Raw genomic sequence first — 67,922 nt, forward strand, 5'->3', positions numbered from 1 at the left:
ACGCTCCCTCAGCTTGGCCGCAGCTGTGGCCAAGCCTGACCCTGGCCACGGAGGGCAAAGGAGACCCGGAGGCCATGCCCTACGGACATGGATACTCACGTGCTCACTCGCACACGTGGAGCTGCCGCTCACCGCTCAGAGACAGGGTCCTGGTAGCCCAGTGGCTGCCGGAGCTCTACGGGGGCCCCGCTGCGCTCACGGAGCAGCTCCCCACGCTGGCCTGTGTAGTGGTGCACCGGCTCTGCCAGCGTGGCGAGCTTCTCCCCTCCGAAGAGATCGTAGTAGTCGCCCATGTTCTGGACATTGATGTGGGCTACCTCATGGTGGCGCCCGGAAGGCAGGTGCGCTAGTCACTGCCGTGGGGGGGCAGGTGCGCGGGTCACTGTCATGGGGGGGCAGGTGCACTAGTCACTGCCGTTGGGGGGCAGGTGCGCTAGTCACTGTCGTGGGGGGGCAGGTGCGCTAGTCACTGTCGTGTGTGGGGGGGCAGGTGCGCTAGTCACTGTCGTGGGGGGGCAGGTGCGCTAGTCACTGCCGTGGGGGGGCAGGTGCGCTAGTCACTGTCGTGGGGGGCAGGTGCGCTAGTCACTGTCGTGTGTGGGGGGGCAGGTGCGCTAGTCACTGCCGTGGGGGGCAGGTGCGCTAGTCACTGTCGTGTGGGGGGGGGCAGGTGCGCTAGTCACTGTCGTGGGGGGGCAGGTGCGCTAGTCACTGTCGTGAGTGGGGGGCAGGTGCGCTAGTCACTGCCGTGGGGGGCAGGTGCACTAGTCACTGTCGTGAGTGGGGGGCAGGTGCGCTAGTCACTGCCGTGGGGGGGCAGGTGCGCTAGTCACTGCCGTGGGGGGGCAGGTGCGCTAGTCACTGTCGTGGGGGGGCAGGTGCGCTAGTCACTGTCGTGTGTGGGGGGGCAGGTGCGCTAGTCACTGTCGTGGGGGGGCAGGTGCGCTAGTCACTATCGTGGGGGGGCAGGTGCGCTAGTCACTGTCGTGAGAGGGGGGCAGGTGCGCTAGTCACTGTCGTGAGTAGGGGGCAGGTGCGCTAGTCACTGTCGTGGGGGGGCAGGTGCGCTAGTCACTGTCGTGTGTGGGGGGCAGGTGCGCTAGTCACTGTCGTGGGGGGGCATGTGCGCTAGTCACTGTCGTGTGTGGGGGGCAGGTGCGCTAGTCACTGTCGTGTGTGGGGGGCAGGTGCGCTAGTCACTGTCGTGGGGGGGCAGGTGCGCTAGTCACTGTCGTGGGGGGGCAGGTGCGCTAGTCACTGTCGTGGGGGGCAGGTGCGCTAGTCACTGTCGTGGGGGGGCAGGTGCGCTAGTCACTGTCGTGGGGGGCAGGTGCGCTAGTCACTGTCGTGGGGGGGCAGGTGCGCTAGTCACTGCCGTGGGGGGCAGGTGCGCTAGTCACTGCCGTGGGGGGCAGGTGCGCTAGTCACTGTCGTGGGGGGGCAGGTGCGCTAGTCACTGTCGTGGGGGGGCAGGTGCGCTAGTCACTGCCGTGGGGGGCAGGTGCGCTAGTCACTGCCGTGGGGGGCAGGTGCGCTAGTCACTGTCGTGGGGGGGCAGGTGCGCTAGTCACTGTCGTGGGGGGGCAGGTGCGCTAGTCACTGCCGTGGGGGGCAGGTGCGCTAGTCACTGCCGTGGGGGGCAGGTGCGCTAGTCACTGTCGTGGGGGGGCAGGTGCGCTAGTCACTGTCGTGGGGGGGCAGGTGCGCTAGTCACTGTCGTGTGTGGGGGGGCAGGTGCACTAGTCACTGTCGTGTGTGGGGGGGCAGGTGCACTAGTCACTGTCGTGGGGGGGGCAGGTGCACTAGTCACTGTCGTGTGTGGGGGGGCAGGTGCACTAGTCACTGTCGTGTGTGGGGGGGCAGGTGCACTAGTCACTGTCGTGGGGGGGCAGGTGCACTAGTCACTGCCGTGGGGGGCAGGTGCACTAGTCACTGTCGTGGGGGGGCTGCTCCCACCAATCCCTTCTTCCCATCACCACTCGCAGCTTCTGGAACAGTCCCTGAGCTTTTCCTGTGCTGAGGTCTCTGCCTCTGCCGCTCCCCTGCCAGGAACAGTCAGGGCCAGGCCCTTCCCCATCCGGCCAGTGTGGGAGTCCCACCCCGGGCGGTGGGCATCCCAGCTGCTCCCCTGCAAAGTCAGGACTGGGCTTGCAGCCCAAGGCCTACTCTCCCTTGGCCTGGAGGCAGACGCCGGAGCAGCCCTCCGTGATGGGCTCTGCCTCACCCCAGATGGCCTGCCTGGGGGCTCCTGATGACCAGGCCTCACGGCCCGGGAAGCTACCAGGAAAGCCCCAGGGAAGGACACAGTCCCTGCAGCATGAGAGCTAACGTCAGTCACGCCTGCTGCCTCAGGTGTGGCAAGAGACTGGAGAAATCTCGAGACCTACGGGAAGCCCCCTCCCCCGAGGGCCTCTCCTTCTCCCCGACCGACCGCCCGACCCGGCGAGGGCCCACCCCGGTCGGGCTGCTGCGGCCCCTCCCCATTCCTCCCCCCACACAAGGGCCTTTCACGGCTTCCCGCCTGACCCCTGGTGGGCAGCATCCCCAGGAGATGGGATCGTAAGGACGGCCATAGAGGCCCCCTGCCCACAACAGCAGACCCCTCAGAGGGTGGGAGGGAGGTCCTCTGACTCCTTACCTCTCTGAGCCCTTCCCAAGCCCTTCTAAGTGATTCCCTCCCGTCTGGAAGCTACCTGGTCTGGAAGGCCAGATTTCCACCCACCCTTGCCGAGCGTTTGGCTCCCCACCCCACACAAAACACAGATGCTTGGGTGTCTCGTCCTGAGCGGGCGCCCTCACTTCCAGGAAAATGCCCAACATCCTTCTGGGAAGACGGGGAAGACTGATCCCCTGTCCCCCCACCGAGGGCGGAGCCTCAGACCCGAACACACGTGGCCACGGCTCCCAGCCACTGTCACCCACCCGACGGACAGCGTGAAGCCCCCCGGGCGGCTCTTGCGGGGTCTCACCAGGAAGCTCCCGCGCTGGCCCCTGGACGGGAGCAGCTTCTCTGCCCCAGCTCCACTGATGTTCGGGTGAAACCACCTGGAACGAGCAAGTGGCCACCCTGCAGAGCTGGGGTGACAACTGAGTGCTCTCTGGGCTCCCAAAGTCCTGGCCCACACGCAACCTCCCCCATGGGGCCTGTCGTGGGCCGGTGCTTACAGCCTGCCATGGGCAACGGCCCCCGGCCGGCTCTGAGGGCTGTGGGGAAGGAGTGGGACCACGGGGTCCCAGGGACACAGATGAGCAGAAGCTTCCCTGCGGCTGGGGGGTGGGTGGGGGTGAGTGGGGCAGACGCTCTCCAGCACCCCACACAGCCACCATCAGGAGCCTCACCTCGAAGTCTGTGCCGGTGCCTCTGGCCCTGCCAGGGCATCGCAGCTTGGCAGAAGGTACTCGGGGCGCCCCTGTGTCACTCAGGGCCTCCTTCCTGCCCTCAGGGCCCTGGCAGCAGACCCTGTCAGTTCCGCCCCTCCTGGTGTGGTGCTGGCCACCACCTGCCCTCACGGGGCGCATGGACGCCCCCAACCCCGGTGTTTGCCACTCCCGGGACGAGAGCGCCGTCGGCAGGCTGGGTCTGCCATCCGCCCCCACCAGTCTCCCCGCCCCGGGTCCACCCCGTGGGAGCTGCTGTCCGCCCCTGACGCACATTCCTGCGGCGGGGAGACCCCCCTCCTCCTTCATCCCTTCTCCGGCGTTACCTGTCTTCACGGTATCTGTCGCCTCCTTGGCGTATATGACGGGTCACCGGCTTACTGTCCATCTCCCACTCGAGGGTTTCAGCTCCGAAGGGCAGAAACTGTTCTGAGTGGTACAGTGTCCCAGGGACCAAAGCAGTGCCTGGGTATTAACGAATATACCTGAATTAAGCCGTGAATGAACAAGGGGGGGGGGCGCCTGGGAGGCTCAGCGGGTTAAGCCTCCGACTCTGGGTTTCGGCGCAGGTCACGATCTCAGGTTTGTGAGATCGAGCCCCATGTCGGGCTGTGTGCTCAGCGCAGAGTCAGCTTGGGATTCTCTCCCTCCCTCTGCCCCTCCCCCAACTGTGCTCACGCTCTCGAAAGCAAATAAAATCTTAAAAAGAAGAAGTGGGGCGCCTGGGCGGCTCAGTCATTAAGCGTCTGCCTTTGGCTCGGGTCACGATTCCAGGGTCCTGGGATGGAGCCCCACATCGGGCTCCCTGCTCGGTGGGAAGCCTGCTTCTCCCTCTCCCTCTCCCCCTGCTTATGTTCCCTCTCGCTGTGTCTCTCTCTGGCAAATAAATAAATAAAATCTTTAGAAGAAGTAGCAGTAGAAGTGGTGGTGGTGGTGGTGAATGACTAAACAAATGGCTGGTGGGCGCACAGGTGGATGGACGGGGCACCCCTGAGAGGACGGCCGGGAGCTCCATAGGGGCTGAGTCCTGCGGCTGAAGGACCAAAGAGGCGGGCTGCTAAGAGGGACGGCAGCCCTGCGTCTGCCCCCAGCCCTGCCTGCCTGGGCTGGTCCTCCGTCACAGCCTCCCCCGTGAAGTGGGGGACAGCCCCAGGATCCCAGAGGGACTGGCCCAGAGGGCCCACACTCAGGGCTGTGCCTGAGCCCGAGTCCAAGACCCTCAACGCTGCCTTCTGGACCTCAGCAGCTTTTGTTTCCCCTATGAGGGCAGGAATTTCTGGTCTAGGTTTAAATTGGACCCAAGAGACAGGAGCAAGGATGATCCTGCCCCCTAGAGAACTTTCTAGAGTGGAAATCAGATCCGTGTCCAGCGCCAGCCCGGACGCCCTCCAGGTCCTTCTCCTCCTTCAGTCCTTTCTGTGCCCCGGGCCTTCGGTCGGTGCCTGTCCTTTGTCCCCCAGGAGGCATCCGTGCCCACAGGCTATACCCGTGTGTCTACCACAGGAGCCCGGAGCACGCGTGACATGGGAATGTAAATGAATTAAGATTCTACAAAATCAGAGCCCAGTTCCTGGGTCACACTGCCACACTCTACTGCCAGAGCCACCTGTGGCTGGCAGCCTGCTGACGGGACAGGGAGGAAACCTTCCCATCGCCACGGAAAGTTCTGGCCTGTGCTGGCCTGCACTGCACGTCCTTGCCCGGATCCTCACAGGTCTGTTTCCCTCTGCCCTCCAGCCCCACAGAGACCTCTAGTCTCAGGGTGCTCATCTGTCTTCGGGGCCTGTGGCCAGGCCTCAGTCCTCAGCAGCAGCTGACTGACCCAGGGCCATGCCTCCACTCCGCTGTTCTCCAGAATCCCACACTCACCTGGTGTCCTGCTTCTCCTGGCCAGGGTCCTCTGCCGGGGCCTCCTCTTTTTGACCTCTCAGTGTCAGAGCAGCTCACCTGTGCCGGGCGTGTGTCTACTACACGTCCACGGGCCTCCTAAGCCTCCGGCCTCACCTGGGATCTGAGCTTCAAACTCACAGATAACGTCTCTTCTTGACCCCTCCATTAGGAAAGGTAACATTTCTATCTTAACATTTGCAAAGTTTAAAACTCCTGGCCACGCCCAGAAAGCCTGCCCCGGGGCTACCCAGCCTGAGCAACGGGCCTGCACACACCTTCCTCCCGGGGAATCGGGGAATCGGGGAATCGGGTGACCGCCCTCCAGGACCTTGCTAGGCCTGTTCTGAGCCTAGTGCCTGAGCTCTCTCCCACACTGGCTTGCTGGGGAGCCAGACCCGGGGGCCACTTTTGGTCAAACAGCCCAGCGGGTAAGGCTGCCCGGGAAGGCCTCCTAGAGCAGGGGATGTGCAGGATGACCTCCAGAGCCAGCCACAGGAGAGTAGGCGGGGCCACCAGGAAAAGGGCAATGGCTTCATGCTGTCCTTGGACCAACGATGAGACAGTGTGGGGCGGGGGTGGGGGGGGAGTGTGTGTGGGGGGGTGGAACCCAGAACCCTTCCAACCCCCCTCCACCATGGGCCCCCTACTCTGCTGAGGCACATCCTCCACCCAGGGGCCCTCCCCCCGCCCAGCCCCAGTAGTCGTAGATTCCAGCTGGAGATGGGCAATGCCCAGAGCATGGGGGCAGCGGTGGAGGGTGGAGGCCCAGAACCAAAGCCACAGAGAAGGGTGAATGGCACCCGGCTGTCCTTTCAGGGACTCTCAGTCGTACTGCCCGTCCCTCTCTCCTCCCCACAAACTGCCACTGGGTCTATCAGGTGGAAATCCCCAGGGGTGAGGCTGCCACCACCCGCACCACTGCCCTCCCGAATCCCGGGCTGACACAGGGCCTCACATCCCCAGCCAGGCCTGACATGCAGCTGAGTGCCCGGCAGACCAGTGAGGCTTGCTGCCCCTGGCCAAGGGGGTGGGAGGAGGTAGGGAGGCTACAGGTCCTCATCTCCGATCCCCATACCCACTCTGTGCCAGGGCCCAGGGTCACCTCTGTGCCAGAGAGCTCCCGACTCTGTGCTGGGTCAGTGACTCAGCTCAGCCTTGGCGACATGGTCTCGCAGTGCCAGGGAAGGAAGGCAGGTAGGGTGAATGGGGCCTACTGGGCTCCCGGTGGGTCTCGCGAGGCCTGGGCCCTTCAAGGCCCAATTGAACCCCGGCCGTGCTCAGGAGCCCAGGAACAGCCCAGGCTACCTAACCAAACCAGCCTGAACCTCTACTGGCCACTGGCTGGCCTAGCTCCCTGTGTGGCCTTGCCCCGACCCTGGGACCCTGGGAGACACAGGAATGGCCCGTCTCCGCCTACACTGGTGATACTGGGGCTGGACACTCCTGCAGGGCAGACACTGTCGTGATGGGGAATCCGCAGTCCAGTGGGGAAGGGTTCAAGGCCTGAGGACCCCGGAGCGCAGACAGCGTCCTTCTCCATCTCCCTGCCCCCAGGCCGCAGGCTCTGACCCTTCTGGTACAAGAGGAAACCAAACCAAGGTCCACCCTGTCTATACAGAACCAAATTAACCAGAGATATACCTTCCTCTCCAACCCTTGGAACGGCAGGTGAGCCCAAGGGAGCTCTGCATGCCCACCGCCCCACCATGGGGCCCAGCCCCCTCCCAGGCATCAGTATCAGGCACCTGCATCTGGCCCTGTCCCACAGTGCTGGAGGCCCCTGGGTGAGCAGTGCCGATGGACATGCCCATTGACCCACCAACCACAGGGCCACAGGAAGGGGACATGAGGTGGGGGTGGACACGGGGAACAGACTGCACTGTCCAGACCTCAGAGGGATGTGGGCCAGAGCAGTGACAGTCCAGATGTCACCCCACCAGACAGGGTGGGGCAGAGTGGGGTTGGCAAGAGCGGTCAGAGCCCCCCCGCCGGGGCTCTCCCAGGCTGGAGCAAGACCACATTCAAGTGACAGGGCCTTCTCTGAGCACCGGAACTTGCCCGGGGGACAGTTAAGAGTGAGGCTGAAGGGAGCCTGAGGGTCATTCCAACCAGACCTCAAAACCCGCTCCTCCCTGAATTTGGGCTATTATCACAGACAAGTTCCTGAGATCCAACCAATTTCCACTATTCCCGAGCTAAGAAGGCCCATGACCTTGACGGAGGCCACTATGCCTAGTTGCTTCCTCACAACATTCTTCCTAGGGATCCTGGGACCCTCATCACCGAGGTGCTGCTGGTGGGAGATGGGGGAGGCAGGGGTCTCTGCCTGGGGCTAAGGAATTTGCTCCTTGGGTCCAGAGACACCCTGGGGACCCTGGAAATCAGACCTTGTCCAGCCCCTCACCTATCTAGGAAGTCGCTCAGGGTCATAGCATGACCCCTCCTGTGACCTCCTGCCTCACCAAGCCCCCAGTGATGTGTCCCACACCTGTATGAGCCCCCACGGATGCATGGCTGAGTCTGAGCTCACGCGCGTGTGCACACACACCCACGGAGCAGGGATCCAGCAGAGAGCGCACGGAGGGCCAGTTCCTGTCGTGCTGCCCACTTTCCCTCTGCCTGGAGGCAGGAAGCTGGCTCGACCTGCAGCTGCCCGGGCTCTCAGGTCCCTGCCAGGGAGCTTGTCCCCAAAACCTGGCCCTTAAGAGGGTCTGGAGGAAAGATGAGACCATCTAGAGAGGGCTGGTCTTTGTCATTAGGTACGGTCAGGGGACCAAGACTAGAGCAGAGGAGACCAGACCCTGCAGGACCCCTCAGAGCTCCTGCCCAGAGGAGTCCTAGGGAAGCAAGGGTTACCTGCACCCGGCAGAACCCAAATCCAGTGGCCAGAAGGGAGCCTGGAGCAGGGCAAGCAGTCCAGGGGAGGGACAGTGGGAGGGTCCGACTTTCTCTTGACACCTGCTGCCCATTCTAGGCTCCAACCACTGCCACTGCCACCCACCACCCACCACCTGCAGGGCTAATTCTGTTCCCTGCCATCCCCCACCCCCATTAGAAAGGGTCCCTTTCAACGGCCTGGGTGAGACCCGCCCTCGTGGGCCTGGGACACTGGCCTCCTCAGGCCCTGGCCGAGGAGAGAGGTCTGTGCCAGGAGGTCAGGCCCGGGGGCAGGTCTCGGTGCCCGTCGGTGCCCGTCAGGCCCGAAGCCCATCTCCAGGGGTCGCGGAGTCCAGCCACCTAGCGGCCCCCGGCTCACCTGCACGAGATCGTGCCTGCTCCGCGCGGGGCACCTGGGCGGCCGCGCCCTCGGGCCACTTCGAAGAGGCCCCGCCCCGAGGGCCCCGCCCACCCATAGCCCCGCCCCCGGGCTCCCTTAAAGGCGCAGTGTCCATACGTCTCCTCCGCGTAGAAGTTGGGTTGGCGTCGACAGCGTTCGAGGGCGTCAAACCTGAGAACCCGGGGATCCACGCGGGCGTCCCGGGCTCGCAGGGCGAGGGCGAGGGGCGGCCGGGACCCGGTGAGCCCCAGCCTGGCCAGCCGCCTGCGCTCAGCGGCGCGTAACCGTGACAAACCCATCAGCCCCACCGCCCGGAGTCCCGGAGCCCGCAGGCCTTTCCCCGCGTCGCCGCCTTCATGGGAGGGGGCGGGGCGGGGCGGGGCGGGGCTGGGCTCCCCGCCCGGGGAGGTGGGGGTATTCGGAGCTAGGGGAGGAGACCCTGCTGGGTGCAGCTGGGGGGCGGCTGTTCCAGTGCGACGGCCAGTGGACCGCCTCTTACTCTCGCGGCCTTGGGGCTTCCCGCCTTTCCTCCCCACCTCTGCCACCCGCACCAGACAGTCTCCTCCCTTCCTAAGTGATGCTTTGCTCAGCTCCAGCTGCCCCCATCTGCTCGTTTCCTGCCCCCCGGGGGCCAAGCCACCTTTCACAAGCCCCTTGCTGGGGAGCAGCACCTAATTCATCTGGGCTCCCAACCTTGAGATGCCCTGTTAGGGGCTTCAGGGCCCTCTCCCGTCCAACCGCTCTCTACCACCTCCTCAGGAGCGGGCGCACCAGGCAGGGAAGCTCCTCCAGGCCTGCAACTTCCCAGCCTGGAGCCCAGATCCCCGCCCAGCGCCGCGGAGAGCGGGTCAAGGCTTCCCCTCCTGCTCAGCGGGGCCACCTCACCTAGCCACCTGTGGGTGCCGCGGCTCAGCAGCGATTGTCCTGAGAGCCCCCTCCCTCTGGAAGCATCAACTCCCAGACACTTCTGGCCCCCACCCACCTTCCCCTTGACCTCCCAGTGTGAGAGCCTCTTCTCCCCGAGCGAGGATCCCAGAATAGCCCACCTGCTCCCTTAGGTTCAGCACCCCCTCCGCCTGGTGCGACAGGCCTCCTGGTCTCTGTCCAGTTGGCGCTCAGCTCCTCAAGCCCAGCCTCTCCAGGTGCATTAGGGTTGTACCCACCCAGGTGCCCCAGAGCCTGCATCACTGCCCCACCCCCCAGCCCAGCCCAGGCCCAGCCCCTCTGCTCCGAAATCCCTCTTTTCAGCAGGCTTGGGCCCCAGCACTCTGTCCTCCACGGCAAGAACCCTTCTCAGGAGGCCCAGCCCACTCCGGCTCAAACCCCTCCGGCTCTCCAGACAGATCCCCAGCCTGGCCCGGCCCCCCAGAATCTGTCCTGCTTGTCTTAGCCTGGTCCTACCACCCTGCTGGCCTGGCCTGCACCCGGGGCCTCCAGCTGTCTGGGCCAGGCCCGCCTTTCCTTCCCGCGAAGGGCACCTTCCGTTCAGCGGCAGGGCCCTTGCACGGATGTAAGGGTACCCTCCTGCCCACCTCAGGCCTTCATACCCTGGCTCCAGCTACTTGCTTACCTTCAGGTCTGGGTCTGAGTGCTAGGGTTTCCTGGAGCCTCGGGCTGGGCCTGCCCCTTGTGCCCTGCATCACCACCTGTTTGTCCCTCCTCAGCCCCTTGGGGTTTAGGCCCCACCCCCCAGCCCCAGGGCCCGACAGCTGACTGGCACAGGGCATCCATTCCACACACATCTCCAACAAACAAGTTAAAGAAGAATGGATGAAAATGTGCAAGCGCAGGGGCTAACAGGTCACCACCCCCCCCAGTGGGTGGGTATTTGTTTTCTTATATTCATTTTCTGCTTTCTTTCTGTTAACAAAAAAACATAAAAAAAAAAAAAAACAAGAGTTGCCCTTTATAAGAGCCAGGAGTTCCAGAAGCCACTCAACTCTCCCTTCTTCCCCTGTTCCTTGTTAGAGGCTCACAGCTGCTGTGGGGCTGGTTGGTCACAGTCACCCGGGGCCAACCCATCTCAGGGCTTCCTGCTCCCGGCAGAGCCAAAGGTTGCCCTTCTACCCGGGCAAGGAGAAAGGCTGCCTGCCCGGCCCCCCATGCACCCTGGTTGGACCCCCAGCCCTCCTACCCTCCACCTACCCTGCCCCCCAACCCATCCTGGGCTCACGTACAGATGTAGGGGATCACGTGCAAACAAGCACACACACGTACGGGGCCTGCGGCCTGCAAGGCCAGTCACCTCCAAGGCCACCTGGTGTGCTGGCCTCCACCACCCCACCCCATGCCTAACAGGGTGCATGCTGCGAAAAGCAGCCCTACACACCTCAGGGCGAGGCCCTTTTCTTATCCAGAGCACCCTAAGGGAGCTTGGCGCCTGTGCTGTGTCACAAACCTGAACAAGGAGCTGTGGGAGGGGAGCCAGCCAGGTGGGTGGCCCCTGAGCCAGGCAGAGCTCAGGGATGGTGTTCGGTGTGGACAGATGCCTGCACCTCTTGTAAAGTGTTTAGACTTTATTTACGGTGACGGACACAAACAGACACAGACTGGAGTTAGTGACATGACATATGGGGCTCCCTCCAGCCTCTGGGCTCAGTGGCCCATTGCCAGCTGTGGGACGGTGAGGGGTGCCACCCCACAGGACGGCAGGGTGTGGGGGGGAGGGGCAGGTGGGATGGGGCATAATATTGCAGTTTTCTCTGCTGCCTCTACACCCACCCCTTGGCCTTGGTCTCGGACGACACTCCTCACACCAGAGCCAGAGGGAGAGTGCTTAGCTGCCCTTGGGCCAGGACAGGAAGGATGATGGCCCTGTCACCCCAGGTGTCAACCAAAATCAATGCATAAAGGCTGGTGGTCAGGCCCAGACATCCATCCCTGAGAGGGGGATGCCAGCTGCCCAAGCAAGCAGGCAGTGGACGCCGACCACAGCACATAGCAGCCCTGCTCCCTCTCAGGACGCCTAATGGGACCTGCGGTGTCAGGGAGGGGACAGAGCTAGGTCCAAGCTGGCTGGGGACACAGGCAGGGCTAGCTAAGGGCCCAGGTGCCCTGACCAGGTCTGGGCCTGGCCTCTGTTCTCCAGCACTCTGGGCTTAGTGGACATGATTGAAGGGAGGGGTACAGTGGCCCCGACAGTAATGTAACATTGGTTCTAAGTCACAGTATTGGCACGGGAGGCCTGGGAGGGGCCGGGCCGGGCTCGAGGTTTGCCCTGGCCTACGGCACATGCAGGAGAGACGCCTCAAGTGGGAACCAGGATGGCCTCCTAGGGCTTGCGGGGAGGAAAGGCCCCCTCAGCCCCAGCTTGCTTGCCTGCTCTGGGGACAGAGGCCCAGCCCAGGTGGACACATGGGGGAGGCACAGCAAGAGGGGTGAGATGCAGTGGCCCAAGGCGGAGGGGCACAAGGCCTCCATGCTGCCCGAGCCATCTCCCCTGCAAGTCCCATGACACAGAGTTTATCTGTAGTTCTCTGCTTGGACGGTAGGGACGCTGGCCCAGCAGTCCCTCTGGCCAACACACAGGCAAGAAAACTGTATCAAAAAATCAATGAGTTTACAAAAATAGAAAATAATGACAAGAGGGTGCGTGGCGGGCTGTGGTGTGTCTCATGGGGTGGCGCAGGGCCGAAGCCCCGGCTTGGTGACAGCGTCCTCCAGCAGCTGCAGCGGGCGCCGACCCACCACCACGTCCCGGAGGCAGCCCACAAAGCCTGTGCTGTAGGCCTTGGGCAGGGCCTGGCCTGTGGGCAGCTTCTCCAGGCCACCTGCAGGAAGACGGAAGGCAGGCCACCCAGTTGTAACTCCGGGATGGGCAGTCTGGGGCATCAGCCAGCAGAGACCCCCACGGGTACTCAAGAGACCCTGAGTTACCCAAGGCCTGTCAGCACCCTGGGGGGAGGGGAACCCCGTGACCAGGAGACACGCTCCAGCCTCCCGGCCCCACGGTCGCCCAGGAAACTGCAGGGCCCAAGATGGGAGGGGACAGGGCCCTGCCCTGGCCAGTTGGTCTGCGGACCTGGACCGGCTGACTCAGGCAGCACTCAGTTTGCAGCCCCAGGGGATAAGGTGCGTCCGGATTCCGAGAGGCTGGGTACCCCTCCCCTGGCCTCCCCCCTGAACACTCACCCAGCCACAGGGCTCCGTCCGTGTCTAGCTGCGTGGCACCCAGCGGGGAGGAGCCAGTCACGGGGGCCTCGTTGCCCACCTGAAGGGAACCTTCCCTCTGCTCCCTGGGGGTGTGGTGGGGTGAGGCCGTCATCAGCCGGTTCCAGAGGGCACACCTGCCACCCCCAGACCCTCAGCCCCACCCCCTCTCTCCTGGAAGTCCCGTCTGGGGGCCAGAACAAGGGGGCACTGATACCCAGGAGAATGCCTGGTGGCTAGGGCAGCGGGGTCCTCACGTGAGTTACACTTTGCTGTAGGGGTGACCAGGCTCAGACCCAACGGACAGCATCTGGGCAGACCGAGCACTCCCTTTCCAGGTCAGGGAGTCCCTGGCCACAAGTGCTTCTCCTTTGTCCTCTTATTCCTCCCCCAGCCCTGGGAGTGGCCTCAAGTCGGGCACTTAGCCCTGCCCCCACCTCAAACCTGGGCCCTGGCTACGAGTGACCGGGCGTGCCCCGGCTGGGCAAGTCCAGGCGCCACCCGCCGCCGTTCTTGGCGTGGCCCGGGCTTCCTGCTGACCTGTGCGCCCTGACCCGCAACCAGCGGTTGGTGTTGACCGGGACGGTAGAGCGCAGCACCACGGGCTGGGAGCCCAGGTCGTAGGCCAGCTGCAGGCGCCCGTCCACGATGGCCAGTGCGATGTAGTCGGCCCGCTCTGTGGCCTTGCCGCTCCACAGCACCAGCCCCTGCGTGGCCTCCGTGCGCAGGCTCAGCTCGAAGTGGCTGGTCTGCAAGGCCTTCTCGCTGCGGGGGAGAGACTGTCAGGGCCTCCGAGGGCGGCCGGGGATGGGGCGCGGTGGGTGGGAGGGCAAGGGCCATGATGGCAGCTGCAAGGAAGCCCGGGGAGCCTGGACGGGCAGGTGGGCGCACACCCGCGTGGGACTGACAGGTCGAGAGACGGATGGCAGGAGGTGGACTGGACAGGCAGACGCACACGCAGAGGAAAGAGGCAGACAGAGAGCGGGGGTTGGATGCCACTGCTCACCTGGGAAGGGCCCCGGAATCCGGAGCATCAGGACTTAGAAGCCGGAAGAGAGGGGAAGCAGGTGAGCAGGGGACAGACAGGCTGCGGTGTAGGGTGTGTGTGGGGGGGGTACCTGGCAGCCCTGCCCCACCCCGGTCCCTTTTTGGCGATGGAGAGTGTGAGCAAGCACCCACAGAAGATACACAGGCCGCGCAGAGCCGGGACGATGTCATGTGGACACACGGGGCTGGTGGGCATGACCCAGGTCAAGGGCAGAGGTCAAGAGGTGGGGCTCAGGGCTCCCCTGCCTGGGAGAGGCCCCCGGATGTCTGAACACGCATGTGCATGTACAGACACACACGCACACAGACACACCTGCATGCACACACCAAGACACGTGTGGGCTCTAATGCGCGCACGTGCACACACACACGTGCACGCCATGCTGGTGCCTCACGGCGGGGGTGGGAGCTGCAGTGCGTGCAGGGGTGACCCACCCCTCTTCCTAAGCTCAGTCTCCTGCCCTGGGATGGGAAGCCTGGCCCTCCGTGGGGGTGGGGGTCGGCTACTGAGGGTGAGGCGCTGAGAATGGGTGAGCAGAAGGGTGTGGTGGGGGCCCAGGTGCTACTTACACGGGGATCTCATTGGTCAGTTCGCTTGGAAACAAAGAGACAGAGGTGGTGAGAAGGAAGGAGGGCGGAGGAGGGCGGAGGAGGGCGGAGGAGGGCGGCGGGGCTGCGGGGGCCGACGCCAGGCCTTCCCCTCCTGGCCGCTGAGCGGTCGGTGGCTGTGGCAGGGCCCGAGTCTCACCCTGCACGGCAGGCTCAGACAGGACCAGACAGACGGCAGAGGGCAGGGGCGCCTAGCGCCCAGGTGGCACGTTACCTCTCAGTCACGGCATTGAGGTACTCAACGTAGGTCTGTCCATCGAAGGCCAGCGCGTCCACATCCCCTGCCGACTTCTCAGTCAGCCCTGAGAGACAGTCGGGGTGAGGGCTGCCTCGGGCGGGGTCCCCCTTCCAGCCGCGGCCAGGGGCCAGGCAGCGCTCACCCGTCTCACCCTGCTCGCAGTGAGGCCCCGAGAAGCCCCCAGGGCACAGGCACTCATAGGAGGCCTCCCGAGGGAGACAGGAGGCCCCATGCAGGCACGGGTGGCCTGAGGCCTGGGTACAAGGGTGGTGGGCAAAAGATGAGACATCCACGGACCGCACCACGTGCTCCTGGTTCAGCAGCTGGTGGCCTTTCAAGGACACCTGGGGGATAAGGGGTAGAACACCTTTGTCTGGCCTGCTCTCCTCCCCTCGACAGCAGCCCCCACCCCAGGACAGAGACCCCTTTGGGTTGGGCCCTTCCTCAAGACTGGACCACCCCTACCACTGCAGAGAGTCCCCGCTGGGATGGGCCCCGCCCCTGCCCCATGTACCAGCTGGATGACGCCGTCGAAGCCGGAGGACACGGCGGCCGCGCGGGCCAGCTTGCTGAAGTCAGGGGCCCCCCCAACATAGAGCGGCTCCTTCAGATTGAGGACAGTGTGCGGAACCTGGGGGGAGGTTCTGCGTGAGGGGGCTGCGGGGCCTGCTCATGGGGCAGAGACAAGGACACTGGGGCCCAGATCAACAGCCCCCCTCCTGCCTGCAGTGGGCCACCCCGTCACCCGCCAGCGTATCCGGGACACAGAGTTAATCACACAGACGTGGCCCGTGGGGAGACTCAGTGGGGCGGGAGCTACTCTAGAAGACGAACGAGCAGGGTGAGAGCAGAGACCAGTACCTTGCGGGATTTCTGACGTCCGAACAGCAGGGTGGGGGTTGCAGAGCAAGAGCCAGAGAGCAGTGGGGGCAGAGAGCAGACAGACAGAGGCACAGGACAGACGGGGGAGAAAACAGTTCTGTGAGAGCCAGCTGTGGGGCAGGGACTGCTGTGCCTCCCAGGAGGGGAGGGAGCAGGGAGGTGGTGGGGGAGCTGGTGGGAGGCCCACGGCCTTGGGGACACTCACCGGGGACTCCCCCAGCACGCGGGGCCCGTCGCTGACACGCATGGCCCCCTTGCGGCCACTGCGCTCCAGTGAGACCCTGGTCCAGGTGTCCAGGGCCACTGGCTCCTTGCTCCTGGTGAGGAGTGGGTACCATGAGCAGGCTCTGGGCCCTGCCAGTCCGTCCACCCAGGGGCCTGCGTGACACTGCCAAGTGTCCCCGGCCTCAGTCCCAGGCCCACGTGTGAGGGCGTACCTGATGACTGCAGCCCCCTTGCCCAGGTCATAGCGGAACTCCAAGAAGCGGTCCTGCAATGCCAGGGATACAAAGTCCCCCTTGCCGTCTGTCTTCTGCCCGTTGTAGAAGAGCAAACCGCTGGGGCCGCGCGCCAGGAACACCACCTCCAAAGCCATCTTCTCCCTGGGGTCAGGTAGTGACGGGGGGGCGGGCGTCTCAATGGCCCTTCACCCAGCAGGCCGGACCCCCCCAGCCTGCCAGACCCTGCAGGCTGGGGGGGTTCTTCCCCTCACCCACCCCTTCCGTTCTACTGACCCCAGGTCCCGCTCAAAGGTATGCAAGCCTTTCAGCTCCAGGTAGGAGAAGCCGTTGAAGTCAGCCAGGAAGGGCTGGGAATAATCCCGCTCAGAAACTGTGGAGGACAAGAGAGCAGTCACACAGGGGCTGGGCCTTGACCCCTGGGGTTCCCTGGACCTCCACTGGTCTGTGAGCCCCAGGCCTAACTCAAGCCCTAACACTAGCCAGAACCCCGATCCTAACCCCACCCAGAACCCACACGCTAATGCTGAATCCTGCCATCCTCATTTCCCACCCTCCTCCCTGCACTGATGGCCCAATGCCCCCACCTGTCTGGCAGGTGGTGCCCCCTCGCCCCTGGGGGCATTCGCACTTGGCCTCCCCATCAGGCAGCACGCGGCAGGGGGCTGCCCCATGGCAGGGGTTTGGCTCACAGGGGTTCTTGTCATCACTACAGGTTGGACCTGCAAGGAGACACGATGGGGTCCCACGCCGACAGATACGTGGGCACGGCCCCCACCCCCCGCGCCCAGCCCAGGCTCCAGCCTCACCAAAGCGGCCGGGGGGACACAGACAGTGGAACATGCCGGCCTCCAGGGCTCGGCACGGGGCCCCACCGAGGCAGGGGTTGGGCAGGCATGGGTGGTCCCCACACTCGCCCACACCGGAGCTCCGGGTCACAGCCCCCTGCCAGCTGCTGAGCTCCAGCCGCTGGTTGTTCACATCTAGAAGGCGGATGCAGCCCCTGAGGCCGACACGGATGGAGGTCCTTTCGAGCACCCTGCCGCCAGGAGGAGGGTAGGCGTCAGAGGTCAGAGACCAAAGACACCCACCCTCCTAGCCAGCTGTAGCACTGACACCCCCTGCCAGCCGGGATCAGGGCTGCTCCCTATCCCCGTCCATGCTTCTGGGGCTCTGAGGATGCCCAGTCCCACAGACAGGACTGAATAAAGAAGTGGGTTGAGGGTCATGGCTCAGGACTGAAGGTCAGGGCAGCCCAGCCCCTCCTTGGTGGTAACACAACAGCCTGGGGCTCAGGGATGCCACCCAGGGGACAGAATCGGGATCAGGATCAAATCAGGGTCATTGCCGTCATCCACACTCGTCCTCCCGCCCACTGTGCTATTCACAAGTTGCTTGGGCCTCCTAGATGCCGACCACCGACTCAGGGGTCAGGACCAAGCTCAGGGGTCTGGGGTCAGGGGTGTCCCCCGCTCCCTGATGCTCACACAGAAGCCTGGTCCGCCGGGACGCCGCCCACAAAGAGGTCTGTGTCTAGGTTGAGACCATCAGTACCACTGGGGCTGTGGCCCAGAACAGGGGTCTCACCATCCACTGAGAGCGTACCCCGGCGCCAGTGCCGAGACAGCTCTAAGCGGTGCCAGCGGCCGGGCTCCACAGGCACCGAGCTGGTCAGGACCGCGGGCCCCGAGCCAGTGTCAAACCTGGGGGATGGGAGCAGGGACTCAGGACAGCGACCTCAGGCCAGGACCACGGCTCCACCTCAGCCTCCTGCCCTCCCCTCCTCCCCCGCCTCAGCTCCCCTCCTGACCACCCGCCGCAGCAGCCCCCCGCCCCCCCGGCCACCTGGGCTGCCCTGTCCACTCACCGGAGCTGCACCCGGCCCCCCAGCAACGTCAGCGCCAGGAAGTCCTTGCCCCGGGCGTTGCCGTTGTACAGCAGCAAACCCTGGGGCTCTAGTGCCCGGAACTCCAGCGCCAGGCGCAGCGTGTGGTAGGCACGGAGGGTGGGGAAGGCCAGGAAGGAGCGGCCCCCGAAGGCTGGCACAGAGGGGTGCAGTGCTGCCGGCAGACAAGGAGGGACCCACTGGAGGGACACGGAGGACCCTGGCCCCCTCGGTGCTCTCCTCCAGCCTGAAAGCCCCAGCCCTGAACCCCCAGGCTGGCCCCAGCCCCATCACCCCAACCTGGGCCCCCTCGGCCTGGCCCCCAACTCCCAACTGTGGCTTGGCCCGGCCCCAACCCTTGCCAACCCTCCATCTGCTTCCCTGCCTCTCTCCAGCACGGATGACTCTTACCCTTCTCACAGACGGCACCCTTCCTGCCCACCGGGCAGTGGCAGGTGAAGCCGCCCTCAGGGTCCCGGTCCTGGCAGGTGCCCCCGTGGAGGCAGGGCTGGGAGTCACAGGGCTTCAGTGGCTGCTGGGTGCCCGAGGGCAAGGGCCGGCGTCCAGGCACGCGACGGGGGGCAGTGGTGGGCGGCTGGCGCGTGGTGGGCAGGGCTGTGGTCCTGTCAGCTGGCTGGCTGGTGTGACTGGGGGACAGGGCCCGCTGGGTCACAGCAGAAGGCAGGTGGACCATGGTGGTGGCTCTGGCCGTGGCGGTGGCCACTGTGGCTCCTGTGGTGGCTCCCAGGAAGAACGCGGGAAACCAGTCTGAGGGCAGAGGGACCGTCAGGACCCCCGGAGAGCAGAGCCCTGGGAGGGCCGGCAGGGGTGAGGGTCCCAGGGGAGTGGGGAGGGGCCGGGCAGGCTGCGGCCCTCACCGAAGTCCATGAAGCGCACGTGCTCCTGCAGCGGCCGCCTCACCCCCAGGGACCGGCGCCGGGACGCCTGTATCTGCCGGAGCAGGGCCTGGGCCACGTCGGATGCCCTAAAGGTCGTGGCTGAGGAGGAGGGGACAAGGAGCATGGGAGAGCCCTACACACACCCGCCTGCCTCCTGGGAGGGCCCGGGGCGGGGCCTCACCAGGGTCAAAGTGCACGTCCACGATGGCTCGGACGGAGCTGCCGGGCCCCAAGTCCCGCAGGCGGACACTTCGGAAGTCCTTCTTCACGTCTGAGTTCCGGAAGAGGTCGTCCAGCTGTGGGTGGGCAGAGGGGGAGGGCTCTGGGGAGCTGCCCAGGCCGGACTGTCTGGCCGCCCATTCCAGCACCTCTCTGGGTGTGTCCCGGGAGGGAAGCTAGTGGCTGGGCAGGGCCGCGCCCCTGCACGTACTGCGCTCTCGATGCTCCTAGCCGTCTCCCCAAAGAGCTCTGACTTGGGGTCAGCCATCTCCGGTGTGTAGAACAGCTCCTGCCCCTCGACCCCCTCGAGTTCCAGGACACCCTGGAAGGCCTTGGTGGCTGCGGGGGAGGTGGCAGTGAGGCCCTGCTGGGCACTGGCCTGGCCGCTGGGTGGGCCACGGGCACAGGCCCCAGCAGCAAGCACACGGGGTGCGGGCGGGTTAGTCAGATGGTCATGAGGTTAGTGGGGTCTTGGGGCAGGGCTGGCACCAGTTACCGGGCGGACTTCTTGGAGCAGTGCTCCAGGCCGGCTTGCAACAGGAAAGACACGTTAGCTGCAGGGTCCTGGGCACCCACGTGTGTGCGTGGGCCGAGACCACACATGTACATGCCTGTGCTGCGTCCCCAAGACCACGCACACGCGTGTGCCCAAATCAGAAGACCGTATACCCTGAGTGCCCACCTGTGGGGCAGGCCTCCTGCCTGGGAGGGAGACAGCATTCCCGGCCGTGTCCAGGCCACAGGTCACGCTCCACCCCAGCCCCCGGCTACCCACTCACCGGGACAGTTGGAACCCTCTGCGTCCAGCGAGGGTGTCTTGCCATCCGAGCAGCAGCCCAAAGGGGAGTTGTAGCAAGAAGCCCTCTCCATGGGTGGCCCAGGGGTCACAGCACTGCCACCTTCGGGGGGCTCGAGTCCTGGGGAGGTAGAGTCTAAGCCTGGCCCTGGAGGGAACCCTCCTGGGCCCCGTCCCCCTACGTCCTCGAGCCCGTGCTCACCCCCTGAGCCAGCCCCACTGGCCTCCAGGTCACCACTCAGTCCCTCATCGCCGCTCCCGTCAGCACTGCCAGATTCGCCAAAGGCAGACGTGGCCAGCTTGGCTGCTGGGGCAGGGGCTGTGGGGGGCACAGTCAGCATGGGCCTCGTGGTAGTCCTGGGCATGCTGGCCGTGGTCCGAGGTCCTGGCGAGGGCTGAGGAGTGGGCTGGCTGTGAGGGGTACTGGTGGGCGCCAGGGGTGGGGCGCTCGGGGGGAAAGGCAGCGCCATGCTCAGGTTGGGCCCTGACACAGCCACGGGTACAGGTGTTGGGCGGCCACCAAGAGCGACAGTCTCTGCGGGAGGAACAGAGTCTGAGCGGAGGCCCAGGGCAGGCGGTCAGCCCCGAGCCAGGCCTTCTCGGTCCGTTCGAGGCGGAGGGTGGGGCCTTACCCTGACACGGGCCAAGGCTCTGGATGGAGATATCCACGCCCTGGCGGCAGGCAATGGTCCTCAGCTGGCATTCGTTGCCATAGGTCACCCCATCTGACCCGCAGACCTGGGGCACAGGGCAAGGATGCTGCAATGGAGGGCCCCTCCCCACCCCCCATGCCCTCTACGTGCCCCAGCCCTCACCTTGGTAGCATCGGCCTCTGGACAGGTGGATGTTGGGCACACGCAGCGGGCGGAGCCATCTTCCTCCACGCAGGATGCCCCAAACTCACAGCGCATCTCAGCACACGTCTCGGGTGCCAAGGAGTCTAAGGCAGGCACGGGAGACCCTGCTGGCTCAGGAGGCCTTGCCCCTACGATGGCCCCACCCCTGGCACGGGGAGATGAGGTCAGTGCCAGGCTTGGCTCTCACCTGATTCGCAGCCACCGGGGCCCAGGGCGTGGCCATCTGGACACTGCCCGCACTTGGGTCCAGCCACCCCAGGCTTACATGAGCACAGCCCGGTCATCTGCTCACAGTCGTCCCGCACGGCACCCCGGGGGTCACAGCTGCAGGCTGGAGGGCAGGGGAAAGAACCCGAGGTCTGCGCCTGCTCTCCTCACTGGCTCCAGAGCCCAGTGCCCGCCTGCTGTGGGTCAGGCCAGGGTCTGAGCAGGTGAGACAAGGAGCACAGCGACAAGAGGGACAGGTGTGAGCGCTTGGCTGGGGACGGACCCCTGCCCCTGTCACTCACGGGTGCAGCCGCTCCGGCCATCAGTGACGATGCCACGGAAGTTCCAGAAGCCAGGCTCACAGCGGTCACACTTGAGGCCCCCGACCCCCGGGCGGCAGGAGCACTGACCCGTGGCTGGGTCACAGGTGCCACTGTAGGAGCCGTGTGGGTTGCAATGGCAGGAACCTGCAAGGCCAGGGCAGGCTGTGGCCACCGTGGCTCTGTGGCCCCACGCAGCTCTGGGCGGGGGCCGGGCGGGAGTACTCACTGGGGCAGCCGGCCAGGCCCACGCCCCGGGCCGCAGTGGTGTTGTCCTGGCAGCAGCCATAGGGAGTCTGGGTGCAGTGTGGGGGGACTGCGGGGGGCAGCGGGGCCAAGGTGGGGCCTGCAGAGAGAGGCAGAGTGTTCAGATGACAGGCATGGCCACGTGTCCACTGTGGGCCTGGCCACAGCACCTCAGCCTCCTCGGCCGTCACCACTCAGCCCTCCTGAAGCCAACTGCCACCAGGACCTGGGTACCTGGAGCTCGGGTCACAGGTGAGGAAGCCACACCACATACACAAACCCACCTGTACACACAGCACCGAAAACACGCAGGACAGCCGAAGGTCAGGAACGTGCCGCCGCGCACAGACACGCAGCCAGAACCAAGCCTGCTTAGGCTCGTACGTTTTCACAAACGGACACACGCACGCACACGCATACACATGTGGCCACGTTCCTCCCAAACCGCACACATCAAGTACACACGCACAGACATACACCCGTGCATACACGAGCCCACAAACACCCACAGGCACTTGTGCACACGTGAAAACAGAGTAAACGTATTTATCGGATCACCGCCAGTCTCCCCCCGCAGCGGGTCAGGCCTCCCCTCGTGGAGCCCCGTCCGGGGCGCAGACGGCGGGCACTCAGTGCAGGACCACTGACTGTGAGGCACTTACACCCACACGCGCACGAACACGAATGCTCACCAGCGCTGCACCCCTGAACCCTCTGTGTCTCCGCGGCCCCCCACGCGATACCCACGCGGACACGCACTGCACACCTGTGCGCACACACAGCTGTGAACACACACACAGGAACACACAGGCAACGGCCCAGACGCACACACGCCCGCCGGGCCCTGCGGTCCACTCACCGCGGCAGGCGCCCTGAGCCGTGACATACAGTTCTCGCTGCGACTCGCACCTGGCCTTCTTCAGCTCACACTCGGTGCCGTAAGTGACCCCGTCTGAGCCGCAGACCTGGAGGAGTGGTGTCAGCGTGGGTGGCCACAGCCAGCGGCTCGCTGCCGGCCCAGAGCCGGGGTGGGGGGTGGGGGGGCCTCACCGGGCTCCTCAGGACGCCGTGGCAGCTGAAGTCGCAGACGCAGGGCCCGTCTTCGGAGTCCTCGTCCCAGATGCCGCCGTGCTGCCGGCAAAGCTCCTGCTCACACTCGCCGTCCTCTCCAGAGCCAGAGCCTCCAGAGCCGCACTCCGCTGCGGGGAGGGGCCGGGTCACCCGCGGGGTCTGTTCAAGGCCGACACGTGGCAGCCCAGGCCAGTCCTCCCCCGAGCCTACCCTGCTCACAGGGCCCCGCCCGGGCCTCCTCGATCTGGGTCTGCTGCTGGCAGGCAGCCTCTCGGAGATGACACACGCTGTCGTAGGTGACACCGTCGCTGCCACACACGGGGCCGGGTGGGGGCTGCTCGCACCGGGGGCACACACATCGCCCCGCCGAGCACACTGCCCCGAAAGCACACACCGCGTCTCCACAGGTCTCTGCAGGGGTGGGACCGGGCAGGGGTCAGCCCGGCAGAGGGGCACCCAGGACCCCAGCCTGCCCACCCCCACAGCCCCACTCACGGCAGTGTCCTGCTGAGACCACGTGCAGGCTGATCTGGTGTGTGCAGGCGTGGACATGCAGCTCACACTCGCTCGCGTACGTGTGCCCATCGGAACCGCACACAGGCTGAGCCAAGGCCACGCACTCGGAGGGGCACACGCAGCGCCCGGTCTCAGCCTCGCACAGAGCTCCGAAGCGGCACTGCCCACAGCGGTCTGAGGAAGAGGCCCCATCACCATGGCAACCGGGACTCCCCGCCCCCCATCCCCAGCCAGCCTCACCTGCCCACCACTGACCACAGGGTCCTCGGCGAGCCACACGGATCTCCCGTCCAAGGGCGCAGGCTGTGGCTTCCAGCTCACACGTGCTGCCATACGTGACGCCATCAGTGCCACACATGGGATCGTAGATGCCCGGACATGCCTGCTGGCACACACACTGCGCTTCACCGTTCTTCACAGCACATGACGCCCCAAATGGGCAGTGCACTCCAAGGCACGGGGACAGGGGTTGATCTGGGGAGAGCACGGGCCGTCGGTGAGGTCTTCCTGCTCCCCTGGGCTTCCGCACAAAGCCCCCAGCTCCACGCAGCAGACCTGCTCCCAGGGTGGGGACAGTGGAGGGAAAGTGGACTGGGAGAAGAGCCGGACGCTCAGGACACAGCAGAGAAAGGGACAGACACATGACAGACGCAGACAGGGACGCAGACCCAAACAGCCTCAGCCCCCTGCCTGAGTGTGGGGAGGGGCTGCCCACAAGACACAGGAGCTCCCTGACTGTCCACAGTGGGCGGGGGGAGGGCCAGGCTTATGCGGACACCTGAGCCACTGACTGCTGGTCACCAGCAGCCCTGGGACACTCGTCTGTGCGGGGGGGCTCTCCCCTCCGTGGGGGGAGGAGTCTGCAGCCCACAGTCACACCCAGGGCCACAAAGGGGAGGAGGTGTCTGTCCACTTGCTCTGAGAACCACAAGGCCAGGCAGCAGCAAGCCACCCCCCCTGCTGTGCCGGGGGCAGACCTCGGGCTGTGGGCTCCTGGCGGCAGGCGCGGTACGTCATCCTGCCAGCAGGTCAGGCTGGAAGACACAAGAGGCGGAGCAGAGAGGGAAGAAGGACAGAGGAGAAAATACAGAGGCAGAGAGAGAGAGTGGACAGACAGACAGACCGACCGACGGACACAGAGTGGGGGGTTGGCAGAGCCACAGCGGCCCCCGCTGACACAGGATGATGCCGTCTCCACCGCCTGCTGCTCGCCCCCACCCCCGCATGAGCCAGAGACTCTGCCTCTGCGGGGGCACTGGTGTCCCCACAGTGTGGGGCCCGGGGGCCTGGAGGGGGATGGGGCACGATGGCCTCACATGGGCACGGGGGAGTCTGACCAAAGAGGCCTGCCTCTGCCCACTTACCGCCCCCCCAGGGGCTCCAGGCATCCCCCCGACAGAACCCCCTGACCCAGAGCCTACTGACAGACACCAGCCCTGCCAGGCCTCCCCCAGGACCCCAGGAGGAGCATGACTCAGGATGGAGATGGTACGTGATAACAGGCCACGGGGACCCACACGGGACCCGCTGGCTCTCAGTGTGGGCCCCACCCCCCCGCTGCTCACCACACGGGCCCTGATGCTTGGCAGGGATGGCGCGTTGCTGCTGACACTCAGCCTGCTGGCGCCAGCAGTCACTGTCATACGTGTGCCCATCGTGTGCACACACAGGTCTGTAAGCCCCGTCACAGACGACACGGTCGCAGGAGCAGCGAGGGCGGCCTCGGCGGGATAAGCACACAGCACCGAACCTGCACACATCTGGGCACCGGTCTGGGAGGGTGAAGCGAGGAGATCAGACAGCCCAGGGTCCATGTCAGCCCCCACCTTGGGACGTGCAAGGGATCCATGGGCATAGGGGGTGGCGAGTGGGCACCAGGGAGGGGTGCAGCAGAGGGTGGGCACAGGCAGGGCCAGAGGGCACACGGTGGGGCAAGGCTGCGCCCTCCCCCAGGACTCCCCACCTTGAGGCTGGCACTGGCCAGAGCGCACTTTCTGGAGGAGGAGACCACGGGCAGCTCCCGTGCGGCCCATGACGCAGTCATTGTCATAGGTGACCCCATCATCCCCGCACACGGGTGCTTGCCGGGGAGGACAGCTCTCTGGCCGCAGGAGCATCTCTGGGCGCCGCGTGCGTGGGTTAACGCGGCAGACGCGGCTCAGGTCACTGCGGGTGCCCTGGCAGGGATCTAGAAGGCGGGAAGGCACAGGTCAAGAGTGTGGGCATGCACGCACGCACACGCAGAAGTCACGCCACGCGCACAGGCGCGGGGCTCACCGCAAGGACCATCAAACTTCTTGAAGATGTTCTCCTGGCGGGCGCACGCGTGGCGCAGGAGCTGGCACTCGCTGGGGTAGTCGGCACCATCGCTGCCGCACACCGGGCCATCGGGGGGCCCCTGGCAGGTGGCGGGGCACAGGCACGAGGCTGTCTGCCCATCTGCTGAGCGCACACAGGTGCTGCCGAAGCTGCACGTCACGTTGGAGCAGGGATCCCGGGACCCTGCAGGGGGGTGGGGAGGGTGGGGGGAGGTGCAGGGTGGGGTCACGAGGCCATCGCCACCGCCTCCAGGGAGCCCACCCAAGACGGGCACTCACTGCAGGGCCTGTGGCTAAGCGGGAGGCGGTGGGTGACACAAAGATGTCCCTGCCACCTCCAGGGAGCCCGCCTGGGACGCACACTCACCGCAGGGCCCGTGGCTGAGGAGGCGGATGCGGCGCTGCTGACTGCACTGGGCCCGCTGCAGCTCGCACTCGTTGCTGTAGGTGGAGGCGTCAGAGCCGCACACAGGCGCCACCACGGCGGGACAGGAGCTCTTCCGGCACACGCAGGAGGCTCGGCCTGAGCCCTCTGCACTGGGCTCGCACACGGCGCCGAAGCCGCACAGCATTCCTCGGCACGCTGGGGGCAGGGCAGGAGGAGGGAAGGTCAGAGCCCTGCCACCCAGGTCTGCTGCCCTGTGCACACCTGCCGCCCTGGCCCCGGGCACCTGAGCACACCTGCCGCCCTGGCCCCGGGCACCTGAGCACGCCTGCCGCCCTGGCCCCGGGCACCTGTGCACGCCTGCCGCCCTGGCCCCGGGCACCTGTGCACACCTGCAGCGTCCACATGCCTGTGGAGACCTCAAGATGCACTCAGTGTGTTTGTTCAGAAGGCCCCACGGACACCTCCGCCCATGCCATGCGTGTCCACACATTCTGGGCTGGGTGCTGACCGGAACACACACCCCCGTGTCCACACACGCCCACGTACCCTGACAGGGCCTGGCCCTTCCCCTCTCAAACCCCACCCGCCCCAGAGCTTTTCCCTGGGGTAGAAGCTTCTCAGCTGTTGGGGGGGGCACCTCCCAGACCTTCCAGCAGCACCAGGGAGTTAACTACCCCCATCACCGGGAGCCCCACATGCGGCAGCGCAAGAAACAAACCCCCAGACCAGCTCCGTGGCAGGGAATCGGCCCCACCTTACTCAGGAGCCCACCCCCTCCTCACACCAGAATCAAAGGCCCTCGGCCGACTCCCGACCTACACCCTCACAGCCCCGGCCCCCTCCCAGGAGCTGCTCCGGCCCCAACCCCAGCCCCAGCCCCAGCCCCAGCCCCAGCCCCAGCCCCAGCACCTCTGCTCTGAGGGCAGATGTAGAGCAGACGGGTGGAGCGTGTGGGAGGCAGGCCACACGCTCCACCTCTGGCCCTGCGCCCCTCCTTGGCACCCTAACCCCAGGCCTCCCTCCACGTTCCTCTTTCCTTCCCACAGCTCTTCTACGTGGGCCGTGCCTCTTGGGCCCTCCTCTGCCTGGCCCCTCGCTTCTGCGTCTCCCCCAGGTCCCTCAGCTGTGGCCTTCTTGGTGGGGTCCTCTGGAAGGTTCCTGGTCCTCCCGCCCTCCCAGGTCTTCCCAGATGAAAGCCGGTGGGGTCTCTCTCTCTGAGGCCCCTCGGGCACTCAGACGCCCACACCTCCCCATCTACCATCCCCCCCCCAGTCAATGTCCTCCCCCCGCCCCTCCCCCCAGGCCTGCTGCCCCACCTCACACTCCCCAGCGACCTCCTCCAGGAGGCTGAGCACAGGGCCTCTGCTGACCCGTCCTTTTTCTCTTTCAACATTTTAGTTTCTGACTCTCTGGTTACAAACTGCCAGCCCATCCCAAGGAAGTGGCCGCCCCTGACCGCCACCGGTGAGGGACCTCCGTCGTGCGGACTGGAGGAATGCAGACGGCTCTGTGCCATTTAAACCCAGAGCCGTCAGGACAGTCCCTCCTGAGGAGAGGCAGGCTAACTCCAGTCCTCAGAACCCCTACCAGCGCGGCGACCCACAGGTGTGCGGGCCTGTTAGAGGTGCCGCCGTCTACGTCTGTAACGTTTCATCGGGTCTAGTGATCGTTACTAAGTGATGCTCGAGAGGGTGGGGTGCCCCCACCGTCACCCCCCAGCAGGCCCAGGAAGCAGGGCAGGAGGGAGAAAGCACCTCTTCTGAGGAGGCCAGGGCCCCGAAAGGAGCTGGAGCTAGCGGCTGGAACAGCGACCCCTCAGGCTCCTTGAGGGCTGACCGGGCCCCCCACCCCCACCCCACGTGGGCTGGGTGAATAGTGGCCTGAGGCAAGCGTGGGGCCAGCCTGGACCCCCAGCCTGAAGACCCGAGCCACCGTGCTTCCCTCCCACCCGCGCTCTGCCCTTCCTCCCCGCGGCCGCACCTGTGTGCCCCACCCTGCAGACCCCAGAGCCCGACTACCACCACTGAGTCATGGGCCCCACGACTGTGGGCAAGTTATCACGCCTGCGTTCCTCTTGCTGTGAGTGGGGACAGTGGGACCTACTTCCCAGGGTTATCGGGAGGCTCACTGGGCCGGGACCCGCAGGGTGCCCAGCGCGCGATCCAGGTGGAGTGCCAGCGGCCCCAGTAACGGCAGGAAGGAGAACCATCACTTCACTGGCTTCCCCTCCTGGCTCAAACCCAGCTCAAAGGCCGCGCACTGAGGCCTCTTCCCGAGGTCTCCCTCCACTCTCCCCTTAGCACTTTCTCCTCCTCCTCCCCGCCAAGGCCCTCGGGACCCCCAGGCCGAGCTCACAGGCACTTGCTGATGTCCAGCTGACTTCTCTGATTGGCTTCAATGGGACCTGCTGACCAAGGTCTCCCTAGAGTTCTGAGCCCACGGCCAAAATCTTGGTCCTTCTCTCACTAAACTTCAGGCTCCTGAGCTGGCTGCAGAGTGTCTGTGCCCTTGGGTTCAGGCCTGTCTCCCCCTCTTCTCACCTCGGTCCAGCCAGACCCCTCCCCAGACCCCAACCCCTCGGACAAAGACATCTACTCCTGGATGACTAGCATGTTCCTTGCCCACCGAGACCTGCACTCTCTCTCTGCAGCCCAGGGTTCTGCTTTGTCCCCCCAAAAACGGTAACTAGGGGAGGACGGTGACGATGACAACAACAGCTAACCTATGACAAGTGAGCCTAGAGCACTGGGTCGGGTGTATGCAAGGCGGACTGCAGGGGGAGGGACTAGGGGCAGGAGACCAGAAACACGAGCCCCACACCTGTCCAAGCCCTTCCTCATCATGCAAGCTGCCCCTCACAAATGCACGGAGAGCACCCACGTGCCCGTGAGCCCTGTGCTCTGCCACACCTGCCCAGCTCCCACTCCCACGGAGGCTCTCTGGCCACTAGGCTCCCCTGCGCAGTCTTGTTCCCTGCGCGCCCGCGGCCCGCGCCCTGCACCAGGCTGAAGGCGGCAGTGGCTTTTTATAGCCACCGGGTGGAGTGGGTATGTTTACCTCCCCTCCTGGTCTCGGGTGAGCTGGGGGATGGAATGGGTGTCCTGAGCCCTGCGCATGGCCACAAGTACACAGTGTGTATCCCTACGAGGGAAGATGACGGCCATGGCGTGGAGCTGTCCCCAAGTGTGCCGCAGGATCAGGGTGTGGGTATGGGGGCCTGCGCGAGCCTCTGGAGGGAAGACCGAGGTGTGTGTCAAGTAAAGGAGATGCACCAGGCTTTTAGGCTTCAGGAGAGGAGCCTGAGGACAGTGTTTAAATCCAGACAGCCTCACGCCTCTCGCCCGCAGCCTGTGGGAGACTCAGTCTGGTCGCCAGCCCCCAGCCCACTAGAGCCCCCATCCCATATATGGACGGCCTTCTATAAGGGACTTTAGTGAACTTGGGCAGATACCCACCCAGCAGGGGGCCCAGGTACTGAACACAAACTTGGAAGCTCTCACTGTCCCCACCCAAGGAGAGAACCCCAAGCTGCCCTTTCCTGTGGCCCTAATGGCTTCACCCCCTCCCCCCTCACGTTAGCTTAATTACAGCGGCCCACAGACTAGCAGGCCCCTCGGGGAAGGTCAAGAAAGCTAACCCCAGGCTGTTCAGTCCAGGGACAGGCTCTCCAAACCCTCCTCGGTCGCTGGTCCTTCATGACCCCCCACCCCCCACACACATCGTCTGACCCATCTTACAACTTGAAGACCCCCGGACTTAGTCCCAGTTTTTCAGCCAAGAAGGCCAAGGCCCAAAGAAGTTGGAGCCACGCTTGTGTGTGATGGTCCATGGCCGACACAGGGCCAGGCCCAGGGACCCCACACGCCCTCTGCCTGCCCACCGTGGACATCCCAGGAAGGACCCACGGTCCGTCATCCAGCCTCCTCTCTGCTCCAAATACACCTAATACGTCTGGTGTGCCCACCCCAACAACGGTCCCTGACCGCGAAGAGTGCCACTGCCCCACCCCAGGCACAGTCTCCCAAGTACAGCCTGTCACCAACCGAGGCCCCCACTCAACTCACCATCCAGAGGCATCGGGGGCGCTGGTGTAAAGTGGGTCCCAGGTTTGTCTGGAAAAAAACCCAAATATCGGAGTTAGTTCTCCCTGAGCAGGCCTTTCCATAGCCTGTCCCTTTGCCCAGTCTGGAGGGGCCACCTCTGCCCTCTCAGACCTCCCCTCTGTACTAGCGCCCACCCCCTCCCTTCCCTGGCCCGTTCTGAGCCCTGAGGACTGGCCAAAGCCTGTGGGGGGTCCAAGCAGAGGCCCTTGCTCTTCTCGGCCCTTCCGGCTGTAGGGTCGTGGCCCGACCTGTCAGGCAGGGCCGAACAACAAGCCTGCGGGCAGCCACACCCTCCCTAGCTGAGACCGGCCCCAGGCCCTGCCAGAGCTCCCACTTGCAGGGCAGTCCGCGGCCCCTGCCTCCCAAAGCAGGTTGTCTCTGCAGCTCAGGCCCCCGTGAGCCCACAGATAAGCTTCACGGGGCCCAGAGATCCCAAGAAGGGCCCATCCTGTCCTCAGAAGATGCAGGTGGCCCCTGTGAGCCCCGTCTCAGCGGGTAGCCTCTGTGTGACCCTGCCTGTCCCCCCCGTCCGCCCGGTGGCTGAGGCAAGCGACCTCAGCCAGCAGGAGGCTCACGCGAGCCGGGCCCAGGGTGGCCATGCCCAAAACCACGTACAGTTGTTGAGGAAGAGGAGGACAGCGAAGCCCAGCGTGGAAGTGGCCAGCAGGATCAGGCAGACGTTGCAGGGGATCATGAAATAGCGCACCAGCAGGGAGACCCCGCGCTGCTGCCGCGGGTCCCGCTCCAGACGCAGCCGAGGCATGGCCCTGGGTTCCCAGCCCCCACGCTCAGGGCGTGGGGGCTCCTCAAGGGGCGCCCTTGGGCCTCTTCGGGGCAACTCCCCCCATGCTGGGACCCCCGGCGCAGCTGACAGCAGCTGTGCGCTCCAAGTTCAGTGCGGTCCCTGCCCGGAGAGCCGCAGGACCCCGCCGTGGCCCTCGAGGCTCATCACGGGCGGTGGGCAGGGCTCCCAGGAGGAAGAGGAGAAGCCTGGACCGGCCAGCGGCCAGCCCTTGCGTCCACGAGCCGGCAGCCGTGGGAGCCGGCAGCTGTCCGCAGGGCTCCGGCCGCGCTCGGTCTTCCCGGAGCCCGCGTCCCCGCCCGGCCGGCTTCCCGGGAGGCGCCGGCCCGAGGGGCCCCGGCGGCGCGGTGCCGGGCGCGAGGGTCTCCGGTCCCGGCCGAGGCGGGAGCGGCGCCGGCAGCGAGCAGGAGGCGCGCGTCGGCGAGCGGAGAATAAAGGGCCTCGGAGGGCCGCGCCTCGGCTCCCGCCTCCGGCCGAGCAGCGCCCGCTCGCGTCGCCCTCGCCGGGGCTGAGGCGGTGAGCGAGGGGCGAGGGGCGCCGCGGAAGGAGGGCGGGAGCCGAGACAAAGGAAGCCGCCCCCGGGGACCCCGCCGTCCGCGGGGAGTCGGGGCTCGCGGCGCAGGGGACCGGGCGGAAGAGGACGGGAGGGCGGCGGCACAAAAGGGGCCGCGGGCGCAGGCGGGGGCAGCAGCAGGGGTGGGGGTGGGGGGTGGGGGGCGAGGTGGGAGCCGGGGCCGGGGCAGGAGCAGGGGTCGCAGGGAGGGTGGGCGCGGAGGGAGGCGGGGGGGGGGGGGAGGAGGCAGGTGCCGGGGCGGGGTGGGGGCGGAGGGAGAAGGGGCGGGGCGGGGTCAGGGGCGGGGCGGGTCCCCTGCGGAGCCCCCCCTGCGGAGCCCGGCCGGCCGGAGCGGGTCAGCGGCCGAGGCCGCGGCGCGGGGCGGGAGGGTCACGCCGACTCCCCGCAGGGGGGCTCGCGCCCGCGCGCAAGACTCCATGGGCGGCTGCGGTGTGCGCGCCCCCGCGTGCGCGCGCCCCCGTAGGTGCCCGCGCCGGCCCCGCCCTGGCGGTGGCCTGTGGGGGAGGGGCCCCAGGTGCGCACACAGGTGGGGAGCGCGCGGGGTCCAGCACCGAGGGCGGCGGCGGCGGAGGAGGAGGGGGCGGCGAGACAGGCCCACCCCCCACCTGGGAACTGCCCGCAGCACCTCACACCGCCCGCGTCCTGCCCGCCTCCTCTCGGGGACGGAGAGCGGAACATGCAAATGAGCTCCCGGTCGAGCATCATTATGTAAATTGTCGCGGGCCTCCGGGCCGGGTCCCGCGGGCCTGGAGCGCCCCCCGGAGGTCACCAGCGAGCGGCCGGGCCGTGACGTCACAGCCGGGCCGGGGCGCGGGGGCCCACCGGGGAGTCAGGCCTCTCGACGTCCGCCGCCTGAGGACGCCCCTTTCCTAGCTCCTGCCGGCCTGGGGGTAAGGCGACGGTCGTGCACCGGCCCCATCATCCACACGGGTCACGCCCCACCCTCCGCAGCCGGAATCCCATAGGTGGCCATCTCTGGGACTAACCCTTCATTCCCCTGCGCCCCCATCCCTCCACTGCCCACAGTCCTTTGGGAGGGACCCCTAAGGGCTACCGCCACCCCCACCACGTCTGGCCACCTGGACCAGCCTGGACCTGGTCACAGGCCTTCGAGGCCCTGCAGTGACCTCTGGCTGTCCCTCTCTGAGTCGGCCAGCCCTTTCTGGAGAGACAGGAAGAGGAAACTTGGCCTCCAAGGCACAGAGGATCCCTCTTCTCCTTGGGGTCAGGACCCACCCACCCCAGCCCAGGACCCCTTCTGGTCAATTCCTTCCAAGGGCTGCTGACCAACTCCCCAGCCCTGCTGAAAAGACCTTAATTGCACCACTGCCCCCCACGTCATCCATGCTCAGTCACACCCATCTACCCACAGGCCCACACTCAACAGACACACGGCTGCCCACTCGCTCAGACTTACTCACACGCTGCGCTCAGGCCTCCCCGGAGGGGTGTCAGCACATGTGGTCAGCAGCTCCCCCTTTCAGCCAGCCAGCCACCCGTGCCACTCCGGTCACTTGGAGGTCTCGTCTCACTCCACGTCTGGAGACAAGCACTGAGCACAGCCCCTCTCCCCTGGCACAAGCCCTTCTAGTGCCAACTCTCCGCTCGTCTGTGGCGACGCCACCCCAGGGCACAAATGGACACCTCGGTGCTCAACTCCCACCAAGCCTCCAGCGGTTCCTCCGTCCTGTGCTGTATTCAGTTGTGTCACAAACACATCCCTAGAGCTCCCCAGTTCCTGGTCAGGAGGCTCCTCCACACTCCCCCCAACCTTCTGCCCCCCTCCCACTTCCTCAGGCCCAGCAGCCACCTGCCGGCCAGCCAGGGTCTCGTTCTATGAGGACCATCTGCTTTGACTCCTTTCCGTCCTGTGGCCAGGCACACTCGTGCCATATCCCACACGGGGTTGCCATGCTGCCAGGGTCCCCCAGTACCCACAGCGGAGGTCTTCAAACCTCCCAGAGCCTAAGGAAAGGAAACCTCATCAAACTTTGCAGGAAAAACCAATAAACGGCAAGGTTCCCTCACCTCACACTGCAGTGGACCCAGAGCGGCAGGACCCATCAGGAGACCCTGGCCCCGGGTCAGCCTCACCTTCTCAGGGGTGCCTCCCATCCCCTACCTCACCTCACTGGACCTTGGCACTGCCCACACCACACGGAGTGCCGGCAGCTCCCCAGGGCGCCGCCCTGGACGGGGAGCACCCGGGGCAGGGTCTGACTTTTTATCTTCTTGGGGCAGGGCTTGGCTCAGAGCCCGGACACTTGGTGTGGCGAGCCAGGCGGTTCACACATTTTCCCATTTACTGGTCACTGCAGTCCCCCCGGATCCACATCCCTGGGCTCAGCGAGGGCCCCGCGGACAGTGCCAGGGGTCAAACGCCAGGCAATGCTCACATGCCCAAGCACACGGGCGCCGTCTGCTACGGCCACAGCAACACGGGAAGACTCTGCGGGATGAAGGGGATAAAGCAACCAGGCTGTGGGAGGGGTAACCCTGGGGATCCGTGTGAGTCTGGGGTGCGGATTGTCTCTGTGGGCAAATGGGCTCGCCTTCAGAGGCTCCCGTGGGGGGAAGACCAGCCCACTGGGCCCACAGGGGGGTGGGCCGTAGGGCCTGGCTTGGGGGAAGGGGAGCCAGCAGGCAGCCTGTCCTTCCTGGCCTCAGTCAGAGTCTGAGCCCCCGACAGGGCTCCACACTCCACGCCTTCAGAGAGACAAAGGGCCATTGAGGCCCCAGACCCAGCAGGGGGAGGGGAACACAGCTACCAAGAGCTATTTTGGGATCTTCAGACTCAAAATCATTCAGCTCTGACCAGCCTACGCCAGCACATACCCTTGGAAGGAACAGAGGATATTCCGGGTCAGAAACAGCCCCTCCGGTCTCTGGGCTCCCACTCAGCCACGTAGGACAGCACACGCACGTTCAGCGTTCCAGAAGTTACAGTGGGGACACCCAGGTTTGCGCCGGCACTGGGTGTTACACACTCCTTCCTCACTCACTGGCAAGAACGCACCCCGGGCAGCTCGCACACAGGCTCTCGCCTTCAGGTAGCAGGAGCCTTGTCCCTCACCCGCACGACACACGTCGGGTTTGCCCCCAAGCACATGCATGTGCACACACGAAGGCTCTCCAGGAACTTCTTTGGACACGAGAAGGAAGCTGAGGGGTGGGGTCTGGAGAAGACGGGGTGTCGAGCCCACCAGCAGCCTGATGGCCCGTTTCTCATGCAGAGAGCCCCTTCCTCACTCTGGAGGGGCCTGGGCGCAGCTACCCAGGAAAGGGCAGGGTGGGGTGGCCCCACCTTCCCCTCAGCATGGTCCCAGGGCACCCGCCCACACACACCTCTAATGCTGGGGCCTCCCCTGGCCGGAGCCACCCCGTCTGTCTGTCCCACGTCCCACGTCCCCTGGGGATCTCGAGGTATGCATCACGAGGACAGAAAATGTGGCTGCCATGGATGGCTCAGGTGTAGGCTACCTAGCTTGTCCAGGGCCACAGGGGTCTGGCTGCCCTGGTCAGACAGGGCAGCCCCTCACCTCCGGTCCCCCGTCTCCCGGTGTCTGCCCTCAAGCTGCAGCCATTCCCTCTGTCTGGGCCTCGGCCGACAATGGGCGCTTCACAGTGGGATGTTGCTGCTGGCCCAAGGCCAGCCACTAGGAAGGAGGCCATGTCAGGCCCAAGCCTCCCGTTCTCAGCTCAGGTGAGGCCGGCAGGTAGCCACGTTTGACTCTGGTGGCTGAGAGCCCACCCATCTGGACAGCAGGCAAGGCCCACCCTCCTGCCCGTGAGTCCACAAGGCAGGGTGGTGGGATTACGTGGCCGTTTTGAGGAGCGGCTCGGCAAGTCCACATGCCCGGATGCCAGCGGCCTGACACAGGCCTCTACACTTGTCCCTAACTCCTTGGGTGTTGCTCCTTGGTGACCGGGGTCCCTCCAGCCCTGTCTCGCTAGCCTGTCTGAGCTCCTGCGTTGTGCAGGCTAAGCGGGTGCCGAGTCAGAGGGACGGTCTGCCCTCAGGGAGGTCACCTGGGGGCAGAGACCTGGGTGATGAGGAGAAGGGGTTGCACAGATGCGTGGAGAGAACTTCCGGATGGACACAGCTGCGAAGTCCCAGGGGCCTGCAGGAGCCAGGGGGTGCCAGCGGGGCAAAGGAGCGAGCCGCGCGGAGCGGGGGGGGCAGCTCCTGAGGCCCGGGAGCCCGGGGGAGGGAGCCCCATCGAAGCCTGGACCCCGGCCAGGACACAGGCGGTCGCCACCAGGGGGCGCCACCGGAACAGCGGCGAGTCCTTGCCGGCAGCCAAAGGAGGGATGGAGTGGGGCGGGTGCGCGTCCACACCCTCTGTCCCTCTTCTCGGGGACACCCCCAGTCCTCCTCTTTCTCCATCCGGCCTGCCTGTCTCCGGGAGGAAGAGAGAGCTGGGGGAGCCAGGAGGCACCGAGGTGTGGGCAGGGCCTGGAGAGTCAGGAGGCCTGGCTGCGCTGAGCTGGGCACCCCGCGGAGGCCAGGAGGGGCGCACCCACCTGACACTGAGGTCTGAACGGGGCCCCATGAGGGCGATGCCTGGCAGACACTTGCTGGGGCTCGGAGAGGCAGAGAGGTTCGGAAGACAAAGGGGCAGAGAGACAGAGACCCGCAGAGGAGGCAGGTGCGGACAGAAAAGCAGAGGCAGGCATGGTGTCTGCAGGCGGAGTGTCCCCCCAGGGGGAGAGTAGGGCTGTCGTCGGTGGGAAGGCACAGGCGCCAAGGGTGAGGGCCAGCCTGCTCCCTCAGCCAGCAGGTCTTAGCCGTCGCCTCTGGTTTTCCAGCTCGGTCTCCCCCCACCGCTCCCCCAGGCTCTGGACACCTGCTGCTCGCTGCAGCCACTAGACCTCATGCTGTCTGTCTGTCTGCCCAGAACACCCCTCCCCCTTTGCCTACACCCCTCAGCACAGAGCTCCCACGAGGCTTCCTTGAGAAGCCCATCCGGCCCCTAGCGGGGCTCTGCGCGGGCGACAGCAGCAGCCCCTTCCGGTGAGCCCGTTTCCCGGGGGGACCCGGTGCTGGGCGGCGGGTGGATGTGGCTGAGGCAGGAGCCGCTGGATGAGTGACGCCGGGACCTGGCCCCACGGCCTCCCACCCCGGGAAGAGCGGTCGGCTGGGGCAGAGGCCTGTGCTTCTGTGTCCCCAGAGGTGCACTGGACCCTCACATCCGCGGACAGACACGCAGCTGCTCCTGCGGCCACAGGGCGCCGCCTGCTTCTCCCAGGGCCTTGCGAGGAGCAGGGTCGCCTCAGACCCGCCTTCGGCCAGCACAGACCCGGCTCTCTGCCCGGCCCGGCTCGACTCCCTGACTGCGCCGCCACCCCCAGAGCCCTGCGCCGGACTCAGGGTCCCACAGGCGCATGCTGAGATCGTGCACCGGAGTGGCCCCAGGGACTCTGTCCTGTCAGCACAGCGCTTTCGTCTCAGTGTTGGGAAACCGCCGTGGTCACTCCCAGAAGCAGAGCTGGCAGGGGGAGGTGCCCAGCCCTCTGCCAGGCCCAGGGTGGGCGGCAGGCAGGAACGGGAGAACCCACGGCAAGCAGAGGCCAGGAGCCCGTCGTGAGAGCACCCGAGGGGCTCCTGCCCCGGGCCAAGCCCAGGGACACAAGGGTGGCAGAAACCACAGGCCACCAGCTGGGCTCCGACCACGATCCCCCTGTGCACAGAGGAGGACGTCTGAGGTTACAGGCACCCACGCACACATGTACACAGACACGTGCGCACACACATGTGCGGGCCCCGCAGCTGGAACCAGCCGGCCGCTTGGGAGGACAGAAAGCTCCCCTCTCCTGAGCCTCCCCTCCACGGGGGAGGGGGGGGTGACGGGGAGGGGGCGGGGTGACGGGGCGGGGCCGTCTTCCCCTTCCCAGGTCCAGCTGGAAGCAGCCCCTGGCGGGGGGTCTTCCTCGGAGGAAGTTCTCAGGATCCGCTCTGGGGGGAGAGAGGCCCCTTGGAGGGAAGATTCTCTCCCCACTGGATGCTCCACCAGAGGCCTAGGTCGCCCCCTCCAGACTCTGAACACAGCCTAGGGCTGGAACATGACCCCCTCCTAAGCCCCAGTACAGAACTAAGGGGGGCACATTACCCTCCTTCACCGACCTGGGTCACTATTATTAGCGTAACTGTCACTGGGGTGCTGCCTGTCTCTCTTTTCAGTGGGCACTTCCTGGGACTCTGGGGTGTAGAGCACTATGTGGGCTACCGTGGGGACTGCACCTAGAGCCCCCAGCCCAGCCCCCGCCAGGCCTCAGTGGCCAGAGTGGGGAGCCCTGACGCCCCTGTCCCAGGGGCAAGGGAGTGCTAGGGCCAGGAGGGCACAGCAGAAAAGGGGGTCCCTTCTCTACCCTACCCCCAGGAGGAAACTGCTGGGTGAGGGGGAGACAGGGGGTGACTGTCTTGGGTCCCCCAGAGACACCCTTTGCAGAGGCAAAGGGTGGGGCTGGAAAGGAGGCCTGTTTTCCACCGTCCTGTGGTGCTGGGTGGTAGGCTTTGATTCTCATGGGGCTGGGGGGGATTAACCCTTCAGGAAGGAAGCAACATGGCCACCCGGCCACTGCGCTGGACCCTTGGCCCTGAGGCCAGGCCCCTGTTCCACTATCTTCCCTGGGGCAGCCCCATCCCCTCCTCTGCCATCCTTGCCCCCCAGCCTGTGAGGGTTGGCAGGGTGGGGACAGCTAACACGGAGCAGGTGATCTCCCATTTCCTCATCTGTGCAGCGTGGCCCCAGCCCCCACAGAGGGGTGGCAAGGGCAGAGCCAGCCCCACCAGGATGCGTTCTGCCCCGCACAGCTCGGCACAGCTCAGCACAGCTCGGGGTGGTCAGTGAAGACAGAGGGAGAGGGAGGACAGTTCCAAAACAACATTTTTTTCCATTTCCAGTCTGCAGGGGCTTGGGATGGGGGGGCGGGTGGGGTCTGGAAAAAGCCAAGCGCTGTTTCTACTGGCTTAGACCGGCCCACCCAAAGGGAAAGACATCCCCAGGGAAGTGACAAGAGAGCAAGCCCTTGGTTTCAGCTAGCAAAGCCCACCCCTGGGGCTGCCCCAGCAGAGGCACACCAAAATCAAAGCCGAAGCCAGCAGGTGCCCAGGAAGCACCTGACTTCCAGCCAAGGACGCCCCAGGTGGGGACAGGCCAGCACGGTGGGGGGTCACGCCCCACCTGGGCAGACTCCTTCCCCCAGTGAAGGGCAGGAGAGAGAGTGGGGCAGGCTGCCTCCGGTCTGGGCCTGCCTCCTCTCAGCCCTCCTGGCTGACCTGCCTGGGGGAGGGGCCCAGGAGGATACTGGGTGGGGTCTGCAAAGGGGTGGGGTGAGAACCCACAGTCTAGAAGAGAGCAGAAGAGGGAACAGGGAGAAGCCACCTCCCACTTCAGCAGGGAGGAATGTGGGGGGAGTAGGGAAGCTAAGTGCCAGAAAACAGAGGAGAGAGCCCAGATACCTTCCTGGACATCTCCCACCCCGCACAGTGGGGAGCTGGTCCTGCCTGGGGGTGTCTGTCACCCACCCGGGCTCCAAGGCCTGCAGGGCCTGAAAAGAGTCAGGCAGCTTGGGACCTACTGGCTCCCCATCCCGACCTGCGGCACTGCCCTCCTTCAGGTCCTAGACAGCTGGCCTGCCAGGACCCCCTCCAGGGCTGGGCAGGGCTGGGCCGGTGCCAGACTCAATCTGACCCTGTCCCTGTGCCAGGCCCCAGCTGAGGACAGACAACACTTCCTTTCTCTGTTTCTGGCTCCCAGTGGGAGCCAGACCCATGTCCTTTCTGGGGGCTGCAGGAGAAGCCCTGGGACCAGTCTTCATGGGGCAGGGTGGGGAGGGTGGTGGGAGGCTAGGGGCAGTGTCCAGACCAGGGCAAGGTGGCTGAGGGCTGGAGGAAATGCTGGCCTAGCTGCCAGCCTGGGCAGGCTCTCAGTGCGTGGGCAGCTGGCACTGGAAGGGGCCCAGCTACTTCCCTGACAAAGCAGGGGGTGGGGGGTCTCCTGGCAGGCGCTGCCCAGAGCGTCAGGCCTCCCTCACCCAAAGGTGGCGCAGAGGGAGGGACACATACCTGTCTCGGTTATGCCAGGAATGTGGTTCCCCGGGGGGGGGAGGAGGAGGAGGACTTGAGGATGGGGGAGGAGGAGCCTTCCTGGGGGCTGGAGGCTGGGGAAGGGGCCGGACCTGCCGAGCCAGGAAGACCCTGCGGGCCTGGGGGAGCAGCTGTGTGTGCCACCCAGCGGCAGGCGTCCCTTCAGGACAGTGCTAGGCAGGGATGAGAAGGGAGCAGACCAAGGGTGCACCCCAGGAGGTAGGCCTGGGAAGACATGCCCCCTACCTTGGCCGCTCTGGGGCTTTAGGAATGGGGAGGCCTGGGGAGGGAAGTGTGCCACGGACTAGGACCTCCTGCTCACAGTGGGACCTTGCGGTCTCAGGGTGACCTGCAGAGATTAGGGGTTGCCCCACTTCCCTCTGGGCCCTGTGGGGCTGGGACAACTGTGGAGACCCTGGGAACAGAATGGGGTCAGAGTCAGATGGGGAAGAGTCCTGTCCATCTGACCCCCTCATGAGGGTGAGGCCTTGGCTCACGGAGAGCCAAGGATGGAGTCCTGGGGTCTGAGTCCTTCCCTCCTGCAGAACAGGAGAGGGGCCGTCCTCCCACCCCCACCCAGCCTGGGAAGGGGGGCACAGAATTATTCCTTACCCAAGCCTGAGCCTGGCTCCAGGGGATCTCGTGCCTCAGGGAGGTGCCCTCCCTCACCCTGGGCTCCTGGGGACATCAACCCTGTCCTAGAATTCAGCCCTCCCAGCCCCCTCCCCATGGCACCTGGTTTGCTTTCAAAGCAGAGGTCTGTGTCACCCGCCTCAAAATCTCTGGCCACCTCACAGTGGAGACTGAGCTCCTCCCCTCCACCTGGCTCCCCCAGCAAGGCCCCAAGCCAGTCCCAGTGTTAGCCCTTCTCTGCATGCCCTCTCCCCAAGACTGTCCTCACCCCCAGGCCCACCCCAGGAGAGCCGATGTCTCCGCCCGTCCTGGGAGCTCATGCCATGACTGTACGCTGGCCTGCGTGTCCAGCACCGCCCTCCCTCCAGCTGGAGCTCAGGTCCTAGCCTAATACCTGCGCACCGGCTGCCCAGGGCACACAGTAGGTCAGGCCTCAGCCAGTCCTGGCTGGGGGGCTCTCCCTGGGTACCCTCCTTTTTAGCTGTCCCCATGCCCAGCCTGGCATGTTCAGAGCCAGGGGCTGGCGTGGGTACAACCGGCTTTGGCAAAATGCCAAACCTTGTTCTGTCCAGGGTGGCCCTCTGACCCCACAGAAGGCCACAGTTACTGAGTCACGGACCCTCAGGCTGGACCCGCCCAGCTGTAGAGTTGATAATTCACTCTATCTCACGAGGACAGGAGACTCTCTGTACCCTGACCCCTCTTCTCCAGCTTCTCCTTAGACAGCCCCCCCCACGCGTCCCCAAAACTTGGCATCAGCATCCCACAGGGATCGCCATCGCCAGGCCACCCTCCCATCTTTCCCCTGGACCTGTCCAGAGCAGGACCAGGGTCTCAAGTCCTGGCTCTGTGTGAGAGCTGGTCTGCAGGGAAGGGACCTGCTGGCTTCTCTGTGTGACGCTAAGGCCCCTGGTCCTGGAGCAGCCCCAGAAACAGATGACAAGAGGCTGGGCGGAATGCCACAGGCCTCGCCATTTCAGGTTCTGCCCCTGCTCCTGCAAGTCCCTCTAAGACCACCACCGGATCCCACTGAAACCAAGCCAACATCACACCCTAAGCTGGACAGAAGGTGGGACCTCCCCGCTCCTGAAAGAACCCACAGCGGGGACCGAGTTGCCTTCCAGGGAAAGGAAGTCACAGACCCTTCCCACTGGCCTGAGGAGGAAGTGTTCTTTCCACCCCCCCCCCACCGCCCCCTCCAACGCATCCCTTCCCAGGCAGCCATGAGGGGACAGACAGGATGTGGGGGCGAGGGGCAGTTCCTATAGTCTCCCTGCCACATTCCCCAGCAAAGGATCCCAGCCCCCAACTGGGACTCTCCTGGGGCAAAGGGGGGTGGGGCCTGGAAGCCAGGGTCATGTGATTCCAGCTCCCCTCACAGAGGCTGGGCTGGGGGAGGAGTGCGCTGAGCCACTCAGAGCAGCCATGTGCTATGTGGACAGCAGACGACTCAGGGAATTCCACATCCACTCAAACCCCCTAGACATATCCATGCCACAAAACTCCCTCTTTCCAGAAATGACAGGCCTCTTGGAACACACAGTGGGGCGGCCCCTCCTCCAACCCCTATGCCCCACTCTGAGGGGTTTGCTCAACATCTGGGACCCATCCAGACAGATGTTTGGGCTTCTGCAGGAATACAAACAGCTGGGGTTCATTCACCTGGTCCCCGCCTCTCACTCAGAAAAGGACCCTCCAGGAGAGGGTGTGGAGCCTGGGGGGGGAGGGGAAGCAGAAGAGAAGGAAGCCTGTCCCTTTGCAGGACTGGCTTGGACTTGCAGCCTTACTTGGCTGCAAGACACCAGACAGTGGCACTGTGGGGCAGGGGCTGGTCCATGGGAATCCCTACTAATGTCAGAGATCGGAGCTGACCTCGAGAGGGCCGGACTCAGTTGGGAGACCAGGGGGACAGGAAGGAGGTCAGACCACAAGACACATGTGCTCTGGCCTACAGTGAACTCTCCTGCGCCCCCCAGGGTGTGACGGAGCTCCTCCAAGCCTGCCCTGCAGTCACCCCCCCCCAGCCCCCCCCCCCCCCCCCCGGCAAGGCTCCATACCTTCCACACAGTGCTCCACTTCCTCCAGGTTCCGCAGCGTGATGCGCATGAGGCTGGAATTGAGCATCAGCTCATTTTTGTGGGCTGGCCACAGGTATGGGGGTGCAGGGTTCACAAAGAAGATCCTGGTGTCCCCAGTGGACACCTGGTTGTCACAGATGAGGGGGTCTCCAAAGCCACCGATCACCACCTTGCTGCCACCGTCAAGCAGGCTCTCTTGGGTCACCATGTCTTTGCCCTTCAAGTACCGCCAGACTCGAACCTTCGGTGGACATGGTGGGAGGGGGGGCAGGTGTCAGTGTCCCCTTTCCACTGGGGACATGATGCCGCAGAGTCCAGGGACGAGCAGCAGACTGGCCACCTGGGCTTTTTCTTCTCGTCCCACCTCAGCTGCTCAGGCCGGATGTCCAGGGTAGGCTCAAACCCGGGGCAGAGATGGATGGAGATCTTTGGGTCAGCCCCCCAGAGGAAGCCCACAAACACGAGAGAGGCCACTGCCTTCGAGCGTCACCCAGAAGGACAGGAAGCCTGTGAACACATGCCCTCTCCCAGGAAGCAGCACTCCCACCCCCGAGGTCTAACTGACCCCGGCCGCCTCCCATAACGTCCATCTCGGCTCAGGCTGGGTATGGGAAGGGGGTCCACCTGGTCTAGATTCCTGCCTTCCAGGGCCCTACTTTCCCCATCTGCCCACCCACTGACAGCCAGGGGCACCTAACATGGACTCTGGAGTTTCAGGGCAATGGGCTCCGAGCCAGCTTGGCTCTTTTGCAGCCCTGTGGGTGGGCTAAGACCCCCCCCCCACCCCAGGAGGTGAAAGAAAGACCCCTCCTCCTGCCAGGCTCCTACGGTGAACATAGGCAAGGCAGACTTCGAACCACAAAATCAAGTTTGGGCAGCACAGGGTGGCCCCACCCTACACACTCTCACTCCTGGGGCCCTGAGGGTACCTGCTCTGACAAACCAAGCCCTGAGACACCCACAGCTGGGGGGTGGGGGTGCAGAAGGGTTGCGGGAGCTGCAGGCTGTGCTCGCATGTCCGTGGAGACGTACGCGCAGGGGACATGAGCCCACACACTCTCTGAGAAGAAACCCCTTCCTTCAGGAGCTCTGGGAAGCCGAGACTTCTGGAATGAGTGGTCAAAGACAACGGTGGCCTGCCCACCTGCCAGGGCCCTGCTGGGAGCCTTGGGACGGCAGCTTCTGTAGGGACCCCTCCTCCTTCCAGTGGCCCAGCTGGGGGGTGAGCCTTGTCTAACCTTCTCCCTCCTGACCTGAGACACATAGTGGGCTCTAGAAGGAAGATAACCAGCCAGGAGAGGGCTGGGCTGCTTTCATCGCCTCCCCCCACCCCAGCCACACCCAGGAGCAGCGGGGAGGAAGTCGGGAAAATCCTGCAGGGACTTGGCAAAGTGCCCTGGTGTGGTGGAGGGGAGGGGGCTGGGCTGGGGATCCCAGCTGTAGCTTGCGCAGGCCAATCTGAAAGAAGCTACCACCGCTCCCCGTCTCCATGGAGAAGGAATGATCCGATTTCTGCTCGGGGGGTGGTTTTAGGGGCCGGAGCCGGGACAGGCCGGGTCCCCTGAGCCCTCCCTAGGAACGTTCTGTGGGGGAAAAAAAGCAACTACAAAAAACCACCAAACCTAGTCCAGGGGGCTCCAAGTCCAGCTGAGGCAAGGACCCTCTCCTTTGGCCAGGGGGATCCAGTTCTCCTGGGAGCAGGCTGGGGCACCTGTCCCTGCACCCCTCCACATCTGAGGCTCAGCAACGGTCCCGCCCACTTCTCTGCTCCTGTCCCCCAAACCTAGTCACTGCAGCGCCACACCCCAGGATCCCGGGGTTGGAGGATTAGCTGTGCACCCCACTCTCTCTCCTGACCACCCCCTCTTGCCCTCTGGGAAGGGGTGACAGCACTGACCACAGGCCAAATCCCCACTTTCACCCCAAGCGGAAGGCGTCGGTTCCCCTCGTCCCCATTCCTTTTCTTTAACTGATGGGGAGGGGTGTGGTAGCTAGTTTCCCTGGTGGGGGGGGGGGGCGGCGCACTTGTCCGCAATAAGGTAGTGGGCCTGGGGTGGGGGTGGGGGCAGACGTGACCGGGTCTCCTAGGCCTGGGCGCCGCGAGGTGGGACTGCAGAGGTGCCGCAGGAACTTTCCCGCAGGCGCTCGCGAGTTTTCCGGGACCCGGCGCCCCACCCGGGGGCTCGGCGGTCGCCAAGGGAGCGGGAGCGGGAGCTGCAGAGCGTCTGATGCCCGTTCCCACGGCCTGGGGCGGGGGTCTCCGTGGGGCGGCCAGCTTCTCCAAGGGAAGGCCTCTGGGGCAGGGGTCCGGGATGGTGGAGGAAGAGACCCCCAGCCCAGGTTTCCAGGAGGGGTATTTGTTGGGGGGGGTGTCTCAGGGTCCCGGCGGGGGCCCACCTTGCACGAGTACGTGTGCTGCACCGGGTCCACGTTGAGAATCTCCTCCACGGTGCCGGTGAGCACCACGTTCGCCTCCTCCTCCCGCCGCTCCAGCGCGCGCTCCGGGCACGTCCCGTCGGCGCTGGGCAGGGCGCGCGCGGCCACCACCAGGAGCAGCAGGAGCGGCTGCAGCGGGGCCCAGCCGGACGGCCACAGGCTGGGCATGGCGCGGGCCGAGGACGGCGGAAGGCGGCCAGAGCAAGCGCGCGGGCCTGGCCGCGCCGGGAACGGGACTAGACAGGACGGGACGCAGCTCCTGGGAGGCGGTGGGAGCGCGGGCGGCGCGGGGGCGGGACCCGGGGCAGCCCCGCCCCCTCCCCGCCTCCCCCCCTCCCCCCACCCCAGCTCCCGGGCCCGCGCCGGTCCCCGGCCCGCCCGGCGCCCCGCGCCCCGCGCCGGCCGCGAACAAAGCGTCGGGACAGCGGCGCCGGGCGGAGGCCGGGCTGGTGGGAGGGAGGGGCCGGGCTGGGTCGGGCCGAGGTGGGCGGTGGGACTCGCCGGGCGGAGGGGCGGACGGAGCAGGGGGGTGGGCGGGCCCGGGGGGGGTTGCTCGCCCCCCTGCGGCGCGCCCCCACGGACGCCCCCTCCCCCGCCCGCGCGGACGTCTCTCCCCCGCCCAGGAAATGCGGCTGCAGTCGGGTTAATGCATAATCTGGAGGCGACGTGACGGGACTTCCAAGAGGCTCCAGCCTGTGCCGCGGCCGGAGCTGCGGGAGCTTCCTGGCCGCGGGAAGGGGCCGCCAGATCCTGGGACCCCGCGGCCCCTCGGGCCGTGCAGGCCCGCGCCCCTCCCCCGGCGGGAAGCACACGACGGGGAACCACCGCCTCTTTTAGGAAACTGGGGACGGAAACTCGCCCGCGCGCGGGACCCCCGGCGCGTTCGGGGGAGGAGGCGGCCCCAGCAGGCCGCGCCCCCGGCTGGCTGGGACCAATGTGGGCTGGGGGCCGTGGTGATTGGTCTGGACGGAGCGCAGGCCCGCCCACCGCGCGCTCCCGGGTCAGCTCGGGCCTCGCCGCAGAGCCGAGGGCTCCCTCTGCCGTCCCGCGGGGACGCCGTCGAGTCGGCGGCGGCCGGCCACGCCCCCTCCTCAGCCCCCCGGCGGGCGCTTCTCCAGCCGGCGGGTCTGGGTAGGGGGTAACCTGAGATCCGGAGGGCACAGATTAGAGCCTGGCTTCGCTGAAGGTCGAGGGGGAGGGAGAGGGGACCGCTTCTGTCCCTCCAGGGCTGGGTCTGCGGGACGCCCCCTCTCTCCACGCCAGCCACAGGGGTCCGAAGCAACGGAGGGTGAGAGGGAGAAGAGGCCCTTCTGGAGAGGACCCCACGTCCGCTCCAAGGGCGCAGGCTCACACTTGCTAGTGTGCCGTGTGACAAAGAAGTGAGAAGCGGGAACCGGGGGAGCACCGCGCCGACGCGCACACGCGCAGCTGTTGGTCACAGATAAGCCAGACATCGAAGTCCCTGGGCCTAGAAACAGACCCCCGCAGACCAGAAAGGGGCGTCTGGGTCTCCCGCCACATTACCCTGAACAGTCTGAAAGCTGTGGTCTGGATGTCCCCAGAGTCAAGGACTTTAGCCCAAAGACGTGTACGTTCAGTGTCTCCTGCTGTCCCCCCCACCCCCATCTTGCCCGTGTCCGGGACTGACTCCATCTGGCTCCCCTGGAGCTCTTGGGAAATTGGTATAGAAAGAAGCATTCTATGTGGAGGCTGGTGTAGCCTTTGCCAAGTTAGGTGCCCCGTCTAGGACAAGCTCTTTCACATGGACTGGAGGAGCCCCTCATCCCTGGAGGCCCCTCTCCTGTCGGCCATGGCCTCTGTACCAGGTGAGGCCTCGAAGGCCAGGGTGTCTGTTGGAGAACAGTCTCCATTCAGCAGCTTGCCCCATGGCGATGTGAGTGCTCAACCCTCCCTAGACCCATGCAGACAGGACAGGGCAGGCGGATGTGGCCTGGAGGGCCAAGAGGCCCCCAAGGTCCTGGTTGGTGTGGAGGAGCCTGCCTCACAGCCCACCCAGTCGTGGCCTAGGGCCTCACCCTCTCCCCACTTCCCCAGGGTGCTGGTCCCAGCAGGAACCTGACCACACCTTCCCCTCCCTGTACTGTCTGCTGGCCCAGATGTGGGGGATGGAAACCTGCTGTGCAGAGGCTGACTGGGGCTCAGTCTGGAGCTAGAGGTGGGCTCCAGCAGAGGGGCCTCTTTTCTTTCTCTAGAAGTTAATTTCCCAAAGGTGTGGGGACATCTTCAATTTGTCCAAGGGGTGGGTGGGAGTGGATCACCATTTTGACCTCACCAGACTTGTCCCTGTCCTTGGCAACCTCAGCCTGGTGACCACCCAGTGACCCTGGGTCTCCTTATCCCATTTCCTCTTCTGTCCCTCCCCCAGCCTCGTAAGCAGGGTTGCGGAAGCGAGGGGTGCTGGGGCAAGGACCAAACGTAAGGACCCATTTAATATTGCGGTCAACTTTTATCACTCGCACTTGGTCAGGGACTCAGGTGGGTGGCCCTCAGTGCCGCCCTCCTGGTCCTGCCCACTCCCCCCCGCCCCCCCCCCGCAGGCGTAAATTCATGAACACAGTGCACTGGGGTGTCAGACCATAGTCCCCCAGCTGATGTGGGTCGTCCATGGGCTTCCCCTCGAAACTCAGCCAGAACAGGTCAGACTGCACATGCTCCTGCTGGCACACCTGCCGCTTGAGCTCAGCCACTGTCTGCGTCAGCCGGACCTCGTAGGCGGTGCTGCGACCCTTGTCGTTCCTCACCAGGATGCTCAGGGGCTCGTCGCAGCTCTGCACCACCAGCAGGACCGTACTGCCAGGACACAGGCCCTGGCTGATGAGGGGGACCCCGTCCTTCAGCACCTGGCCGGCGGGGTGGGTAACCAGTCGCTGCTGGAACGCAGGCACGCCAGTTTTCTGGGCTATCTGCTGCTTCAGCTCCGATGCCAGCATGGAGACCCTCAGGGGGACCAGGAACTCCTCACCCCCCAGCGTCTTCACCTTCAGGTTCCCCGCCTGCGGACATCACACAGACTCCTAGAACTCGGCATCAGTCCTGGAGCCACTATGTGCAGATGACTGGCCACAGGACAAGGCTGGGGATGCTGCTCTCGCCTCCCCACCCGCCGGGAAAGGGACCCCAAGCGCTGGAAGCAAGCAGGGAGCGTTTCTGGAAGAAGGGCCAGCCAGCCGCCACCATCACTCCACCTCCCTTAACCCACTGAGATGCCCCCTTTGCCAATGCCAAGGGATCTCAGGGTTTAACACTGGGCAGAAGGTGCTTTCCAAGAGCCAGACCCCAACCCCATATCAGAAGGGACCCTGTCCCACCCCTCATGCCTAGGGACCTGGGGGAGCTCAGAGCAACTCCACTTGACCGGCACATGGTGGGTGCTCCACCATCCCTGGATGACCCCAGCAGACGCAGGAAAACTGACCGGTACAGCGCCCACCCGCCCCCACCTATCAAACAGCACTCACCATGGCCGTGGGCTCTGGCACCCTGTCCTCCGCAGACACTGACCAGTTTGCAGCCTCTCAGCTTCCAGCTCCTCTCCTGCTCCCCCCTTTTATGAACCTGAGCTGCGCACGTCAGGGGGAGTGTCGGGGAGAGAGCCTCACCAGTGGCTGAATTTAGCTTCGGTTTCGGTTTCCTTTTCCCAAGGTGCGTCGGGGGGAGCAGCAGAAACAAAACAGAATGACAAGGGCAGGCGCTGGGGCTGTCCACCTGCCCCGCCTCTCAGGACGGCACCCTAACCCAGAAACCCCCTAAATGTCCAGTGCTTCCCATTCTCCTTTTTTTTTTTAATGTTTTATTTCTTTTCAGCATAACAGTATTCGTTGTTTTTTCACTACACCCAGTGCTCCGTGCAATCCGTGCCCTCCCTAGTACCCACCACCTGGTTCCCCCAAACCTCCCACCCCCCGCCCCTTCGGAACCCTCAGGTTGTTTTTCAGAGTCCAGAGTCTCTCATGGTTCACCTCCCCCTGGTGCTTCCCATTCTTTACAGGAGGCGTGGAAGTCGTGATAACATGAACTAATGATTGGAAACTTTCACTTTCCATTTACCGATTTGCAAAATTAGTAAGCTTGGAAAACATTGCCTCAGTTAATTCAGAAAGAACAAAATAGCGACAATCCAAACTACCCAGAAATAGTGACCAGTGGTTTAGGAGGGTATTTGTTCAGATTTGTTGTTGTTGTTGCTTTTTAATGAAAGAGGTGTGTCTCTTACTTTCTATAAAAACGGACTCATGCACACTAACCAGAAAGTGAAAAGACTATTCTCAAAATGGAAGAAAATACTTGCAAATCATGTCAGATAAGGGTCTAGCATCTATACCATAAAAAGAACTCTTAGAACTCAACCATAAAAAGATAAACGATTCAGTTTAAACTCGGGCGAGTGGGGCACCTGGATGGTGCAGTTGGTCAGGCAGTCAACAACTCTTGTCAGCTCAGGTTGTGGGATCGAGCCCCATGTTGGGCTCTGTACTCAGCCAGGAGTCTTCCTGGGTTTCTTTCTCCCTCTCCCCTGTTCTCTCTTTCTCTCTTTCAAATAAATAAAGAAATCTTTTTTAAAAATTGGGCAAATGTTTGAATAGATATTTCTGTGTAGAAAATACAAAAACGGCCAGAACCACATGAAAAGATGTTCAACATCATTAGTCATCAGGGAAACTTAAATCAAGATCACAATGAGATACCATGTCACACCCATTATTATAGCATGACTGTAAGCATAATGTTAGTATAATATAATAATAAGATAATAATTCAAGGGGCGCCTGGGTGGCTCAGTGGGTTAAAGCCTCTGCCTTCGGCTCAGGTCATGATCCCAGGGTCCTGGGATCGAGCCCCACATCGGGCTCTCTGTTCAGCAGGGAGCCTGATTCCCCCTCTCTCTGCCTGCCTCTCGGCCTACTTGTGATCTCTGTCTGTCAAATAAATAAATAAAATCTTTAAAAAAAAAGATAACAATTCATAAAGAGCAGTGACAAGTTTGGAGGATGTACAGAAATTGGAACCCTCGTACGTTGCTGATGGAAATGCAAACGGTTCAGCCACTGTGGAAGCAGTGCAGCCACTCCTCAAGAAGTGAGATGGTTTTCACGGGGCCTAGCAATTCCAGTCCTAGATGCAGACCCCAAAGAATTGGACACAGGTTTTCAAACAAATGTTTGTACCCAAATATTCATAGCAGCACAATTTACAATAGATAAGAGGTAGAAACTGTGGGGAAAACCAAATCCATCAACAGATGAATGTAAACAAAACAGGGTTCACCCTCACGATGGAACATTACTGAGCCATAAAAAGGGATGGGGGCGCCCAGGGGGCTCGGTTGTTAAGTGTCTGCCTTCGACTCAGGTTATGATCCCAGGGGGGTCCTGGGATCCAGTCCCGCATAACAGGCATACGTTAGCTAAAAATAAATAAATAAAATTTAAATAAATAAGAAAGTAAGTAAATAATTTTTGAAATAAAAAAGTTTAAGAGTGGAAAAATAAATGTTTTCAATATAAATCTTGGCCATTTCACTTATCCACCCCCCAGAAAGATTTCATAGGGCTCCAAAATTGTGAACACACAAAAAACAAAGGGGTTTAAATTTCCTTCTTTTTATATTTTAAGTATATATCTCCACTCATTCCTTGTATAAATAATATTGCCGTTGTAGAAAGAAAACCATAAATGTTTATTGAAATAAAGAATACAGGATGTGAGAATCGCCCCCTCTCCCCCAGATGGCTGTTATTAAACAAGGTATTCATGTGCTCTGATTTCTTAATACTGTCATATGGCACCAGAATCTTCATTTTCTTTTAGTTATTTCATCCCATGCCACCAGTTGCTTTCCTGCTTTTGACAGGAAGAACTAAATGCAAAGACATTAAGGAAGCAAACTGATCGAGCCTGTCTCAGTTTCCTGGGACTGTCATAACAAATGACCACAAACTGGGGACTTGAAACCTTGACAAGAGGTCTGAAATCTAGGGGGACTACATGACCAGTATTGTTAGGCTGGTTAAAAATAATCTATTTTTATCTGGCTTACAGAAGACAGGAATCATCTGAAATACAAGGATATAAGAAATTTGAAAGTAGAAGGATGGAAAGAAACACACCACATGACTATTAACTAAAATGAGACTCATATGGCCATATTAACAATTCTATCAACAAAGAAATTTTATAGGTAAAATGTTACAGAGATACAAAAGTCATGTAACAATAAAAAGTTGAGATCACTGGTAAAATAAAATAATTTTAAACTTGTATGCACCTAATAATATGGCCACAAAATATATAAGTTCTTGTCACAAATATTAGTATTCTATTTATGAAATTATAACAGTCATTTATAAAGGGACCTTTGGTTAATATTTTATCTCATTTACTAACTAACTTAAACTTCCTTAAACCTTTAAAACAGCATTTATAACATTTAATATACTTGATTTTATTTTTAAACCCTTCGACTTATCTAATAAACGCAACCACAAAAAAACCTTTCCAAGAATGTCTACAGTCCTTACTACTTATGCCACACAGAGGTACTAGTCTCACAGTCCAACCCTCTACTAGATGAAAATCTACCACTTTTACCTTTCAACAAGACACAACGGCATCTCTGCTCTCATTCAAATCTAATTCCCTTCTCCCACCTTTCCACCTGGCCAGTCACAGCTCCTGAGACCATCATCTCAGATGACATCTGATTAGCTAAAGGCCTTTGGTCACAGCTTGAAGGTCACCCTGAGGCCCTGTGGAATGATGGGGAGGGCTGCCCCCGTAGGCCTCTGGATAGACAGATGTTGGAGGCCACAGGGGCACCATTACTTGCTGAGAAAGTAGCACAGAGCTTGTGAGTCACTGTGGCTGACCAGACCAGTCTTCAGAAACCCTGGGGGGCGAGGCAGAGTTTCTTACGGAAGTTGTGTTGTTGAAGCCTGATTTGCTGTAAGTACCTGCTGGCTGGGCTGATTAACTAGGCGTCCCCCTCCTTTCCATGTTCTCGGAGGGAGCAGGGTCACTCTGTTTTCCCACCCAGCACTAGGAAGGTTGAGCACCCCCTGACCTGGGCCACAGTCTCACTGTCCTGGACCCCACCCCTCTTCAAGCCAGAGCCTCACCCCCACTTGGCGGGTGCAACCCTCTCCTAGCCACAGCCCCCTCTAATGGGTGTTTCGGGATGCAGGACTCAGGGCAGACCAGAAACGCAAATGAAGCTGCTGTCCCCACACTGACCTGACCTGCAGGCTCAGGGGCCGCTCAAACAGCTCGATGTCTGGTTCTCCCCCAAACAGACTCTGGGCTGGCGGGGGCACTTGGCCCTCAGGGGAGTCAGGATGTAGTCTGCAGATGGGAAAGATTCCCCTTGCTGTAGGGATGACTTACAGGGAGGGAGAGAAGAAGGTAGACCTGAGATGCAGGGAGCTATTCTAACTTGGGGAGGCAGTGAGTTGGAGAGGAGCAAGGTGGGGGCACTCAACTTAGTTCAAACCCACGGGATCTGGTGAGGGCAAGGAAGGAGCGCAGCTGGACACTGGCCCACGTGGCCCCTGTGCTAGGGCTGTCAGTGGCTCCAGGGCCAGGCATACCCCGAAATCCTATGTGGTCACTGTGTGTTAGGGACAAGTCTTCTGCATTCAGGCCCACGTGAGAACAGGCCTGGAGTCTGCAGTGTGGAGACCCACAGCCAGCTGTGCTGGAGGAGTGTGTCGCGGCAGACGCCTGACACACCCAAGGCTAACGGTGGAGGGCACAACACAGAGAAAACCCGATGGGACCCATGTGCAGCCCCCCTGCTCTGCCCACCCGTGGAAGGGAGAAAAAGAGGTCGGGGAGGGAAGAGAAGGAAGGATCAGCTACCTTATCTTCCTTTCTGCAGGACTCACCCCAGGACACAAAGCCCTGACACCCCATGGAGTCCAGAGCCCCTGCCTTGACCCACACCCCAATCTCCCACCTCACTGGGTTGGAATCTGGGCCTTGGGGCCAAAGTGGGGAAGGGGTGACACAGGTGGGAAGGTTGGGGGAGAGGCTTCCACTGCCAGACGGAGGTGAAGAGGCCACCAGTCCCTAGGCTTAAGAAAATTATCCCAAACTTGGAAATCAGGCACAAGGAGCCTTGCTATCCTTGAAGGTCTCCCTAGAGGTGCCTTTGCTCATATTCTTTTTTTATTTTTTGTTTATTTATTTATTTATTTAAAAGATTTTATTTATTTATTTGACAGAGATCACAAGTAGGCAGAGAAGCAGGCAGAGAGGAGAAATCTGGCTTCCCGCTGAGCAGAGAGCCCGACGCGGGGCTCGATCCCAGGACCCTGGGATCATGACCTGAGCCGAAGGCAGAGGCTTTAACCCACTGAGCCACCCAGGAACCCCGCTTTGCTCATATTCGTGAAGCTGCAGGTTAATGTGGTGTAGACATCTGTCCTACTGGAGATAGAGACCTCTATCCTGGAGAAACATGGCCTTGCTGCCCATGTGGCATCTGCCAGTTACGTACCTGACCCGTGCGCCTTCCTCAAAGCCTCTTGGAGCCTCTGGTTTCCCCATTGGTGAGCTAAACACACACCTGACATGTGTTCACTATGTATTTATATGGAAGTCATGGGTTTTTTGCCTTGAAAATCGTATTTTGATATCAGATATTGGAAAATATGCCTCCATAACTTGGCTATTGGTGGGACACTGTCACCCCTGATTTTGGGTAAAGATTGTATCATTGTCTGGAGGTTGGGAGGTGCCATCTCTGTTACTCATTCATTGAGTCAGCATGTTTTTGTAAGGTTCACACTGTATGCCGGGCACTCCTCTGGAACAAAGTGGAGCTCACATTCCTGGGCAGTGGACAGACACTGCGTGGGAAAAGCGGGTCAAGAAGGTGCGTGTTGTCGGGCACCTGCCGGCTCAGTCGGAAGAGCGCGCAACTCTCGATCTCAGGGTTGTAAGTTTGAGCCCCGTGTTCGGTGTAGAGAGTCCTTAAAAAGAAAATCTAAAAGAAGAAGGAGGAGGAGGAGGAGGAGGAGGACGAGAACGCAGGTGTTGCCAGGACAGAGAAGAAGGAGCAGGAAAGGGGGATGTAAGTCTCGGAGAGGCCCAGGCAGAGACCCAGGTGCTGCAGAAGGCCTGAGGCGGCCGTGCGCCTGCCCGTGTTGGGGGGAGGGAGGCTGGGGAGCAGCTGCGGAGGAGAGGCCGGGGCAGCGGCCGCTGAACACACCGTGCTTTCCCCGAGGAGGGGCCTGGCCCGATTCCGCTCCGGCCTGACAGGGTCATCAGGACCCCCGCGTGGAGTAAAGACCTCCGGTCAGGAAGGGAGCTGGAGCCCAACTGGGAGCTTCCCTGAGAACCGGGGAGCGAAGCTGGTGGCCGCACGGTGTCAGTGGCAGGGGCGCCAGGCGTCTGAAGGGGCTGTTCGGACATACCAGGAGTTAGAGCTACAGGAGGCCTGATGGGCCAGGGTGGGGTGTGGACGCCAAGTGCCAAGGGTGCTGGCTGAACGCTGGTCTGAGAGCCGCAGGAGAGGTCAGATGAAGAGAAGGCAGCAGCCTCAGTCAGGCCCACTCACCAGGCGGAGATCGCCCCAGTTGTCTGAACAGAAGTTGGTGCATAAACTCCTTCCCCAGGCATCAGAGGGCTGAACGTCATAAAACGTGGGGGTCCTGCTGAATCAGTGTGGGTGGAGCGTGGGGCGGAGAGAAGAGGCTGGGGCTGTGGAGAGTGGGGACGGACCTCCCCACCTGCACCCCTGTGGTCGGACCTCCTGGTAATGGGAGTGGGGGGAGGGGAGGCCCCAGGGCAGGCGTGAAACAGAGCAGCAGTCAAAACTCAGCCCCATGGACACTGTCAGCAACTTGCTTATGGACACATTGTGCTTGAAACGCACTTAGACTTAGAATTAGGTAAGGGAGATGGCCTGGGGTTCCTGGGCAAGTCCAGGCTGGGGACAGCAACTGGGGCATCAGGGAGTAGACACAGACAGAGAGGGGGAGGGGTCACGGAGAAATCGGAAGCGCAGGAGTAGGGCGGTGGGCGAGGGAGGCCTGCGCAGCCGCCCTAGTCACTACAGGGACACGCCGGCGGCCTTGCTGGGCGTGGTCTCCACGGTCTTGGGACGGACTGACGGGCAGTTTGGGAGGGGAAGAAAGGAGCTGGGCTCACGGGGGAGGGTCGCTGTTGCAGGACCTCCGCCAGAGAGAGGCTGCGGCAGGTGGAGAGCCAAGTGGGGACCCGAGAAGCTGATACTGTGTCGCGCTTTTCTAGCATGAGCAGCATGGTGGAAATGGACTCACGGGGAGAGGCAGTGAGGGTGCACAGAGAGGGGAGGGGGCCAGGTGCCCGCCTAGTGCAGGGAGCACTGGGGCCTAAACCAGGGGCCTCAACCAGGGGCCATTATGATTCGCAGGCCTCAGCTCCACATCAGATGAGAAGGGGACAGGGAGGAGGCACTGTGGTCTCGAGGAGAGGGACCCGCAGTGTGCTAGAATTGTTCAGGAGCACACTGGGGAGTGGCCAGGAAATGTGAGATCCTGGGTGGCCCCGAAGGCCAGCAGGCCAGAGTGTAAAGCCAGGGTGATCAAGGTCTCGGAGCAGCTCTGGGATGGCAGAGGGCTCATGGGACCGACAGAGAAGCATGACCTGGCGTCTTATTCCTGAATCTGGCTGGCCTCGTTTCAGCTAATGGAAGGTAGTGGGAGTTCTGCTGTGTCAGGTCTGGAGCCCAGGCCTCAGGAGACCTTGAGGGTCTCCGCACTCTTCTGAAATGCTGGCCAAAGCACATGAGGAAGCCGGTCCAGCGTGCGCAGGACGGGACCACAGGGCAGGGAACCAGAAGTCCAGTGACCACAACTCCAGTGTCCAAACATGGTGCCACTCCCACCCTCGAATCCCAGTGGGCCCTCAGGTGACAGAAGGTGCCCCAGGGAAGCTGCCAGCACCACCCAGACCCACCAGCTGTGCAAAGGAACAGGCAGGGGATTGTCAAGCCACAAAGATAGCTGCGGTTTAACACAGGTTAGGGTTTGGCAAGTGAATGTGATGAAGCAAGAGGAGGGAGGGAGGGCTAGGAAGCCGGCACAATGGCTGGCCAGTTACGTTTGTCTTTTTTTTTTTTTTTTTTAGTTACGTTTGTCTTGATCCAGGGAGGGGGAAGGACATCGGTGGATGACAAGCACCAACCTCAGTCTTATCCAAGGACTGCCGATCTCAGCAGAGCTGAAGGGGAGAGGAGGACGTGAGCTGCGAGGGTGGGAAGCCGTAAGGGAACGTGAGCCTTGAGGTTAGGCCGTGGAGGGGTTGCAGTTGTGAGAGGGACCCTGGCCCAGGAAGTGAGTGGCCAAGGGAGGAGGAGAAAGGACTGCTGAAGGGGAGAACGTCCCGAGGGTTGGAGAATCATCCTTGTGGATTTTGAAATCACTAGGCACTATGGCAGGAGTGGTTAGGTAAAGTGTCGGAATCAGGAGTGAAACACATAGGAAGTGAGACAAGGCCCCCAGGCGCAGAGACAACTCAGCTAGTAAGGTGTGATGATACGAGGCTGAAGGCTGGGACTTTGTGGCAGAGAAGAGCCTGGTCTGGAAGTCCCAAAGAGGAAGCACGGAAGCTCACCCGTCCCCAGGTGCAGTGGTCCAGGACACGTGAACAGCGTCACCGACAGGAGCGATCTGGACAGGGATGGGAGTAGAGCCTGCGCCTTCCCGGGCTGGAGAGAGGTGACTTCCCAGATGAGGAGAGGTGTCAACACCCAGATTTTGGAGAAAGATATTAACAACACCCAGACCAGGGGCAGGATGCTGTCACTAGGCCTGAGCTGTGGTTGGGGGAGGTGATCTCCCCGCCCACTGTTCAGGTAGCTGAGGGAAGGTGTGTCGACGCCCCGGCCTGGAAGGCCAGAAGACACCCCCTTGGCCACAGAGGATGACTACCCCAGAACTGCAAAGCTCAGCATCAGCGAGCTGTGCTCTTGGCCTCTACCTGGGTCCTGGGTATTTGATTCCCTCATCACTATCTTGCACCCTGGGTCCCATCAGCCGTCACCTTCATCACTTGCTGGATTCCAGCAAACACTGATGGAGGACTCAGCCCCCAGCTCCCACTTTGCAGGAGAGAACCTACAGCAGTTCTAGCCCCGTCACTTGACAGCTCCGGCCCCAGCTGCGCGGGTCGATGGGCTGCTGTCTCCCGGCAGGAGAGGCGGGGCAAGACTCTAAGGAGGGGTGTGGGGGGCCGGAATCCGTGCCAGGGGAGCGTGAGGGCCGGGCTGTGATGCTGTTGCCCCCACCATGTCAGCAGGTTGAGGCCCCTATCAGAGGGTGGGGGGCGGGGTGTGCACAGACAGCGCTTCCCAAGCCCTCAAGGGACGTCGGCTGGATGCTGTCCTGTGGCCGGATGTGAGACCCCCACCCCCACAAGGCTGGAGCCCCACATCCAGCCTGGAAGATGCCTCTTCTTTCCTCACAAACCCCCCACTGACTTTCCGGCTTTGTCTCCCCCATGGCCATCAGAGGGCCCTGCAGATGGCCCCTGGACCCTCAGCCATCTGGGGCTTGGCCCACGCGGCCTGGATCCGGGAAGACGGGCAGGTCTTTGACGGCTCCCAAGAAGCGTCTCATTGGATGGAAAGCCAGGGTTCGAAGCCACCGAGCCTTTGTAAATGCTGGAGAAAATGAGGAGAAAGGAGAGGGAGGAAGGGGCGGGCGGGGGGAGAGGCCGCTCTCCCCGGGGCCCAGGGCTTGGTCCATCCCAGCTCTCCCAGGTGGGGCTGCTGTGCAGCAAATGACCCCGAGACGTCGTAGCGAACCCCGGTCCTGCTCTGAATCAAAGCCGGAACAGAACACTCGGGGCAGCCGGGAGATGTGGGAAGCGGCAGTAGCAGCTTCAGGCCGCGGCCGCTCGGAGGAGTCTGGCAGCCGAGCCTCCTGGGCCGCCGGCCACCGCATCTTCACAAGGCCTCTGCGCGGGGCCTCTCCTCGCGGCCTGTCCGCGCGGCCGGCTTGTGCTTCCTTCCAGAGGCAGTCTAAGGGACGGGGGCCCAGAGGGACCGACCACACAGACAGTCGGGGTGTGGCCCTGTGGGAAAGACACAGTGGGGGTGTCGGTGATGACAATACTGGGAAAGCTCACCTTGCTCCGGCCCTGGAGGGCTCCTTGCTGGGACCGAGGCCGGGAAGCTCAAGACTCAGGCCCCCCGAGACCCTGGTGGGAAGTTCCCTTCCCTTCCTGGCGGGCCTCTGCGAGTGAGCCTCCGGGGTTCTCCAAGTGCGGCGAGCACTCCGGGGCATGTGATGAAGCTGAGTATAGGCTTCTCCTCCCCGCCTCAGTCTCCCCTCTGTTCAGTTCTCTCCTACCTGCTTCCCTGAGGCAGTAACAAGGTGGCTGGCATCACTCAGTTCTCTCCGCGCTGGGTACCTGCAAGCAGGGTCTCGTGTTCTCTTCCCAGTAACCCCGGGATAAACAGATGACCCACTCTACCGGTGAGGAGGCAAGCACGGGTAGGTAAGTCATCCACCTAACAAGTGAGGGAAAGAGCGTGGTTCTTCAGACCCTCCTCCCAGTCTGAACCCCTGCCTCTCTGGCCTCCACGGAAGGCTGGGGGCCGCCCAGAGCCCAGCCGCACTGTCCCGACCAGTGGCCACAGCTCCTCCACGACACCCAAGAGGAAAAGGAGTCTCCAGTGGCCACTGGGGGCACTCGCGGGCTTCCGTCCTCCCCAGTCCTCCACCTCCCCAACGGCAAGACGGGTTCCAGCCTGGACCGCACAGGGGGCAGTCGGTGCTCCTCGGGCTTTTGGTGCCAGCAGTAGCCCCTCCTCAGATTCCTGCCTGACCCCGGCTGCTTTCCGACACCCCTCCACTCCCGCACCCTCCTCTAGGCGGGAGTGGGGAAAGTGGGTAGCCCCATCTGGGTGCCTGGGCAGAACCGACTGTGTGATGGGGAGGATCTGAGCCGCCCCCTGCCCCACCCCGGTGCCCCAGGCGGACAGGGGGCACCACTGGAGGGCAGGCGGGGACTTCGCTTGATACTAGACTAGACTCAGCCTCAGAAAAGAAAGAAGTCCTCTGGATGGGGGTGCAGAGTGGGACCTGGAAATGGCTGTTGGGACAGGGGCCAGCAGTGGACACCCACTATGTAGACCCACAGCAGCTGAACCGACCCTTCGAGGCCCACCATTTGGCTCACTCTAGCGCTCAGAAAAGCCCCCCACCCAAGGCTCTCCCAGACCGCTCCCGGGTCCAGAAGCCTCCAGGTCCCTGGGTCTCTGCCTGCCCCTCCCCCTCCTCCCTTGGCCCCTGTGGCCCCTTTCCCTCCTCTGGGGCCTTGCAGAGCTGCCTCCTCCCCAGAAGATCCCACTGCGGAGACTTCCAGACACCCCATCAAAAGAAGGGTTTCCTCTCCCCCAGCAGCCCACGCGTTTCTATCACTTATAAGGAATGACTATTTTCGCTTGCCGTGTCCTCCAGCACCAGATTAGAAGCCCCAGGAGGGGTTTCCCCAGCCTGAGCGTCTGGCCAGGCCCACAGTGGGCCTCGGGAAACGTCTGTGGCATGGACACCACGCCGCTGCCAGGCCACATGGACTGGGAACCCCAAGTATTCAAAAGACTACAGCCCTGTGACATAGTTCAAAACGAATACAATATCGAACCGAAAAATAATACAGACCTGTTTCTCCCACTGTGCCACTTTGAAATAGATTTTTAAAAAAGATTTTATTTATTTATTTGACAGACGGTGATCACAAGTAGGCACGAGCAGACAGCCCGATGCGGGGCTCAATCCCAGGACCCTGAGACATGACCCGACCGAAGGCAGAGGCTTTAACCCACTGAGCCACCCAGGCGCCCCTGAGATAGATTTTAAACAATTGCTCCTGGGCGCCTGGGTGGCTCAGCCCTTAAGTGTGTGCCTTTCACTCAGCTTGTGATCCCGGAGTCCTGGGATCCAGCCCGGCGTCGGCCTCCCTGCTCCTCCCTCTCCCACTCCCCCTGCTTGTGTTCCTTCTCTCGCTGTGTCTCTGACAAATAAATAAGTAAAATCTTAAAAAAAACAACCAACAAACCATTGCCCTCCATTTTTTGTGAGCCCTACTTTGCTGGTGCTCAGCCCAATGTTGTGTAATATAGAAGAGTGTGATGTCACCAGCCCCATGACATCCCCTCCTCTGGCGTGTATCATCACCAATCTTGACCCTGAGATATCACCTCTGATTATCTGGTGACATTGCCAGCCTGGCCAGTGACGTCCCTCCATTCTGTTGCATGACACCTTTCTGCCTGATTGGTGACATCACTCTCCCTGTCGCGCAGTATCGCCCTCTTCGTTCGATGCCATAATTTAATTGTCCCGTGACGCCGCCCTGCCTGCCGCCAGGCTCCAGCCGGCTGACCTCTTTCGGCCGAGAGGCTGGTGTTCCGCGTTCACGGTGGTGCAGGCCTGGAGTGGGTGTGGGGCGGAGGGGCGGGTCCTGGGAGGGCGAGCACGCGGCCGGGCAGAGAAGCCTGTGCAGAGACCTTCGACCCCGGGCGGGACCCGGAACGGCGGAGCGAAACGGAAGAGGCGCGCGGGCCGCGGCTCGCCTCCTCCTCCCGGGCGCCTGACCCACTTCCCCCTCGTGACTCCGCTTTCGGATTTCCCGCGCCGCGGACTCCGGGCGCCACCCGCATCCCCGGCCCCTGTGGGCCTGAACGGGAGCCCCGCGCCCAGCCCCGGGGACTCGCCGCGCGGGGCAGGCGGGGGAGGCCCGGTGCCGGCGCACAGCTCGGGACGCAGCCGCAGAGGGGGGGGGCCCGCGGCTTTCCCGCTCCGAGCGGCTCGGCTAGAGGCGGGCGCGGGCGGAGCGCTCCGCGAGCCTTGGTCGCGGGCCGGGCGCGGGGGCCCGACTGACGTTCGGCGGGGGCGGCAGCCGGGGGTGGGCGGCCCCGCGCCGGGCCCCGCGAGCGCAGCCTCTCATTGGCTGGCGGGAGTGTGGGAACGAAAGCGCAGCCGGGTTCACACACCCCGCGGCCGCGCCGCCTTAAATAGCCGAGCGGCGGGCGGCTCCGCGCGCGGGCCTGCAGCCTGGGGCCGCGTCGGGGGCTCCTGGGCACGCCGCGCGCTCGCCCCGGCGGCGCGCTCCGCCTGGCTCCGGAGGCGCGGGGGCGCACCATGCCCGCAGACACCCCAGGGGAGCCCAGAGCCTCGCCGCTGGCAGGAGCCCCGGCCGGAGCCCGCAGAACCCCGAATGAGCCCCGAAGCGCGGCGGAGCACCGGAAGGTGGGGACCTGGCGGGGCGTGGTTGGGGGGCGTGGGAGGGGCGGGCGGACGCGGGACTGAGCCACAGCCCGACCCACAGCCCTCCAAGCCGGTCCTGGAGAAGCGGCGCCGCGCGCGCATCAATGAGAGCCTCGCGCAGCTCAAGACCCTCATCCTGGACGCCTTCAGGAAGGACGTAGGTCGGGCTCGGGAGGTGAGGTCGGGGGTGGGAGGAGGCGCGGAGCTCGGAAGTCTCGGCGCGCTACTGCGGTGCGAGCCTCCCCCACCTGCGGCGCCGCCGGAGCTCCCGCCGTTCGAAGCGGGAGAAAACGGACACCCTGGAGATGACCGTGCGGCACCTGCGGGGCCCGCGGCGGGTGCAGGCGGCAGGTGAGGCGCGGGCGGCAGCGGCGTGGGGCGGGGCGGGGCGGGGCGGGGCGGGCGGTGACGCGGAGGCGCCCAGGACCTCCGCGCCGGGAACCGACCGCCTGTCCCCCGCCGCCCCCGCAGCCGCGCTCAGCGCTGACCCCGCCGTCCTGGGCAGGTACCGCGCCGGCTTCAAGGAGTGTCTCGCGGAGGGGAACCGCTTCTTGGCCGGCTGCGACGGCGTCCCGGCCGACGTGCGTTCTCGCCTGCTGGGCCACCTGGCGGCCTGCCTGGGCCGGCTGGGGCCCCCGCGCCGCCCGGCTCCACCGCCCCCCGCTGCGGAGGCGCGGGCGCCCGAGGTCCTCGCGGGTTGCCCGCCGCTCCCGGCGTTCGACCGCCCCTTCCCCTTGTTGCGCCCCGGGTCCGCCTTCGCGCTGCGGCTCCCGCCAGGCCTGACTGGGGCGCCCCGCAACGCCCCCAGGGCGGGGCTGCAGAACCGGGGCGCGCCCTGGAGGCCGTGGCTGCGGTGGGGCCTGGCCCCTCACTGCTGCGGAGGCCGCGCCCCGTTCTGGGGCCTCGGGGTGAGCCAGGGGTTTGTCTCCAGAGGCCGCGTCCAGACGGTTCTCTTCTGTTGTCTTTGCGGAGACCAGTCTGCAGGTTCCTTCCTTCCCTTCGTTCCGGGTGGGGGTGGTGGGGGGGTCTGCTGGTTGCTTTGTGCTGGCTTCTGCGACGGGACTGCGGGTGGCCCTTCCCGGGGCTCTGTGCCCCGCATCGGCCCTTCCTCTAGCCCCGGGGCTTGGCCCTCTGGAAGTGCGGCGGACGTGAGAAGCGGCTCAGGGAAGTGGCCGGCGGCCCATTTCCCACAGCGCATCCCAGTTCTGGAAAGCAGTCCAGCCGCATCACTGGGCAAGGATTCTTGTCTGTTTTGGAAGGTACTTCAGCCCACTCCCGCTCCTGTGGACCTCGAAAGGTGGGGACATTGTCACCCCCTTGTCCTGGGCCGCTGAGCTGTGGCGAGAGGTGACATGTCCTGAAGTTTCTGTTCTGGCTTGGTCCACTTCCTCCTTTGTTCTCAGGGTTCAACGTGAAGCTGCCGGGACTGAGCCTGCCCCAGGCCTCGGCAGTCCGGGAGAGGAGAGCCAGCAGGAGAGGGTGTCTGAGTCCCGAGGACAGGGAACTGGGGCAAGACTGGCCAAGAGCGCTTAGTGCCGGGACCCGGCGGAGGGGTACCCTCCCGCCAGAGGCCAGTCCTGCTGTGTGCCCTGGGAGGGGAGGTCTCCCCCAGTGGGAAAACCTGGAGGCTGGGCCTGCCCCTGCCTCTGCCTCTGCCTCTGTTCTGAGCCCCCTCCCAGGGGCTGCCCTACAGTCCCTGGCAGTAATGGCAGGCAGCACTGGCCATCAGCCCTGGAGTCCCTGTCCTGTGATCCCAGGTCTCCCTGAGCGGCTGCTGGGGCCTGTGCTCCCGTTGCAACGAGGGGGTGATCTGGGACAAGTGGAGACTGGAATGTCTCATTCTGAGCCATTAGATGCTGAGCCGAGACTCACTTCCCAACTGCAGCTGAGTTAATCAGATGGTTGCCGGCCGCTTGCCTGGCCAGGGCCCCTCAAGGAGAAGGAGGGTGAGTCGCTGCTAGAGGTTAGCTTGCTTTTCCTCTAGTGGCTTCTGTGGCTGTGTCACCGGCGGGGTTCACCTGGGCTCTCCTGCCGTCAGCTTCGCTTACCCTGCAGGGACCTCCCAGTCCCCACCAAGCCAGTCACCCCTGCCCTCTGGTTTCCTCGCCCATCTCCCTGAGTCAAGGGCCTGGATCTGTGTCCTAGATGGTGGCGGCCACATGGGCCAGGTGCTGTGCCCTTGGACATGTACACAGTCGGTGATCCTGGCCCTGGGGGAGCTGCAGAGTAGTCCCTCTTTCTTCAGGTTTGGGGCCTCAGCAGGACTGCGGAGAGGAAGAGTTGGTCACGCCTGGGAAGCTCGCTTGGCCGGAGACTAGCACTGGGTCTGTTGCTGAAGCTCGACCTGGTTGGGGAAGCGGAGCTGCTCAGGGCCTCAGGGCAGAAGCTGGAGGGGTGCGGGGAGCGCTTTGGGATCCGAAGCCTGGGGGGTGGGTAGGGGGTGATTAGGGTCTGTACAAAGCTGGGGCCCACACATCCTGCGGGAAAAAGAGGGACCTCCCTACCTGTGTGGCCAAAGGAAAAAGGGCTACCTGGGGAAATAACCTGGAGCTTGGGCCATCCAGCTCTCCCTCCTCCCAGGAGAGGGCAAGGGTGACTCCAGAGTCGACCCTCGCCTCCCATTCCCTCCCGGCCTCACGTCCTGTCTTTCCCACCCCCGCTGCCTGCCGAGCTACATCCCACTTCCTGTTTCTGGTTTGTTCTTCTCAACGGTGTTGCCAAGGGGAGCTTGGGAGTGAGGGCCCACCGAGGACCTCTTGGGCTCTGTGGGGACCACACGCAGTCCCTCCAACAGGCAAGCCCCCCTGCTCTCTGTCCCTTTGAACTCAGCCTCCCTGCTGAATTCCCGCCCCACTTTCCCACTGGAGGCAGCCATGCCGGGCTCCGTGGGCCCCAGAGGCTAACGCCATGTCCGTGGCCTCACTTTGTCCCCAGCACCTGCTTGGAACAGTTTGATTCCTACTGACCTGATGAACTGAATGACAGACAGAGTCAGGAGGGTTGGGAAGGGTTTCTGAAGTACGGCCGACACACCGTGTTCTAGTCACTTCACGTGCACAGCAGAGCGAGTGGACGGTTGCTGAATTGTTCACAGTTGTTACGGCGTTGTTAGGTGGTGCTCACTGCCGTCAGAGCAGCCGCCGTCCGGCAGCAGAATTTCTGTAGCATCGGTGACCGCATTCCCTCTTCCATCCTTCTCATCTCTGTGGTTTATTTATTAGAGTCCTGCAGTTGTACCTCCTAATCCCCTTGGCCTGTTTCTCCCATCCCCCATCCACCTTTCTTCTGAGAAACACCTGTTTGTTCTGTGTATTTAGGAGTATTTTTTCTTTAGGAAGTTATTTTTAAGTCATCTCTACACCCAGCATGGGGCTTGAACTCACAGCCCCGAGACAGAGTCCTGTGCGCCACCAGCTGAGTCAGCCAGGCTCCAAGCATACTTTTTGTTTGTTCATTTGTCCTGTTTTATAGATTCTACATATAAGTGAAAACATGTCTTTTGTCTTTTTCTGTCTGAATTGTTTGACTTAGCATAACATCTTCTAGGTCTATCCGTGTTGTTATAAATGGCAAATTTCATGCTTTTTTATGGCTGAGAGGGGTGTTATTCTTTTTTTTTTTTTAAGATTTTATTTTATTTGAGAGCGTGTGCGCATGGAAGGAGGGGCAGAGGGACAAACAGCCTCCTGACTCGGGGCGCGAGGGGGAGGCTGGGAGGATTGCTCCATCCCGGGACCCTGAGATCATGAACTGAGCTGAAGTCTGATGCTTAACCACTAAACCAGCTGAGCCAGCACGGGCACCCCTGGCAGAGGGCTGTCGTTCTTGCTTCCATCGGGGATGTCTGAGGGAGCACACCTCAGGCCGAAGCTGGCCGCTGGCCTCCCCCCCAGGCTCCCCCGTTTCAGCAGCTGAGGGCACCTGGGTCCTTTTTTTTTTTTTTTAAAGACTTTATTTATTTATTTGACAGACAGAGATCACACGTACGCAGAGGCAGGCAGAGAGAGGGGGAGAAGCAGGCTCCCTGCTGAGCAAAGAGCCCGATGCGGGGCTCGATCCCAGGACCCTGAGATCATGACCTGAGCCGAAGGCAGAGGCTTCACCCACTGAGCCACCCAGGCGCCCGACACCTGGGTCTTAACAGCATCCTCTGCATCTGGGTGGCTCTGTTGTTAAGTGTCTGCTTTTCCGCTCAGGTCACGATCCCAGGACCCTGGGACCGAGTCCCGCATCGGGCTCCCTGCGCGCAGGGAGCCTGCTTCTCCCTCTACTGCCTATTGTTGCCCTGGCTTGTGCTCTCTTGCTCTCTGTCAAATAAATAAATAAAATATTAAAAAAAAAAAAAAAGAAGAGCATCCTTGCCTGCGGCTGTGGAAGGCACCCCACCCCTCCCCACACCCAGCCCGGACACCTGCCCAGTCCAGGGAACCCCTCAAGGGCTTTTCTCCAGGCCTCGTGGGGGGTGTGATGGCCTAAAACGTGGAGTAACCCCCTCACACCAGGGGGTCTCTTTCCTACCCTCCCCACCCTTCCCTCCATTTCCTGCCCCGCCCCCCTCCTTCCGGGCCCCCAGATGGGGCCCCCAGATGGACTCCTCACCACCCACCCAGCTATCTTTATCTTGGCTTTTGTCTTGCAGACACTTCCTGATGAAGCACCTTCTCCTGTCACTGCTGTGTGGCAGGGGTGGGGGAGGAGTCAGGACCTCCTTCTGGGGAGTAGGAGGCCGGAAGGGAGTCTCATTCAGTATCTGGGGTCTCCTTCCAGCCCAGTTCCTGGCAAAAACCAAGAGCCAATAAATGTTTGCTAAATTCGTGCACACGGTCAGCAGAACTCTCTGCCTCTCTGGGTGTGGGATCCCTGCATGTCTGGGTCCCATCTGCCTGTGGGGCCAGGGCTTGGGGACTGAACAATGACAGCATATCATGGGTGTTAGAAATTTGGAGAAAGAATGGGTCCCTATGGTGACAGAAGTTGGCCCAGGAAACTGCGATCAGTTGGAAATTCGGACTTGGGGAGGGGCTGGGCTATTTGGAGCCCTGGTTTGTGAGGGCCGAGGCCTGTGCTCCTGCAGTCCCCTTATTATCTCCAGGCCTCAGCAGCCTCCTCCCATTACCTGGCAAGCTTTCCAGAGCAGGAGGCTCACCCCCAAGAGTCCCACAGCCGTGCTGGTGCCCTGTCTGCTCCCTGGAGCCCTGGGGACTAGATCCCCCGGGAGGTACCGTGGTCAAGGGCCGACAGTTCCTAGAAGGCCACCGATGATCCCCTCCCGGCCTGCAGCCTGGTCAGTGTGCTGAGGCTGGCTCCCACGACCGATGCAGAAGGGAGGAGATGTCTGTAATATTCGTTTGCAAGTACGTCTTGCTGTGTCTCTGTCGCATCGTGACTCTGGGGGAGGCCGGCCGTCCTTTACTCTGGAGAGGCCCAAAGAGTGTGGACCCGAGGGAGAGTGAGTTTAGAAGCAGGTTCTCCACGTCCTCGAGCCTTCGGATGAGGTCCCAGCGCTGCCACCATCTTGACAGCAGCTTCGGGAGAGGTTCTGAACCAGAGCCACCCGGCTGAGCCGCTCCTGGGTTTCTCTCTCAGAAACTGTGAGATAATCAACATTTGTCATTTGAAGCTGCTAAACTCTAGGTTAATTTGTTATGCCGCAATAAATAACAGTAAGTTGTAAAGTAACAGTCTGAGTTGTAAAACTTAAGTAACAATAATGTACCCTAACCCGGCGGTCACCCCCATCTGCCTTCCTGGCCGTGGGGGTGAGGGTGGGACTCGGGGTGGGAGGAGCCCCAGAAATAGTCCCTGCGACTGCGGTCATGAGCAGAGAGTGGGTTGGCCTGACTTTGATCTGGAAGCCGTTTCCTAGCCCCCACAGATGGGAGCAGGGACAGGTCCAGGGCCCTGCCGTGGTGCTGCCCAGCCACAGTCCAGGTCCACCCCCTGGACTCCAGGCAGGGCTGGGGGTCGTTTCTGGGGCAGAACTGATGGGGCACCCTGGGTCAGAGCGCGGGATTGGGGAGTCACAGGCTCCGGGTTTGCAACAAGGAGAGGTGAGAGATGCCTCCTGCGGAGAGCTGTGGTACCCCACCCTGGGTGGGCCTGGCCTCAGCTGACCCTGTCAGACTCCCGGGCCACACTGCCCTGTCCCCGGTGGGGAGCACCGACCCTGTCTGCAGCCTGGTAACCATGGTGACCAAAAGTACCCACCTGCTGTTGGTTCAAGTGTCTCCTCCGTGTACCACACCTGACCCCGACGCCCACCGGTAGCTTCAGGCCTCCCTCCTGGGCCTCCACGGTGAGTGAGGAGTCCCACGTCTGTGTGGGGAGAAAGGAGCTCAGCAGCGACTAGAAGGTCAGTGTTGGAAGGCGGAGGCCCTGTGCTTGGCCCCCACCAACCCCTAACCTCACTGTAAGCAGGGTGTGCGCATCTGAGCCAGCAGGAACATCCCATGCCCCCTTCCTTGCCCACATAGTGGGCGCAGGGAGGGAAACCTTCCTGCAACTGCTTGGCCCAACCAGAGGCTGGTGGAGAGGAGGGCTTCCCAGCTCTACCCCTCCCCTCACTTTGGGCGTCCCCAGCACCCCTTGCCCTGTTCGGCACAGTGAGGGAGAGGTCAGAGGCCCTGGGGGTGGGAGGCAGCACTGTCTCACCTCCCCGCTTGGGAGCAGAGCACTGGCTGCAGCAAACACTCATACCCAGAGGGCTGGGGGCTGCCTGGGCCCCTGACCTCCCCTCTCATTGTTCTTCGAGGCCCCACACCCTGCAGGGCCACGGACCTCAGCTCTCCTGCCAGCCCAGGGTCAGGAGAGTGTTCTGTAAGCCGTAGCCGAGCTCCTTTCCCTACATTCAGAGACTGGCTGTGAACGACATGGTGCGTAGAACCGGCGGTCATCCAATGGTGTGAGCAAGCCACTTCTTTCTCTTCTGGTCAGCTTCAGGAAAAGAGAAAAAGCTCCATGAATGTGTCTCTAGGGATTTGGTTTGCAAAACTAAGAGGGAAGGGTCACCACCCAGAATCTGAGCTGACCAGTCTGCTCACTTAGAGCTGGCAATGTTTGGTCGGACTTTTCCTGAGCAGAGAGCAGGTGCTCTAGATGGACAGACCCCCCCCATTCATATGTTGAAACCTACCCCCAAGGTGATGGCTTTAGGACATGGGGCCTTTTGGGGGTGATCAGGTCACAAAGGTAGTGCCCTCCATGATGGGATGGGATTGGTGTCCTTATAAGAGAGAGACAGGCATGTCAAGACAGGGAGAGGGTGGCGGTCCACAAGCTGG

The 67,922-nt window shown here is 63.1% G+C and overlaps 4 protein-coding genes across 4 annotated transcripts in view; 1 reads left to right on the top strand and 3 right to left on the bottom strand.

The window, feature by feature from the left end:
- Window positions 1-3,379, bottom strand: part of LOC308341767 (tyrosine-protein phosphatase non-receptor type 11-like) — a gene marked incomplete at both ends in the record, with an annotated part of 8,026 nt that extends 4,647 nt beyond the window's left edge. Inside the window, 3 exon segments of the mRNA XM_080801761.1 lie at window positions 133-330; window positions 2,923-3,067; window positions 3,340-3,379. Coding sequence (XP_080657887.1) covers window positions 133-330; window positions 2,923-3,067; window positions 3,340-3,379 — 383 coding nt within the window.
- A 7,660-nt stretch (window positions 3,380-11,039) lies between these two features.
- On the bottom strand, window positions 11,040-44,533 carry AGRN (agrin; the record flags this gene model as incomplete). The annotated part of the gene is made up of 36 exons (XM_080802995.1): window positions 11,040-12,315; window positions 12,677-12,780; window positions 13,235-13,459; window positions 14,565-14,652; window positions 14,740-14,932; window positions 15,103-15,219; window positions 15,676-15,787; window positions 15,908-16,072; window positions 16,205-16,301; window positions 16,516-16,650; window positions 16,738-16,967; window positions 17,416-17,631; window positions 17,796-17,988; window positions 18,225-18,581; window positions 18,692-18,811; window positions 18,894-19,008; window positions 19,143-19,270; window positions 19,711-19,848; window positions 19,930-20,262; window positions 20,360-20,465; window positions 20,543-20,667; window positions 20,772-20,915; window positions 21,094-21,258; window positions 21,341-21,457; window positions 22,217-22,322; window positions 22,408-22,556; window positions 22,639-22,839; window positions 22,924-23,118; window positions 23,200-23,418; window positions 24,510-24,716; window positions 24,908-25,132; window positions 25,222-25,446; window positions 25,630-25,845; window positions 29,715-29,762; window positions 41,909-42,170; window positions 44,327-44,533. 36 exons carry the CDS (start codon window positions 44,531-44,533, stop codon window positions 12,158-12,160), a joined length of 6,141 nt encoding a protein of 2,046 aa, XP_080659121.1. The 3' UTR covers window positions 11,040-12,157.
- Window positions 44,534-46,782: 2,249 nt separating this feature from the next.
- Window positions 46,783-47,935, bottom strand: ISG15 (ISG15 ubiquitin like modifier). Its single transcript, XM_080802177.1, has 2 exons — window positions 47,845-47,935; window positions 46,783-47,379 (listed from the first exon to the last, which is right to left on the bottom strand). Exons 1-2 carry the CDS (start codon window positions 47,845-47,847, stop codon window positions 46,873-46,875), a joined length of 510 nt encoding a protein of 169 aa, XP_080658303.1. The 5' UTR covers window positions 47,848-47,935; the 3' UTR covers window positions 46,783-46,872.
- A 12,430-nt stretch (window positions 47,936-60,365) lies between these two features.
- HES4 (hes family bHLH transcription factor 4) lies at window positions 60,366-64,160 on the top strand. The gene is made up of 6 exons (XM_080802445.1): window positions 60,366-60,624; window positions 60,704-60,817; window positions 60,924-60,993; window positions 61,114-61,901; window positions 62,046-62,588; window positions 62,788-64,160. The coding sequence occupies exons 1-5, from the start codon at window positions 60,517-60,519 to the stop codon at window positions 62,055-62,057; spliced, it is 1,092 nt and encodes a 363-aa protein (XP_080658571.1). The 5' UTR covers window positions 60,366-60,516; the 3' UTR covers window positions 62,058-62,588; window positions 62,788-64,160.
- The last annotated feature ends 3,762 nt before the right edge of the window (window positions 64,161-67,922 follow it).

This window comes from Martes martes (assembly GCF_963455335.1).
Source record: "Martes martes genome assembly, chromosome: 4".
NCBI lineage: Eukaryota > Metazoa > Chordata > Mammalia > Carnivora > Mustelidae > Martes > Martes martes.

What these genes read in the sequence shown, in the direction of transcription:
- HES4 (XM_080802445.1), top strand. Translation starts at nt 60,517, where the DNA reads ATGCCCGCAGACACCCCAGGGGAGCCCAGAGCCTCGCCGCTGGCAGGA. An exon ending in ACGTAGGTCGGGCTCGGGAG is followed by an intron (nt 60,818 to 60,923) that starts GTGAGGTCGGGG and finishes CGCCGTTCGAAG; the next exon opens with CGGGAGAAAACGGACACCCT. An exon ending in GCGGCGGGTGCAGGCGGCAG is followed by an intron (nt 60,994 to 61,113) that starts GTGAGGCGCGGG and finishes CCGCCCCCGCAG; the next exon opens with CCGCGCTCAGCGCTGACCCC.